This window comes from Lycium barbarum, chromosome 8, assembly GCF_019175385.1.
Source record: "Lycium barbarum isolate Lr01 chromosome 8, ASM1917538v2, whole genome shotgun sequence".
NCBI lineage: Eukaryota > Viridiplantae > Streptophyta > Magnoliopsida > Solanales > Solanaceae > Lycium > Lycium barbarum.
In genome coordinates, this window is record NC_083344.1 from 132226667 (window position 1) to 132296978 (window position 70312).

At 33.6% G+C, this 70312-nt stretch overlaps 4 protein-coding genes across 5 annotated transcripts in view; 1 reads left to right on the top strand and 3 right to left on the bottom strand.

The window, feature by feature from the left end:
* LOC132607549 (putative H/ACA ribonucleoprotein complex subunit 1-like protein 1) overlaps window positions 1-2792 on the bottom strand; it is a 2936-nt gene extending 144 nt beyond the window's left edge. Inside the window, exons 1-4 of the mRNA XM_060321566.1 lie at window positions 2541-2792; window positions 1589-1737; window positions 488-603; window positions 1-228 (exon numbers count right to left, since the gene is read on the bottom strand). The exon at window positions 1-228 is cut by the window's left edge and continues 144 nt beyond it. Coding sequence (XP_060177549.1) covers window positions 45-228; window positions 488-603; window positions 1589-1737; window positions 2541-2682 — 591 coding nt within the window. The 5' untranslated portion in view covers window positions 2683-2792 and the 3' untranslated portion in view covers window positions 1-44. The remainder of the gene's footprint in view (window positions 229-487; window positions 604-1588; window positions 1738-2540) is intronic.
* A 41495-nt stretch (window positions 2793-44287) lies between these two features.
* On the top strand, window positions 44288-46859 carry LOC132607550 (patatin-like protein 3). The gene is made up of 2 exons (XM_060321567.1): window positions 44288-45349; window positions 46109-46859. The coding sequence occupies exons 1-2, from the start codon at window positions 44417-44419 to the stop codon at window positions 46481-46483; spliced, it is 1308 nt and encodes a 435-aa protein (XP_060177550.1). The 5' UTR covers window positions 44288-44416; the 3' UTR covers window positions 46484-46859.
* Window positions 46860-52525: 5666 nt separating this feature from the next.
* Window positions 52526-58367, bottom strand: LOC132607551 (PHD finger protein ING2). Its single transcript, XM_060321568.1, has 7 exons — window positions 57968-58367; window positions 57757-57828; window positions 55557-55750; window positions 54240-54303; window positions 53496-53752; window positions 53324-53362; window positions 52526-53098 (listed from the first exon to the last, which is right to left on the bottom strand). Exons 1-7 carry the CDS (start codon window positions 58011-58013, stop codon window positions 52994-52996), a joined length of 777 nt encoding a protein of 258 aa, XP_060177551.1. The 5' UTR covers window positions 58014-58367; the 3' UTR covers window positions 52526-52993.
* Window positions 58368-62325: 3958 nt separating this feature from the next.
* Window positions 62326-66488, bottom strand: LOC132607552 (glucan endo-1,3-beta-glucosidase 8-like). 2 transcript variants are annotated; one of them, XM_060321569.1, is made up of 4 exons: window positions 65812-66488; window positions 65567-65696; window positions 63508-64064; window positions 62326-63026 (listed from the first exon to the last, which is right to left on the bottom strand). In XM_060321569.1, exons 1-4 carry the CDS (start codon window positions 66404-66406, stop codon window positions 62476-62478), a joined length of 1833 nt encoding a protein of 610 aa, XP_060177552.1. In that variant the 5' UTR covers window positions 66407-66488; the 3' UTR covers window positions 62326-62475. The 2 variants fall into 2 exon arrangements, with proteins under 2 accessions (XP_060177552.1, XP_060177553.1); XM_060321570.1 differs by having other exon boundaries at window positions 65833-66481.
* Between the last annotated feature and the right edge of the window lie 3824 nt (window positions 66489-70312).

The window sequence follows — 70312 nt, forward strand, 5'->3', positions numbered from 1 at the left end:
ACAAAAACTAAAATAGAGAGATCAAAAGTACATTATATTTCTTTTTAAAATCTCCCTCTACCACCCCTAAAACCGCCTCCGCGACCGCCTCGAGGCGGACCTCTACCCCCACGAAAACCACCACCGCCTCCACGTCCACCCCGAAAACCCCCACCACCTCCACGTCCGCCACGAAAACCGCCTCTTCCTCCACCTCGTCCACCGCCTCTAGAAGCTTGTTGAGATCCCCTGCAACAGAACACAAAATTGTTTAGCATTTGCTCAAACTTCAAAAAGCAGAGAAAACATCGAAGTGCAGACTTCATACACTTTAACAATACTGCAAAGTTGTTTATTAGGATTTCAATGAATGGTTTGTTATATTCTCATCTCACACACTTTTCGTTTATAAGTTATTCTTGAACATAAACCATTGCCATTGTTACTCAATATAAGTACAAGAATATCTAGATGAACGAAAGCGTGAAGTAGAGCAAATTAAACATACTTGGGCTGTGGAAGAAATCTGGCTAGAGGCAAAAGCTTAGCTGGGTCAATGTAGAACTTATCTCCAGCTGAATATGCAGTTGCTATTATTCCCTCCATCATCTTAATCGAAAAAAGCTGCACAAATCATACCCAAATATCATCATTATCAGCATTTAGAAACAACAAATTTTGAAACCAGCGGAAGTAAGAAGGTAACACCGGAAAAGGGATTACGTAAGGACACACCAATGGGACCAAAATTCTCCAACTTTTCTTATCTAGGTGCTGCCGCAAAATGGAGCATTAAACATGATTCTATTGCACATGTTAGACACACATTAAGGCCACCACTAAGCCGGCAAACTAGTTAAGGCTCGCTATTGAGCTAAAGAGTAAAAAATTCCCTTCTTTTTCGACAAGAGTGACATTTCCATGTTTCCTCTTGAAGAATTATTTTTTTATAAAGAAAAAAGAAATGGAAGCAAATGTGAGACCTTTCTATGGAAGCAATCAATGGAAAACAATTGTAGAGATGAAGAAAGGACTCAAAATCAGTCTATGCCCGCAACGGAACTAGAGCGCCGTTGTTTATAAGCTCGCTCTGTTCTCTCAAAGGCAATTATTTGTTCCATATCAATTATATGACACTATTTTCAAATGTTTGGAAACATTTACCATTTCCATGTTTCCTCTTGAAGCATTATTTTTTTACAAGGAAAAAAGAAATAGAAGCAAATGTGAGACCTCTCTAAGGAAGCAATCAATGGAAAACAATTGCACAGATGAAGAAAGGACTCAAAATCAGTACATGCCCGCAACGGAACTAGAGCGCCATTGTTTAATAAGCTCGCTCTGTTCTTCTCAAAGGCAATTATTTGCTCCATCTCAATTATATGACACGTTATATTTTCGAATGTTTGGAAACGTTTACCGTTCCATTTCTATACAATTGCACAACTTTCAAAGATTTCAAATTCATTAAAGATTCAATTTTTTATTCGAAATATTACTACAACAGAATAGTAAAGCTAACATCTTTACCGAAAAAAGAAGATATAAAAGCTAAACATAGCATCAGTAAATAGTAAGCAAAATAGCAATGGGAAACAAGATTACTTACAGATTCATTAATAGGACCAAATATTTCATCAACCTTTCCAATCTGGGTCTTGTTCTGAAGGTAAATAGGCGCGTTAAAGTAAGGGATTTTTTCATTTGTGAGCTTTGTCACTGCATCTCCTTCACATGCGTGCACAAAAGAAGACACCTCTGCAAAATATTACCAATCAAAAATCACATCTTCACGCTACATTACACATAGCTTATAAACACACACACACACACAAAAACATACACAGCCAAACTTCTCTATAACAACATTTCAATACTGCCAATCAAAATTACATCTTTACCCATACATTACACACATAAAGCTTATAAACACACACACACACACACATATATACATATACAAAGTCAGACCTCTCTATAACAACATTTCAATATTACCAATCAAAATCACATCTTTACACATATATAGCTTATAAACACACACACACATACATATACACATACACCATTGTTATAACAACATACCAATCAAAATCACATCTTTACCCAAACCGTATACATATATAGTTTACACACACAGAGACATATATACACAGAGAGTCAGACCTCTCTATAATAGTCATTCTCTATAACATCCAACTTCTATTTAGAACCAATTTTCATATTATGTTATACAGTCAGACATCTCTATAACAGCCATCCTCTATAAAAGTATTTCACTACAGCAATCAAAAACTATCAAAACAATGCCCTTATATAGAGAGGTGTGACTCTATTATATATATTCTATTTAACAATTTTTTCTTATAGCAGCTAAAAAATATATCCAAACAAACATATTTAACAGTATATATATACATATAGAAAGTGCTAAATGCCTCCACACACACACACACACACACATATATAATATACATACAGCCAAAACTGTCTATAACAACATTTCAACATAACAAGATTTATATATATATATGAAGGGTTATATGTGTGTATTTGCTGACCTACGACTTCAGGAGGGGGACCTTCATCACGAGGAGCAAAGCGACCACCACCACGTCCACCACCGCCGCCTCTAAAACCACGGCCGCCGCCATCTCTGCCGCCTCTAAATCCACCACCACCACGTCCTCTTGGAGGTCTCATTGCTTCTCAACAACACTCTCTCAACTCTGAATGAACACTGAGCGGCCTTCAAGAAATATGGGTTTAGGGTTTTAAGGGTTTTACCACTGAGCTATAAGTAGACAAAACTATTTGCTCTTCCGGTTTTGACCCTACTCATCGTACACTATTTTCTTTCTCTAATTACTTTTTAAATGACTATCAAGTTAGGGCTGTTCTGTTGGAAACAAGTTATCCCCGATAACTTATCCTGTGATTAATTATTTCATTCTTTCATAGAGATAAAATAATATTATAATTCTGGACTTAGTTATATCGCGATTTTATTCCAACCAAACATGAGATAAAATCATCTCATATATAATCCTGGGACTATTTATCTTTATCCCTCGTACCAAATGAGCCCTTAGAGTTATATGCCACACAAGTGAAATATGTTTTGTTTTATTTATATACTCTCTGTATTAATTTATGTGTCCCTTTTAAACTGCATGGACTTTAATCAACACTTTAAGATGTATTTTTTTTCCACCAAATTGATGAGAAAAGTTGCAACTTATAGTACTTTTCATGTAGTTTTCAAATATATATAAATTTTAATCTTAAAGTATTGAGTTAATTTAATTCAATTTAGCTTCAAAGTTTAGTCAAATTGACTCTCGAAACATGGGATAAATCCAATTTAAAGGCTTCACTTTCTCTATTCTTTTTGTTGTTTTTTGGTTTTAAATTATACACTTGATCGCGCTAAAAAATTTTACGTTATTGAGGTGATTTCACATAAGTCACTCGTCCTATTTTTAAGGTATTGTTTCCTATTTGCTATAAAAGAAATGTACATATCATTAGCTTGATAACGTAAAAATTCTTTATGCTATTTTAATTGTACTTAACTCTTTCTTTTCTTTTCTTTCCATTTGTTTATCTAGAAAGAGAAGAGTCCATGTTTTTTACCTTCATATTTGGTACTAAGCTTTGGTTCTTAGTAATAGATATGGACTCAGATGGATAATAGTCATATCCAAAAATGTGATTGAGAATGAAAACCAAAAGGGATGGAGGGTTTTGTTATCAATTTGGGCCTGATTTTGGGTTTCTATCAAGTTGGGCTTCTTACTCGCTTGATGGGCTTTACAGGTGAAGGTACTACTGGACCTGAAATGTGGACATTGCTTAATCTGAAAATCCTCATGGGAACCATTATACATCAGCCTCGTCAATAGACTGGTCCAATTACACATTCAGCCAACTATGGCCCAAAACAAAAATGATAATAGCCCAACTCTAGTACAGCCCAAATATTTTAACACGTTAAGCGATATGTAGTTTCATTTTAATTTTTATTTGATAAGGTTAAATTGTTTGGGTTTTGATATAAAAACTTGCTCAAAGGGATGCAATTGGAACCACTTCCTTAGATAATTACACTGTATAGATAAGTAAAAAAAATATTTACTACTATGTTGAATCACCTTGATTTTTCGTGTCTTTACTTTTTGCTATTTTGATTCCCTTAATGAAATCCCCGCTCTGCCAATGAATATAGGAATAAATTGCTAAATTGATCATGATATGTTGATTTGAACTCACTCTCTATTCAAGTCATTTGACGAATTATTTGGTTTTCATCAACTCAAGGAATAGTTAGCAATCAAATCAATGTAGAAATAAAATGCTAATTTATCATGATATGTTGATTTAAATCAACTCCCTATTCAAGTCATTTGTCAAACTTTGGTTTTCCTTGTCGTCTATTGAAAAAAGATATTAGAGGGCCTAACCTTTCTTAGAAAAAACACCTCATTAATCAAATCTTAACAATTGCATTACATATGCTAATTAATTCTCTAAAATGTTCCTCTGCCTAATTAAGTTTGCTCCTTAGCATGTACTAATTGCAATAATTGATGCAAGACTAGATAAATAAACAAAACATCAAACTTTCACAAGATTAGGAAGAGTGTATTTGAGAAAATGCTATGAATTGAATCTTTGGCAAAATTATTTAAAATGCTATTAATATCTAAATTAGATCTCAGACTAATATAAAAAAAGAAACAAAATTGTATGGTTTGACTATTTAACTTTTTGAAGAAAAACAATAATATGGGGTCCATGTTTTTTGCTGTACAATAATTTCATTTGCTCTCACTAATGAATTGGTACGCATGTGGCAATGAATCCATCATTATTAACTTAATGGGATACTTTAGAAATAACATGAATATTGTTTGATTTTTTTAATATGGGTGCACTTTTTTTTTTTGACATTATTAGTTTGCACTGTTTTTATACATATATATATATATATATATACATATACTATGTTCAAAATACGATTAATATAACATTATAGTTTGTGCTCCGTATCTAAAACTTTATTATATTAGTGTTTTCTACGAATACAAAGTCTGCACTTTTTTTTACATTATTTTTTTTTAATATGGGGTTCACTTTTTTTTTTAATATTGCTTGATTTTGTTAATATGGGGTCCACTTTTTTTTTTTTTATTTTGGAGATTGTGGGTTTCACTTTTTTTTTCCCTTGAGGTTGGAGATGGTAGGTTCCACTTTTTTTTTTTTTTTTTTTTTTTTTTACATATTGGTTGGTGTTTAATATGGGGCCCACACTTTTTTTTTAATGGACGGACGACGAAGCATGCGTTTAATATAGTTAAAATATAATGCGATTAATGGCGAACCGAAACTTTTATTAAGGGAAACAATAATTAAATTTTATAAAGTTATTGTTCCTATTACTAAAAAATCATACGGTAGCTCACTACTTTCTTTAAGTCTCGCCTAACCTCTCTCGTCATTCTTGAGAAAACTAACGTCCCACTGCTATTCAGTCGCTTCACTAGGAGATAGAGTATATGCTAGATACAACCATCATCTCAATTATCTATTACTCGTTGGAAATCTTACGGAAAATAGTTGATCACTAACACTTGTACGGAATTCCTAAAAAGCTTGAGGCATACCAATGGCACTGTTCTTAAGGGTGAATCATTGAGGATTCAACAAGCTCTTCTAGTATAAAACTAAGACCCAGAATCTAAAAAAAATTAATATAAAGAAAATTCAGCATAAGAAGGGAGAGAGAGAGTATTTTATCTATAATATTGATACCTAAGCCTGTCAACCGGTTCAAACCGGACCAGACCGGTAACCGGCCAGTTTCCGATCTAAAAATCAGAACTGGCCACCGGTTTTAAACTGGAAACCGGACATTGTCCAAAACCTCTTTTTTTTTTTATTAAGTTATATGCTTAAATTATACTATATATACCTAAAATATACTAAAAATATACTTATATATATCAATATACTTAGGTTATATAACTTATATTTATATCTGTTTAAGTTATATGTATTATAACTTAAGTTCTTTATAGCTTAAGTTTTTTCTAAGTTTATAAATTCCTATTTTATAAATTAAGTATATTTATATTATAAGTATATTCTTCGTATATTTTAGTTATTTTTCAAATATATAACTTTCTAGTTTTTAATTTAAGTAGATGTATATTATAAGTATATTCTTAGTATATTTTAGGTATATTCCTAACTTAATATAAGTAAAAATATGAACACGAGTAAATAGAAGAAAGCTCAATGAGCCATATATTTTATTCATTCATGAATAACATTTATTTGCAAGTTGTAGTTTTTTTTTTTTTTTAACTTGGAAATAATACATGAGTTGCAAAGAAATATTAGAATAATAAAATCACCGATTGTCAATCATTTGGTTAATTTTCGTCATATCATATTCGGTCATGCAGATATCTTCAGAGTCTTCCATTTGGTCTGCTCCACTTGCTATCAAATCTTCAATCTCTTCCTCTTCGCCTTCCACCACTTCTAAGTTTTGGTTGCATCGCTCCGATCTAATCCAATCGCGAATGCACACTAGTACTTGCAAGCTAAATTCGAATGGTGTTTATGGTCTCCAATTTGTTGTCTTCCTTGGCTAAATGCATTCTCCGAAGCCACGGTTGATATTTGAACCGTAAGGATATCTCGAGTCATTCTTGAAAGTATCGGATGACTCGCCTTATATTTCTTCCACCATGCTAAGACGTCCAAATCATCTAGTTGGTCGATATCCACATTTTGATACATCAAATAAAGGTGATATTCATCAAAGTTTGCATTAGAAAAAGGAGTTGGATGTGAATGTAAAACTTTTAAATGCGACAAACCCGACAAGCCCTTTTTGCTACTTTGAGAAGTAGTAGGCCGTGGAGCAACGGGTGTAGCATTTTCTTTCAAATTAGAATAATGACTAAAAAATTTTCCAAACTAGGCATCAATAGCGAGCTCGGCTTCAGCTAAAGATGGTTCAACTCCCTCTTCAATTTTTAAAAATGTATAAATTTGATTAACCAATGCTCTAGTATAAGACATTTTTAAACAAGGATTTAAAAGAGAACCCAATATAAATAAAGTTGGGATGGGAAAAAAATACGTCTAAAATTTTGTTGTCATATTAAAAATAGCCGCTTGATAACCGAATTTATATTAATACTCTTGTAAAACTCTAGCTATTTCTGCTAAGTAGGCTAAAATTTCGATTACCGTGGGATAGAATTGTTTAGAAAAAGCAAGAGTTGCATTATAAAATTGTGTAAGAGTTCAACACATTCCTTAACATCTTCCCAATCCGTAATATTTAACTAATCATCATTATTAATATTAAAATGGTTGTGAACTTGTTGTATGAGAACCCTATACTCATATGTTTGTTGTAGCATAATGTACGTATAGTTCCACCCAGTCTCAACTTCTACTTGAATTTTCCTAGGTCTAAGAACATTTTCCACACAAGAATTCTTAAAATCTTTCAGTTTTGCCCTATTAGCATTACAAAAAAAAAAAAAAAAAAAAAACGCAACCGCATTTTTAACCTTTTGAATAGAATCTTCAAAACACTCAAGACCATCTTTAACAATTAAGTTTAAAATGTGACAACTATATTTCACATGAAAAATATTTTTTAGCGGAGGGTTTAATTCCCTTTTTAAAAGACCAACCGCCTTTGTATTATTAGAAGCATTATCTAAAGCAATACAAAGTGTTTTTCTATAAATGTTAAAAAATCTCATAATAGTAGACATTGAATCCGCTAAAAATTTTCCATCGCGACGACCTTTCCTTTCATCATATAAAAAAGCTATAATTCTTTTTTTCATAACCCAATTATCATCAACCCAATGACATGTAATAGCAAAAAATCTAACTTGTTAAGACTAAGACCCAAATCGACAGTAAGAGAAACATTACAATTTATAGAATTAAAGACATAGCGCAAATAAAATCTATATTTTTTATACAAATCTATAACATCCGCTCTACCAGTACTTCTAGGAATACCCTCAAATAACGGATTATAACAACGTTGAATATAAGTAACAAACCCCAAATCCGAAGGAAAGGAAAATGGTAAACAATCATAAGCTACCTTTTTAGCTATTTCTACATGCTCTTTTTTCTTGTCATACTTAAAAATTTTACCGGTTCGTGGGTCTATCGTCATTTGAATACCCCCCACATTTGAACCTGATTGCTCTCACCAAACAACCTTATGTTTAGCTTTCATATGACCTGTTAGTGTACCCGTTACACCATCCTTATTAGTTTGTTGCCTAAAAGCAAATACTTGTCCACATATGGTACATCTAGCTGTTTGGCTTTCCTTATTTTTAGTCATAAATTTCCAAATTTTAGCGGTTGGCTTACGAGTACTAGGCGGTTTGTCTTGTGTATGTGATTGTGCAGGACCTGTATCTCCTATGGGATTTTCGGGGGCTTGTGTTTCATCATCATCAATTTCATTAAAAGTGTCGGTATAATGTTGTTGCATTGCCTCATGATCTAAAAGTGGATTATTTCCAGCAACATCAATACCTAAATTAGGTGTTCCATTCACAAATGTTTTCCTCATCAAACCCGCTCCGAACAATACCACTACTACCGGCACCACGTCTAAATCTCTTCGCCATTATTAAATAGAATTAATTTAAATTACACTCAAATAAATCACAAGAAAATAAATTGCAACAAATTAAATTGCTAGAATTAAATAGCGAAAAATAAAGATAGAGTTGGAACGAAGGTACCAAATTGCCGGACTAATGTCACGATCCGACAAGAGGGCCATGACGGGTACCCGGAGCTGACTACCGAGCACCACTCATTAGGCTAATCCTCATACTCAACCTGAACATATATGATCTCCAAAGCAACACATGTCTATATACACAAGCCCTTACGGCTACCAAACTGATACACAAAAGTATAACATAGTCATCATGGCACATCTACTACCCACACGTACGTATCTACGAGCCTCTACTGGAGTACTAAACATAAAGACGGGACAGGACCCCGTCGTGCCCAAATGTATGCACAAAATAATAAATAAACATGGCACCTCCCAAGTAATGGAGTGCTTCTGTAAGCCTGCTGAGTAGCTCCTAGGAATCCGGGGCCCCTCCCTGTCTACCTGTGGGCATGAACACAATGTCCAAAAGAAAAAGGACGTCAGTACGAAATATGTACTGAGTATGCAAGACATGAGTCGTAACATAAGTAAAACTTGAAGGACATCATAAAATAAAAGACCAAATACCTTTTGAGATGTTCATCCTGCTTACTTTACCTTTTCTCAAGAATCGTGGAATGCACATACATATACATATCATAGAACTGTATCTGCTCATACACATTAAACATTATCCGTATTCGGCCACATAGTGGCTCGACAGTATCCGTATGTGGTTGCAAGTTGAAGAATTTTCGTAAAATTTAAAGTTGAATTTGAGAGAAAAGTGGGAAAATTTTGAGAAGAAGTGAAGGAAATGAGGGGTTTTGCCCTCTTTTGTTCTGTTTTGATACCTGGAAAGCGCGTGTCTGCGCGTTCGCGCAGAGTTATTATTATTTTTTATTTTTTATTGTTTACCGCGTTCGCGTCTGTGTGGTGCGCGATCGCGCAGAGATAAATTAGGCACTGTTTTTCCAGACTCCGAAAATAAGCACAGAAACCAGCAGCTACTGATTTGTGACTGTTCTGAAAACCCAACCTGCTCAAAACAATTCCAAAAATTGTGAAATTTTGCAGATTAGTCACAAATCATAAACTAAACAATTCTAAAAAATCAAAGTTCAAAAATGATTTAAAATTTTTTAAAACGATAGGTTGCCTCCCACCAAGCGCTTAAGTTAACGTCGCGGCATGACGGTTACCAACTTTACCGCTTTTCTCGCCATTTGGAAGATATGAATTTGCGCCCCAATTTTGAATCAAGATTATGATGACGCTCATGGGGCGGTGGCAGAAAAACAAAGAGGCCAACTCTCGGATGTCTCATTTTGCACTTTTTGGCCTTTGAGTGAGGAATGTCATTTTGTCTTCTTGGCATAGCAAACTTCAAAATAAAAACGCTTTCTTCTTCGTATCCAAAATTCTCCATTGGCTTGTTTGGTTCAACTTTCATATCATCAACCAAGCAGAATGTTGAAAAATGGTTCGAATGTGGTCCAACGCGCTCAAATTTCAAATTTGCATGAATTTTGACATTCTTACCCATAAATGAACTAGAGTCTTCAAAAACGATTTCATGAACTTTTTTATGCAACTCTAGTATCATTTCTTCAATTTCGGCATCATTCACTATTTTTGGATTTGTTGGTTGGTAATTTATCATTAGCTCTTGAAAATCAATAGTGACCACTTCTTCATTGGAAACCAACTTAAAACTACTATCCATGGCCTTTTGATATTGAGTGTTACATTCCTCAATCTTTGCATTCAATTCGGCCTCCAATTTTTGGATAGCAATTTCAAGTGACTCCATTTCTTGACTTTGCTCAACATGCATTTTTAGATATTCTTGCATCATCCGTGAAAAGCCTTCACGGTGATTTCCATAGGCTTCAAGTTGTTGAGCTTGATTCATTAGCCAATCTTGGCTCAAAATTTCCTCTTTGTCAAGTTTTTCTTCATGGTGAGAATCGTCCAAAACTTGTAAAAATCCTAACATGGTGAAATCCATGTTTTGGATAGTTTCATCATCTCCCTGTTGAACTACTTCCCACCAATTGGCCACAATCTTCCCATATTCTTCATTTCTCGCCATAATGCCATTCAACATTTCCTCAATTTCCTCTTTTCGAGAATTGGAGATTTCTTCTTCATGACTTAGCTCATTTTCTTCAAGTTGAACCGTTTCTTCAATTTCACAACTCTCGTCATGGTCACAAGAATTTTCGGGTTCATCTTGTAAACTTGAAATCTCTTCTTCAACCATTTCATTTTGAGGAGTCGACACTTCCATGACAATTGAGGAATTTGCATCCTCAAATGAATCATTCAGTCTTTTTATGGCTTCTCCATTTTTTAAAATGGATTGTTGGACGAGCTTTCGCTCTTCCTCCATTTTAGCTTCTCGATCTAAGTATGTTTGGAGCATTGCCATAATGCCTTCATGTCCGGCACTTTGTCCTTCATTTGTCATGTTGTTGTCCCTGTCAAACTCAAAAGCATAGCTAGCATTTTCGTTAGAACAACTAGGGGGAGGGGAAGTGGAATAATTGGGACAATCACCCCAATGTCCACCTTGACCACCACATATATTACAAACACTCTCATCATAGGATTGAGACGGTGCACACATCTCTCTCCCGGGAGCATATTCACAATCTTGCCAAAAGTGGGGTCCTCCACAATATGGACATGGGTCATCAAAATATGGATTACAACCATCAAACCCATTTTCATTCCAAGATGCCATTTTTTTTTTTAAATAAAAATAAAACACAGAAAACAACTACACAAATATTTACGGGTTCGGTTCAAAGCAAGTTAGCTTATTTCCTCGATTAGCCAAAATACACCAATTGTTCCCCGGCAACGGCGCCATTTTTTGATAACGTCCAAATCCACCCTATTAATTAGAATGGGCACGGTCGTATGCAAATATAATTTACCCAACTATGAGTCGGGGTCGAATCCCACAGAGAACAATATGTAGGTGATTTAAGCAGATTAGGAATTATCACTAACAATAGCTATGCCCGAACGCATCAATGGTGGTTTTTGATAAGGTTTTTATAAAATTTGAAAATATAAATTCTAATCTAGAAAGCAAATAAATTGATCAATGGCAACAAAAATAGAAGGAGGGAAACTACTTCTCAAGTAACGATCCAATCTATTTCACGAATTGTAAATAATAGCAAGTTTATGTTATTTAGCCTCGGATAATGACTCTAAATTATCTTCTTCCGAAGATTAACTAGACTACCCAATTGAAGATCCCTCAAGCAATTAGGAGCATTAAGAACACCTGAATATGGCTACAAGTGGTATTGCCTATTCCTAGGTCAATTTCCATTAGATGAGGGTTAACGCCCCAAATTCATGTTAATTATTCTAACCCAACTCCGTTCTTCCTCTTCCGAGTTTCAAACAAAGTAAATGGGCGAGTTCAAAGGTTAGCTAATCCATTGAAAACATTCAAGAACAAGAATAATTAAAATAGCAAAAACTTACTTGATTAAGAACAATGCAAATGAATAAATAAGCACAACAAGAGTTTCAATCTTAATTGTCACCAAGAGATTTCCATCAACAAGGATTAAAAAGAAGAGAGAACATTTTTGTAGGAACCCTAGCCTCCAACTTGTGGGAGCTGCCAAAGATGTCTAATATTTTCCCCTAATTTTCTATTTATATGAACTGGAATGGAAGAAATCGTCAAAATCCGAGTTCTGGTCGAAATTTTCGAAAATCCTTCAACGCGATCGCGCCATGTGTCTGCGCGATCGCGTGGATGACGTCAGCTCCCCTGCTCCCTTAATCGCGATCGCGTGTCGAGCCTGCGCGATCGCGTGTCATTAACAACGCGTGTGGGCGCGGTCGCGTTACATTCCAGCGCGAACGCGTGGAGTGTAATTCCCGCGTGGGCGCGATCGCGTGGGTACTCTGCGCGATCGCGTAGAGTATTTTTTCACGGTATTTTCCAGAACTTCCAGTTATTTCCAGTTTTGCAACTTTTTTGCTTGTTTTCCACACTTAGGCTCTAGGGACCTCGTATTACCTGAAACATGACAAAAACTACGTAAAATGACATAGACTTGCTTAAAAACAAATAAAACTTATAGTTAAAAAGCATCGATTGTGGTGTAAAATCACGCCACATCGAACGCGTGGAGTGCAATTCCCGCGTGGGCGCGATCGCGTGGGTACTCTGCGCGATCGCGTAGAGTATTTTTTCCACGGTATTTTCCAAAACTTCCAGTTATTTCCAGTTTTGCAACTTTTTTGCTTGTTTTCCACACTTAGGCTCTAGGGACCTCGTATTACCTGAAACATGACAAAATGACGTAAAATGACATAGACTTGCTTAAAAACAAGTAAAACTTATAGTTAAAAAGCATCGATTGTGGTGTAAAATCACGCCACATCACATACTCAACAATCTTCATCAACCATACATTATTCAAGTCTCCCAATTCCATTTCAATTCATCCATAACCATGGTCATAATACAACCTTACATTAATCCTTATCTAATGTTTCTCCCATATTTTTCATATCATTTATAACATAATTATAATCACAACTTATCAAGAATCATGATTCATATCAACTACTATTCAAACATACCATTGTTTCCACATTTGAACTATGTATTCCACTTTCTTCCTCAATCCAAGCCTTTCAACCATCTAATATTCTTAATAACATGTAATGATCATAAAACTCACCTTAGATTACGTAGGAACAATCTTTGGATGAAGATACTTCACTTGGATAAAACCCAACTTCAATTCTAAAGAGATTCTTGGCTTCTAACAACCTTAATGTGCACCCATATACTTGATTTCCTTTGGTTATTGGTGTTTGATCTTTGATATACCTTGGATTTATGTTGATCTAGTGTGGAGAAGGTTCTAGAAGTGTGGAGAGGATTTTTGGGAGTGTTTGGGGTTTGTTGGTGAAGAAAAATGAAAAAAAAAACAAAGTGGGCCAAATATATGTAACTTGGAACTTTTTCCACCGACAACAACTTACGGTGGACATATGTCTGACTTACGGTCCGTATGTCTAACCGTATGTTGGCCAAAATTCTGCACAACTCTCTGATGTTGTTTTACGCCTCTCAGACATGACATATGGTCCGTATGTCACTTTTACGGTCCGTATGTTGGGTCGTATCTCTACCCAGTCAACAAACTTTCACGAAAAGTACTTTCTTCGATTATCTTAGCCTCAGAACCTTTAGGGTACATGCTTAATGATTGTCAAAAGTCTTTCTTTAACCTGAAAGGGGTATCATAGCCTCTCTGGACTTACATTAATTTGCTTACGACGTAATTGACGCGAAAATTTTCAAGGTGTAACAACTAATTTCCAACAAAGTGAAGGCGGCTAGAATTGCAAATCCACCAAAGCTACTTCGAATTGTTGCAAAATCACCAACTTCACCAACAATATTATAATTGCAAAATTAATAATTGAAACTAGAATAAGACTTTATAATATTTAATTGAGAGAAATTTAAAGTGGCTAATTATTGCAAAGTAACTATAATTGAGAGATTGAGAGAAAGAGAAGAGTGAATTGGTGTGGATTAAAATGGAAATGGAGAGGGGTTTATATTGGGGTGGGGGATGGGTTAAAGTGTTAAAAAAAAGTTTGGGGGGGGCGGGGGGGGGGGGGGGGGGGGGGGGTTGGGGGGGCCAAAAGGGGAGTTTGGAACCGTTTGGCAACGACCATTTTTTCAAATCGACCGTTGGCCAACGGTCCAGCCCAATGTCCCAAAGGCTACATTTTATTTTATTTTTAATTCTGACCTGTTTAACAGGTCCAGTTCCGGTTTACCGGTCCCAAAAAAATCGAAATCAGACTGGTATGTATTAAACGGTTGACCGGAACCGGTAAACCTGTTCCATCGATTCTGATTTTATCGGTCCGGTTATCGGTTTGAACCGGTTAACCAAAACCGGTTGACAGGCTTATTGATACCCCACACAAAAGAGAGGAAATGAAAATATATATAGTAGAAGGTCAAGGACTCATCTTTGATAGCCAAAGAACCGTTCAAAACCAAAATAAATGTTTCTTTAATGATTGTCATCAGTGTTTTAAAAGGCAGTTTCAGATCTCGCGCCGGGGCAGGGCACCGGTAAAACGCCTCGGGGCTCACGTGCGGGGCTTAGTTCTTGTGAGGATTATGCCTCAAGCGCCCAACTGTACGCCCTAAACACACCTAACGCCCAACGCTCGAGGGTTGCCTAACAGTTCTTACACTAATTATATGTTAAATTCTTTAATTAAAATAGTTGACCTTTATAATTCTTTAACAAATGAATGATACATAATTATTTTTCATCTATAAAAATAAGAAGATTGGGTGTAAACTTAAATAACAAGTCGTAGTATTGCATACATTTGAGAGCTTCGTGAGAGTGTATATCACTTTATATTTCTTTTAAAAATACATAACCGAATTGTACATTTTTACTTGTTATTGATCTTTTGTCCTATGTATCAAAATTATCATATTTTATTATTTCGCTATTTGAAAGTAATTTTATTTTTATTCATGAAGGAGTTGCGGTTTAATTATAATACTGAGATAAAATGAATACTATGATAGCAATATTGTGTTAAGAAATTGTGATTTTTTCATTTTTTAAAAGTTAAGATGTTATAATTGATTTGCATTTCGTAATAACTTTTATTTCATTGTATTATTTATACTTGTAAAATTATGTTATATATAATTACAAGTTGTAAGTGGCTTATAATGGATTACTTTGATTAGTTTTTTTTTTTTCTGAGGATCAAGCATTATATATATATATATTTCATTTATTTATATTTATATTTTATTTTTATGTAATTTTACCTATTTAAAAGTATTTATTGTAATTATATTATTTTATGAAATACTAAAAATTAAATACTCATGGGACTTACGTCCCGTGCCTCGGGGCTTATGCCTCGCTGAGGCATATGTAAAACGGTTCCAACTGCTAATGGTTCCAACGGTTATATGCTTTGAATGACAATAAAGAGGATTAAAAGGCTAACCAAGAAATAAGATTTCCTTTTGAGATATACATCACATTTATTTTATTTCGGGAATTCATAGGAATGCCCTTATTTTGGGTGGTCTTTAATTTTTGCCCATTAAATTAGTGGTCTTTAATTTTTGACCTTTGTTAGAACTCTTTGGTTTCGGGTTCGAGCTCTCGCTCAGTCAAAAATTTTAAAAAACTCTTAAGGTAGAGTTTGGATTCGCAAAACAGAAATTTTCCTGCAAAACTTTGGCTCAGGCAAAATTTTGCTACCTTCAGGCAGAATTTGAAACTTTACCTTAATATAGAGTTTGCCTTCAGGCATAAGGCAAAAATGTGAGGTAGAGTTTTGCAAACTCTGCCTGCAGGGCAAAACTCTGTCTGCAGGTAGGGTTTTGCATTCAAAACTCTGCCTGACGTAGAGTTTTGCATTCTGCCTTGCGAATTCAAACATCTGCCTTGCGAAATTCCTTCTATTTTTTTTTTACTGAGTTAGAATTCAAACCCAGAACCTTGGGGTGTTAGGCGAAGGGCAAAAATTAAAGACCATTAATTTAAGGGAACAAAAATTAACGACCAGTACTTTTGAAGGGCAATCCGCACAAAAAAAATGTTTTATTTTGTCAACATTACCAAGTTCATGGGTTGGAACCCCATAACAAACTGAAAATCCACTTATGAATGAACGACTGATTTGGAACAAATTAGTTAGAAGTAGTTGATATTGGCCGAATAAATTTCATTATTTTCTCTAATGTAAGTTTTTGTTACTGACTGGATTAAACAATAAAATAACCAAACAGTAATTTCGATGATTGATCGAATACGACAATTTCAATCAGTGTCCCTTCTTTTAAGAGTTCTCCGAGAGACATGAAATTTTGTTTTTGCATGGGTAGAGTAAAAACTTAAAAGAGAAAATTTCCCTTAGCTGTCCAGCTTAAAATATCAATATATAGTACTTCCTCGAATCCTCTAAATTTTAATTATTTTAATTTTTTCAATCTCAGGATTTTCATGGAGTTTGATGGACATTAAACTAAAAAAAAAAAATGGTAGCCTAGATTTGTTGAATACGTTTGATGAAAAACAACTCAGCAAAGTCAGAATAGTCCTATCCCCAACAGACATACAGAAATAAGATGGAAAGAGGACAACATATATAACTTCAGTACGTACTGGAATATAGATAAAATTCAGTATTGGACAGTTGTAATATGTTATAAACTTCTGTACCTACTGAAATATTGATTTTTTTTACTTCATATATGTCCAATATATACAACTAGCTTGGAATAGTGAGAAATTTATACCACTAAGAAGTTTTAGCGCTGGAGAAACTATTTTTACTTGTTATTTTTGTGCAACATTGGATATAGACGAACCTAAATGGATCAATATGGATAATAGTGATAAAGCCAGGAATTTCGCAAAGGTGTTACAATTTATAAGGGTTAATATGTGCAAATAGTATTTATACACTCTATATTATATATTGGATATTAATTTTCTAGTAAAAGATGTTCAACTACATTCCGGTGGTTGTAACTCTGTCCATGTGCTAATGGACAATAAGAATTCATATACACCGAGTTTTGACTTATTTGGGATTGAGGCGTGTCAAATTTCCCACGGTGAATTGTGTGTCTTTATATAATGTTAGGCAATCCTCAAGTAATAAATTAGCTATTATATTGATAGAGCCCAAAATTTACTTTATTTTTTATTTTTTATTTTTTATCATAGTACTGGAACCAGATTCATCTCAGTTCTTGGTTTATCCGATATTAGCCTCATATCATGTTATCCACACTTCAGTGAGTGTCAAATTTCCAACATTGGTGGTGGATGAAAAATTTGTTGATTTTTTTTCATATGATTTTGGGCAATTCTTATATCATGAGCTAGTTTTTTGGTTGAGTTAGGTTCAATATTCATTTTCTGATCAAGGCGTAAGTAGGTAAGCAAACCAATAAATACATTATATGTGTTTGCAACATAAACTCTTAACATGAATCATAATTAATTAACATGTGTTACGTTCTCATCTCATTAAATTACTTAACTATGTTAATTTTACATGTTGGTATAAACACCGGTGTGAATAAGTATTTATCGTGTAATTATTAGTGCAATGCACGACAGCAAAGCGAAGCTTACCAATTCTGTGTTCAAAATTCTGTTGATACAGTGTCTATTAACTGTCGGCTCATATTGTTGACATGAAAATAGTCTGCCCATACTTCTTTGCAGTAATGCTTTTGACAACTACCCCAATGTACAATTTTTGCTATGACACCACGTTTTTTTTAACAAGAACAATATCTTGATAATTCGTGCGTGAACAGTTGTATGTTTTCCAAGAAATGCATTAAAGTTTTTTTTTTTTTTATACAATCATAAGATATGGTAGCATCAAAAGAATATGCCTTCGTGCGTGCATGATATATAACAATATAACATGAGATATTGAGATTTAATTTGTCAGGAACTCAAGATTATGTAATCTCAAAGATTTAGGATGTCTCTTGTTGCGACTCTCTTTTCTATTTAATTAAAAGTAAACATAACAGTTTTAAGTAATTCCATTCCCTACTTAATTAGTTTCTCTAAAGGTATACACAAGATTTTTCATAAGTCGTATCAGCATCTAAAAAGATAGCGGAGAGCACCTCAATATACTAGCCCGCTCTTGCAGTAATTTTAATTCCTATTACATCTAAGACCAACTTCAATTCACCAAATTAAGATTTTCTTACACCAACTTCTCTTCCATCCTGAGGCGAATCCACAAATCAAATTTTATCAATTTCTTTTGTGTCTGTTGACGATGCTAGAGCGGATTTCACTTCAACAAGTACTGGTCTGGCAGAAAATTATTGTAATAACAAGCGCTGGAATTTTTATATTTGTATTTGATATTTTATACATTTTGCGTATTATCTATATATATTTATTAAAAAAAAATTAGAAGAGTGTCTCGTAACACTGCATGGAGCATGGTATATTGTCAAACCTCTCTATAACAGCATCCGTGTGTAGCAGCACCTTTCTATAACAACTAAGATTTTTCGGAACCGATTTTTTATGTTGTATTTTACTTCTCTATAACAACATTTTACCTCTAACAACAACAACCAACTTTATAACAGTACGCTTTTTGTAAAATCACCCCTCATATAGCAACTATCTGCTAATATAATTATTAACCATCTTTATAAAAATAAAATATCTATAATAACCAATAATAAGTAGTATAGCTAGGTTCTAACCAAAATTTGATACCATATATATTTATGACATAATATTACATATGTGGAGTTTGATGCAACACTTCCTATCATTGAAGCTTTCACTGATGAAGATATTATTGCCCATGTCATTGGAGTGGAAGAACAAGAGAATATGGAACCTCAACCTATTGTTACTTGGACTAGGTTAGAAGATTCAACGGTTCAATTTATAGATTCCCTTCAAGGGAAAACAATTGGATACATGTTTGCTGAAATAAGTTTAGACGCAAATCTTCGTAATTCATGTGTTATATCACCACTAACAGATTGGATTCTATGAAACAAGCTACAATAAAATTTCTCCCAAATTATTGAAAGAATTTGATTTTTAAGTATTGTAGATTTAAAATGTGTACTTTAGAGCTTAAAAATTTATACATTCAATCATGAAATTATTGAAATTGTATTAACTTTCTTTAATGTTTAATTAGTGAAACATTCATATCTTTGAGATTTAAATTTTAAATAATTTGTTATTTGTTTACAACATTAAAAAATAAAAATAAAATAGATTTTATGCATCTTTTTGCCTATAACAGCCAATTATTATTTAAATAACAAATGTTGTTATAGATGTATAACAATAATTCTCTATAACAATCAAAAAAATTCAGACCTAACGATGCTGTTATAGAAAGGTTTGATTGTATATGCCCCTGCATTTGTCAATTTAATCAATTTGTTCATTGTCTGAACGAAATAATGAGAGTCTTTTGCATTAATGATGTATCTTAATGGCCAATCAAATTTCAACAAAGTTATCTAATGCTTATATTGACGGAAGATAGCAATATTCAGTAAAATAATCAAGAACTGTCGTTATAAAAATAAAGAAATCTTGATAGTCTTTTCACGGAGATTTTTTTTAGTGACAGAAATTTACTTAGCGGTTAAGCTGTTACTATATCTTGATATGTTACTAACTATTTATTCCTGCTTGTTTATAGTGTTTGACTAGTTAAAATAATAAGAAAACGAAAGACTTCTAACTGGTAATGATGTCAATGTGACTGCCCGTGATTTTAAGGATAAAAATCATATGAAAAATACTACTGATTGTTAATTAACTGTCAATTTTTGGATTTAAAAATGATCAGCATAAGCAAAAAATAATAGTCAAACGAGGCGAGAGAATTGTCAAGTCATTTTCATTTGATTGAGCCAAATATGATACAACTCATTTTTGGCGTATCTACATTTGCAAATAGTTGACAGTCCTTCCATTTCGCTATATGTTACCCGATCGATTCGAAGTACCAGAGTTAAACACCTTAATTTTTATGTGTAATCGGACATAAAATTTTCAATTTTTTTTGAAATAAAATTTACATAAAAATACAATAACTCACAACAATTAGTGGACCAGAAGGAGTAAAATATTATATGCACTAGAAACTAGCTAATTTTCGTCAATCATCCGATTGAAATTGGCTCATTGGTAAGGGAATTTGGAAGAAAAATCTTATTTGTCTCAAAACGTTACTGACGAGGCCGATGGATCCGTCGTGAATTAACATTTTTTGATAGTACTATAAAGTGGTTGAATAAAATAATATGTTTATTTATAAATGAATTAATGCTTGTTTATAGACAAGACTTTTTTTAGGAAGCTAGCAAGAAGATGAGATTAGTTGCACGTTAAGAAAGTACTTTTTATTAGTCACTTTAATTGTGGACACAATTAGAACACCAATTTTGAAATGCTTCATTGTCATGATTGCATTCTTGAAGAATATTAATTTGCTTTTTCTTTCTTGCTACTCTTTCATTTTAAATTCTTTTGCACCACTAAAAGATCATGTCTTTTAAAGTCCTTGGTATCCCCTAGGAGTGATAAGATGAGGAGGAATGTTATACATATTTTATTTTATATCCCAATGTGTTAAGCCTTGTTGTTTTAGGCCTAATTATCGTTTTAAACAAGATTATGTCCTTCATTATGAGTTTGTACCCATACTTCTAAAGTTACTCAATTAGCTACGACACCTGACACATTATTCTAAGGATGTCCTAAAGTTCATCCACCTAATTGTAGTACTGAATCATCCCCATTTCAAATAATTTAGGATTAAGATGTAATTATTATTGTCATTTTCATTTTTCTTTTACTTTGCAAGGTCAAGGAGAAGAAAAATATTCTTTTCTTTATCTGTTGCTTAAATGTGATGGGATGGACGGTATCCATTCGTCCTTAGTAGTTGGTCTTGATTTCGCGCCATGAATTTTTGATAGAAAGCGCCACGTTGCAAATATGAATTAATCCGTTGTGTCATTAGAGTTTGGATATCATATATGACTAAATAAAAAAAGTTGTCACCAATATTTTGTGTTAAAATTTTCAGACCCAATATCCTGGATTAAGAATTAGAATGAAGCTAAAAATTAACATATTGATTAAAAATAGTCAACAAATTTGCAAGAGAAGTTGAGGTCACTATTCAATTCCCATCTAATCAACAATTTATGGTGGGACTACTAAAATATGACTTTAGAAGAAAGTGCATGCAAAATGCATAGTAATTAATGATGATTTAATAGCTTCTAAGCTTTGTCAAACTTGAATTGCGGCTTTTGCTTCATCTTTCAAGTTTCATCTCCTTTTTAAAATTAATCTCCTAAATATTTCTTTAAAAAAAAAAAAATCAACCTCCACCTTCTTATAATTTATAACTAAGCATTCGTATTCTAGTGATTCTTTTGTCAATCTTAATCCTTAGGTGTCAATTTATCCAAATACAAAAAAGGAAGACGGCAAAAGGACCTTCAACCACAAAGGTTTTTTATTCTTTAAAAATAAATATTGTGTTTGTGGGTTGCCTTTACCGTACTATATTTAAGAAAAATAATTAAAGAAATGAAGATACATTAGTTTTTTAAAGTGCGATGTACCAAACAGGATAATATGATGGTCAGTGCGGATGTATATTTTGACACAGGTGATGACACACATTTATTATTGTGATTTACGACTCAATTTTTTTTATTAATTAAAATAAGTATTTTCGGTCCTACATATAAGAAATATATTATGCTAGTAAATTTATTCACGCTTCGTGCGGTGATGAATGAACTCCTTGAATTTAAAATGATATCACATTCAAAGATGAAATGACAATGCAACTTGAACATATCATGTGATAATTAAATTGTGAAACGACTAATAACTAATATATTCGACTTTACCAATTGTTAAGGGACCAAAAGCATTACCCTTCTTAATTTTGTATCTCACATCATGATTGAGAACGATTTCTTCCATCATGGCATAAGTACGCAACTACTATTATAATTTATATCGTCCCAAAACTTTGCTAATTATCTTTTTCAGATTGGCTAGATTCTAGGAGTGAAGTGATTGAAAGGTTAATTTACATTGAATCTTACTCGAGTTTCCCCATAAAAATATATTTAATTTCTTTCTTATACTTCAGATATTTCGAGTTAACCTGGTGATTATATATATATATATGGTTTGTGTACATAACAGATTTGTAATTTTGTATTTGTGTCGGCTATGAAAATGAAGAAATGGTATACCATACTCATGTCCGGCTGGTGGTGGACCTCATCCACCACTAATCAGTAATCACAAATCACGCCAACAATCAACACCCCACCCCCACCCCCATTTCTTTATGTATGTATATGTTGTATATATACTGTATACATCCTTAGACTCTGTATTTGACTTGTATATATATTCACCACACGTGTAACCAGGAGCGGATTTAGCATATATTATGGGGGTTCTCGGGAAGCCCCATGTATTTGTGCAGATCCTATATTTGTATTGAAAGTTTTAATAAATATATAAGAAATATAATTTGGGAATTCATTAATAAAGTGTTCTTTTGGTCAAGGGTTCGAAACCTTGGTCACCTGTAGGTTTTGTTTTGTCTCTTTATATTTTTTAATTTGAAATGAGTTAGAACCGACAAGCATCAAATCCTGAATCCGTCTCTGCGCGTAACAACATTTATGTTCTATTGCAGGAAAGTCTCATGTTGTCATCCAGGGGCGGAGCCAGAGCAGGGCTTATTTATGTACAAATTTTAGGACACGTGAACCTATGGTTTATCCGCAAAACTAGATATTTTATGTAAATATTTTTTAGAGTTGACTGATGGCACTCATGCTATAAAAAGGCTTAGCGGTACACTTGGTTAAAAACTTAGTTATTTACCAAGAGGAATAATGATTGATTCCCACTAAATACATTTTTTTTGTCCTTTATTTAGTAGTTCACTTATGTTCTAGAAATCTTAGATTTGCTTCTGAGCTAGAGGTGCAATGGGAGTCAATAAAACAACCTTCGTTAAAATTATACTATGTACGTAGATAGGGAAAACATGTTTTTTTTTTTTTTTTTTTTGCATATATATAAGTTATTGAATCCCCTTAACATAAGAACTTTTTTTTTAATTTCTTCACTTAAATTCCTAACTCCGCCACTGTTGCCACCCACTCTCATAAAACAAATTACTGGATTTTTTTTTTTTGACTCGGTATTCAATATATGTTGGAGCTCCAATTAATCTAAATTGACGTTGTAAAACTCATTTAAGGGGGGAAACACTCTATGCCGAAATTTTTTCATATCATGGCTCGAACTCAAAATCTCTAATTAAGTTAGAGCGAAGGATTTTATCCATCCGAACCCAGGATAACTCTTGGTAGTTAAATCATTAGATTATTATTTAGGTAGTTTCATGTTCACTAAATACGTAACAATTGTGTCCATACAGCAAGAATTAAAAATTGGAGGAGAAAAAAAAAGGGTTAACAGCACTAATAAAGCAAGACTGCAAGAAGAAGATTATTCCCTTCTATCCATTAGTAATACACATCATCAGACAAAGGTGACTATTTTAGTATGATTAAAATCAAAACCGTTTTGGCCAAAAAAAAGAAGATGATTAATCATCAATTTAACTAACAAACACTCATCATTAAAGTGGCAAACACATGATTAACGAACCAATTTGTTGAGTAAAAGGGGGGTGTTAGATGTGGGCTAATTTTTTAATTTTTTTTTTTGCTTTAGTCCAGTTTTATTGTCGGAAATTTGGCATGCTGACCTTTGAATAATGGAGAGTTTGGAATTTTTTAATTTGAAAAAAAAAATAAAAAGCACCAATAAAATATTACTCTCTTTGTTCCATTTTAATATGTGATATTATTTTATATTTAGTATGTTCACATAAAAAAATACATATGAACTAACTACGAAATTCATCGCTAATATGTCGAGTAACCCGTAACCAACATGACATTGTAGTAATCTGTAGGTAATTCGTCGTTAATTATGATAAGTAATGAACTTTATTGCTTAGCAACAGAAGTTGTCCATCACTAATTCTAGTCTTTTTCTTGTAGCTTGTTATGCAAAGACGGATACCCTCATATCTTTAAAAATAATTTAAATTTGCACTTTTTATTATTTCTTAATGACATACTATTTTCTTATCACATAAATGTCATGACAAGTTTAACGAAAAGTGATTGTCGTTCAAATTGCAGTATTCTAATTCGAATTATGTAGCTTCACCATTACTTATCAGATTAATTTTCCCTATCTGTTGTAAAATATATATGAATGTCCATATAGCCTAAGTTTTTCACATGTCCTAAATAAGAATAGGTACATGTACATTTGGTGGCAAGGTACATGTACATTTGGTGGCATGTATGAAATGAAGAAAATGAAGCAACACAAGTTTGATTTTAATTCTTGGTGTTGTCATTGATGACTTCATCAAGAGATTTACCATCTCTATAAATAGATGGTTAAGTTCTCAATTTGAGATATCAACAAGAAGTGAAATATAATCTCTCCCTTCTTTCTACAAAGTTATTAGTTTGCTTCTCTTGTTTATTTCCAATTATATAGTTTTATAACACGTTATCAGCACGAGACTCTACCGTCTCAAGGAATTTTTGAAGGTTAAGGTACTATTTTTATTCTCTCTATTTTATGGCTAACCTTACAAAACTCGAGTTCGTTGCCCTTGATATTTCAGGCAAGAACTACCTATCATGGGTGCTAGATGCTGAAATCCATCTTGATGCTATGGGTCTTGGAGACACCATTAAAGAAAATAATAAAGCATCCAACCAAGAAAATGCCAAGGCTATGATATTCTTGCGTCATCATCTTGATGAGGACCTGAAAATTGAATATTTTACTATTAAGGATCCACTCGTTTTATGGAAAAACTTGAAAGAAAGGTATGACCACCTGAAGATGGTCTTCCTCCCAAAAGCACGATACGAATGGATCAATTTAAGGCTACAAGATTTCAAATCAGTTATGAAGTATAACTCTGAGATGTTCAGAATTACTTCTATATTGACACTATGTGGAGAAAAGATTAGTGATTCTGATAAACTGGAAAAGACGTTCTCCACTTTTCATGCCTCGAATGTGCTCCTGCAGCAGCAATATCGAGAGAAAGGTTTCACAAAGTATTGTGATTTGATTGCCCATCTTCTTGTGGCTGAACAAAATAATGATTTGCTGATGAAAAATCACGAGAATCGACCTACTGGTGCTGCACCACTCCCGGAAGTGAATGAGGTGTATGCCCACTACTCCAGGCGTGGAAAAGGTCGTGGCCCCGGTCGTGGTCATGACAATAGTCGTGGTCGTGATAATAGTCGTGGTCGTGGTCGTGATAATGGTCAAAGAAGAAATTATTTTCCTGGTGTTAATCACTCTTCAAAGAAAAAATCACCACCAAAAGGGGAAAAAGAAGGATGATAGGCATGAAGTGCTAGAAGCACGTGGCTCAGAAAATAAATGCTATCGATGTGGTGGAATTGGACACTGGGCACGTACCTGTCGTACGCCAAAGCACTTGGTTGAGCTTTATCAAGCATCAATTAAAAGAAAAGAGAAAAATTCCGAAGCTAATTTTATCTCTGAAAATCAAATTGACATCACACACTTGGATGTAGCAGATTTCTTTGAGCACCCTGAACGAAAGATAGATCACTTGATTGGTGATGGTTCTGTGGTTAGAGATGATTAAGTTGTTTATTTTAATTTTTACTAGTCGTAATAGTTGATGAATAAAAGACCATGTGACAGTAGTTGTTTACATGAGTACTATTTTTAATTAGTCTAGATTTAGTCAGTTTGTTATAGTTAGTTATTAATATTTAAAAAAAAAAAAAAAAACTGGTTTGTCTTGTAACAGTATCCTCTGCTTACTAATTATAAAGGCTCAGTGAGTATTTTGGGAGATTTATAAACTTATGACACCAATTCAATGGAGTTTGAATTATCTATATCTTGTTACTTCTTCTATTCCTCTGGCCGACAAGATTTTTCATTTTATATACACTTTACATTCTTTTAATCACTACACTTTATACTTGAAGTATAATAGAATTAATATACTACTAAAGAGCGAACTGGAAAGATGGAAATTGGTTTATCAAATCTAGTGGTAAAAATTGCAGTGTTATGCTATTTCATTTTTACAATTACATATTTAATTCATGTCTCTTGGTATACTTCATTTTACCGGATAAAATACGTGAAACTATTTAGCATTATCTAACCTCCTTGACTTTATATGTGTATAAGTGTTAATATTTAATGGGTATTCATTTAATTTTGTGTAATTTCACTTGAAGATATGGATTATTGTCAAAGCAAGTTTGGATTAAAATCCAATTATGAAGACATTTGTTTGATTGATTCTGCTACTACACACACTATATTCAAAGACAAGAAATATTTTACTCATTTACTTATGGGTAAGGCAAATGTTAATACCATATCTGGTAGTACTAGTTTGATTGAAGGCTCCGGAAGAGCCGCCATAATTTTGCCTAAGGGAACAAAACTCATTATAAGCAATGCCATGTTCTCTCCTAAGTCCAGAAGGAACTTATTAAGTTTTAAAGATATCCGTCAAAATGGATACCATATTAAAACAATGGATGAGATGAATCTTGAATATATTGGTATCACCAAGGATGTCTCTAGCCAGAAAGTTGTTATAGAAAAGTTTCCTGCTTTGTCTTATGGCTTATATTGGACAAAAATTGGTGTAATTGAGGCACACTCTGTCGTAAACCAGAAGTTTACTGACTCCAATACGTTTGTACTTTGGAATGATCGATTGGGACACCCTGGATCTATAATGATGAGACGAATTATAGAAAATTCAAATGGGCACCCATTAAAAAACCTGAAGATTCTTTTAAACAATGAATTTTCTTGCCCTTCTTGTTATCAAGGCAAGTTAATTATTAGGCCATCACCTACAAAGGTTGAGTTTGAATCCCCTGAATTTTTGGAACGTATACATGGGGATATTTGTGGACCAATTCACCCCCCTAGTGGGTCATTTAGATATTTTATGGTCCTAATTGATGCTTCTTCTAGATGGTCTCATGTGTGCCTACTGTCATCTCGCAACCTGGCGTTTGCGAAATTATTGGCACAAATAATTCGAATACGGGCACAATTTCCTGATAATCCGATAAAGTCTATTCGCCTTGATAATGCTGCAGAGTTTTCATCCCAAGCATTTAATGATTATTGTTTATCAATTGGGATAAGAGTTGAACATCCTGTAGCTCATGTTCACACTCAAAATGGCCTTGCAGAGTCATTAATTAAACGTTTGCAGTTGATTGCAAGACCATTACTCATGAAAACGAGGCTGCCCACGGCTGTTTGGGGTCACGCTATTTTGCATGCAGCAACACTTGTTCGTCTCAGACCGACAAACTATCATAAATTTTCTCCGTTGCAATTGGTTTTGGGTCAAGAACCTAATATATCCCATCTAAGAATTTTTGGATGTGCCGTATATGTGCCCGTAGCACCACCACATCGCACCAAGATGGGTCCCCAAAGAAGATTAGGAATATATGTTGGGTTTGAATCGCCCTCCATTATTCGCTACCTTGAACCATTAACCGAAGATTTGTTCACTGCTCGATTTGCAGATTGTCAATTTCATGAGACAATTTCCCCAAAATTAGGGGGAGAGAATAATGAAATAAAAAGGAAAATTTTGTGGAATAATTCATCATTGTCTCATCTTGATCCACATACTTCTATTTGTGAGCAAGAGGTTCAAAACATTATTCACTTGCAGAAAATAGCAAATCAAATGCCAGACGCATTTACAGATTTGAAAAGGATTACCAAATCACATATCCCTGCAGAGAATGTCCCGATTCGGATTGATGTCCCTGTAGGACCATCTACTAGTGTCATAGCAAATGAGTCCAAAGCACTCCAGAAGCGTGGTAGACCATTGGGTTCTAAGGATCGAAATCCTAGAAAAAGAAAAACAAATGGTCAAGATGACACTACGAAAGAACCTCACAAAGAAATTCGAGATTTGAGCAATAGTGATATTCTTGAAGAAATCAATAAGCCCGAGACTCAAGAAAATGAGGAAATATCAATTAATCCAATTAATGTTTGGACTAATTTGAATAGATTGGAAATAAATGTGGATTATGTCTTTGCCTATAATGTTGCAACAAGAATTATGCAAGATAGTGAGGATCTTGAACCCCAATCTGTTAAAGAATGCCAAGAAAGACGTGATTGGCCAAAGTGGCAAGAGGCAATTCAATCAGAGTTAAACTCACTTACCAAACGGGAAGTTTTTGGACCTATAGTCGAAACACCTAATGGCATTAAACCCGTTGGCTATAAATGGGTTTTTGTGCGAAAAAGAAATGAGAAAAATGAGATACAAAGATATAAGGCACGCCTTGTTGCACAAGGATTTTCACAAAGGCCTGGTGTTGATTATGAAGAGACATACTCCCCAGTTATGGATGCAATAACATTACGTTATCTCATTAGTTTCGTTGTCCATGAGAGACTTGAGATGCATTTGATGGATGTGGTCACAGCCTATCTATATGGATCACTTGAAAATGAAATATACATGAAAATCCCTGAAGGATTTAAGATGCCTGAAGCATGTAGTTCAAAGTCTCGGGAAATGTATTCAATCAGATTACAAAGATCATTGTATGGTTTGAAGCAATCCGGGCGCATATGGTATAACCGCCTTAGTGAATATTTGTTAAAGGAATGCTATACAAATGATGCAATTTGCCCATGTGTTTTTATAAAGAAAGTAATATCGGAGTTTGTTGTACTTGCTGTATATGTTGACGACATAAACCTTATTGGAACTCCTGCAGAGCTCAAAAAGGCAATTGATTATTTAAAGAAGGAATTTGAGATGAAAGATATTGGAAAGATAAATTTATGCCTTGGTTTGCAAATTGAACATTTGACAAATGGCATTTTTGTCCATCAATCTGCCTATACAGAGAAAGTGTTGAAACGATTTTATACGGATGAAGCACATCCATTAAGTACTCCGATGGTTGTTCGATCATTTGATGCGAATAAAGATCCATTCCGACCTCAAGAAAAGAATGAGGAAATTCTTGGTCCAGAAGTACCATATCTTAGTGCAATTGGTGCACTAATGTATCTTGCCAATACCACAAGGCCTGATATAACATTTTCAGTTAATGTGTTAGCGAGACATAGTTGTGCTCCTACAAGGAGACACTGGAACGAAATTAAACACATATTGAGGTATCTAAAGGGGACTATCGATTTGGGCTTATTTTATTCTAGCAATTGCAGTCCCGATCTTGTTGGTTATGCCGATGCAGGATATTTATCTGACCCACACAAAGCTAGATCTCAAACAGGCTATGTATTTATTTGTGGGGGTGCTGCCATATCTTGGCGATCTACAAAGCAGTCTATTGTGGCTACCTCATCAAATCATGCTGAGATAATAGCTATTCATGAAGCGAGCCGTGAAGTTGTGTGGCTGAGGTCAATGATACATCTCATTCGAGAAAAGTGTGGTTTGAAATGTGATAAAATACCCACAATCTTATATGAAGATAATGCAGCATGCATTGCCCAATTGAAAGGAGGATTCATAAAAGGAGATAGGACAAAGCACATTTCACCAAAGTTGTTCTTCACACACGAGCTCCAAAAGAATGGTGATATCAACGTGCAACAGATTCCGTTCAAGTGATAATATGGCTGATTTGTTCACCAAGTCTCTACCAACCGCAACTTTCGAGAAGATGGTGCACAAGATTGAATGCGAAGATTCGAATATTTGGACTGAAGTTCTCATCAGGGGGAGTTAATACATGTTGTACTCTTTTTTCCATACAAGGTTTTGTCCCACTGGATTTTTCTTGTAAGGTTTTTAATGAGGCAACCAAAATGTATATTATTAGAAATATGTACTCTTTTTCCTTCACTAGAATTTTCCCACTGGGTTTTTTCTAGTAAGGTTTTAATGAGGCATATTATCTATCAATGGACATCCAAGGGGGAGTGTTGTAAAATATATATGAATGTCCATATAGCCTAGGTTTTTCAAATGTCCTAAATAAGAATAGGTACATGTACATTTGGTGGCAAGGTACATGTACATTTGGTGACATGTATGAAATGAAGAAAATGAAGCAACACAAGTTTGATTTTAATTCTTGGTGTTGTCATTGATGACTTCATCAAGAGATTTACCATCTCTATAAATAGATGGTTAAGTTCTCAATTTGAGATATCAACAAGAAGTGAAATATAATTTCTCCCTTCTTTCTACAAAGTTATTAGTTTGCTTCTCTTGTTTATTTCCAATTATATAGTTTTATAACACTATCTCTATTAATTTTTTTTTTTAAAATTAAAAAGTAGAGAAGAAATTCAAATGGTCGTGGTCCGACAGCAGCGTGTGGGTGACATATTTTTTTATATACGATTTTGGCCATTTTTGTTCTCTCCTTTAGTCAGTCCAATCAATTGATTCGTGTATCGACTTTTTGTTTTAATTAATTTTTAAAAGGTGAATAAATAGTGTAGTGATATTAAAATGTCTTACTATAGTAGGTCTCTTAGCTCATCTGTGCCTAATTTCGCGGTGTCCCCATTTGGGACAACATAAAATATCATCTTTGATTTGCTCTCTATTTTTTATTATTATTTGTAAATGTCGATTTTGGATTTTTATGCTTTTGGTTGATTTCAATTATGTGTAATGTATATATCGTCGGTGATCTGTAAACGAAGTCATGAGGAAATTAGCATTGAAGCTACTATATTGCTATTTCAGTAGATATATAAAGTAAAAATGTCACGCTCTTAAACAAATTCGGGTAAAATTTTCGGGACTATTTTTTAAGACTAACAAAATTGTTCTACGATGAGTCGTCATAAATTTATTAGTTTTTGGTTAGTTTTATATATTTTGGTTGTAAACCGATCACAACACTTTTCTCTTATTAAAATTTGGGCATGAGACCGGCAAGGTGAGAAATCTTAAAAAAAAAAAGTGAAGTCTATGGAGATGCACACATCAAGGATATTAAAATGATAGGTTGCTTGTATGATTTTGTTATATTGTACGTCAACCTCCAGATGTGTTGACTTATAAGTTTAAAATTACTAGATGAAAGCGTTAAAAAGGGACGACTTAAACCTAAAATCACATGGAATTAAATTAACTTTCTCGAAATGCCTCCAATCTCTTTACATATATGCAAATTTAGCATAAAATAATATGATACTATAGAAGAAAAGGGTATATACATATAGCCTATAGGCGACATAACAAATGTTAGTAGAAAATATCGAGAGCTTCTAATACTTTTTATTTTTGTTTTGTATAATATTAGTCTGAAATGAATTTTGATGGAGTGACAAACAGTAAGTCAAGATTACTTCATACATAGGGGACTAAATTACTAATAAACCATCCCATCAATATATATAGAAACGATCCCATCATCATCGATCTTTATACTATAGTAGTAATAGAAGTACTACCTTAATTTGCAATTGGAAACGAAACTCAGAACAAAATTCTATATATCATCCTCCTTGATCTTTCTCTAAGGCAATAGGAAAGGAAGAAAAATATCTACTGCTAGAAGTACAAATGTAGTATATCTATAGATCAAAGATGACAAACAAATATTTATTGGGGGCTCACAAATCATAGTCAATGCAATCAAGAAGATAAAAGGTCACATTTTCCAGCTTGCTAATTAGTTATATTTGGTCGGTCGCCTGAGCAGTACTTTAGTTATGACTAGAGGTCCCCATGCACGTACAATTTACTCATTTCATTTCATTGGTGACTTTTTAAGCTTTTTATTTTGTTTTAAAATAGGTGGTGCTTTAAGATTTCAAGAAGAAATTAATTATTCTTTCAAAATAACCCTTATTTACATAATTAAAAATCATTAAATTTTTTTTTTCTAGGCATATAATTAGGATAAGTTAGTAAAAACACTCTTAATTTTCTAAGAGTGAGCACTTTCTTAAGGGGTGTGCATCAGCCTAAAAAGTCACGTATTATGCAATGGAGATGGAAGAAGTAGTTTACTATCTACTTGACCATCAAAGTTTAATGCATGTTTTTTTTTTGTACGAAACATCATATAAATAAAATATGAGAAAAGGAAATACTCCTTCCTTTCATCCGTCTCAAAATAACTAACATTATTTTTCGAGACGATATCAAGTTAATATAGAAATTAATTTCCGTGGAGGTACAAATATCAGTGATTTCTTTCCACCTACCATCTGTTAAAATCTTGGTGGAAAAAGTTATTCGATACTTGAGTTAGTGGGTGGTAGCAAATATCTCATGGAACTAGTTAAAGTGCGTGTAAATTGTAGGATGAAAGAAACTCGCTACTATACGAACGATAGAGCTCTACCCTAAAAGAGCGTGATGAAATGGTAAATGGTGGATGTACGTATTCCTCCATCCGTAACCAAGTTCTATCTAGTTTTCGAGTCTTAAATGTAAATCGTTTTTATAGGGAGCGTGTAAACCTCTCACAACAAGCATTCTACATCACGAAATCAAATTAGTCGGATTTGGGTGTCCCGGACATCGAATGATTAAAACAATTATTTATAAAAACTCCACATCAATACGATCCATCTCTTTCCAAACCAATCGAAATCAACAAAACGAGAAACCTTTAAATATAAAAACAAATTCTACAAATTCCATACGTAATGTCAAAATCAATTTTCTTTTCCTTTGAAATAGAAGTAGCTAGTGAAATAATCCCGAAGTACAATATCTGGTGGTTATAATTAATTGCAGGGGTCCTAGGTCATTTATATTCGTGGAGATGTACATTATTGTTGGGAAAATATCAAATACATTTAATGAAATAAGCTCGAATCTTGACTGATTTAACTTTACCTTAGCTAGCTGTACAACTACAGAATAAAAATAAAAAAATAAAAATAAAGGTACGTATAGTACTACCAATCGACAGAATATATGTGTATAGCAGTAATAGGGTTATAGGGATATATATAGATTCACCTGTCGGTACATGAACCGTACAACTAAGATCCAGACAATTTTTTATTTTAAAAAAAGGACATAGTAAGTCCTAGTAAAAGATTCACTAGATAAAACTAAAAAAAGGAAAAGAAAAAAAAAAGAGAGTAACGAAGACCAAGTACTAAAAACGTTAAGTCGCCTTCAAAAGTTACAGAGGATTGATAAGTATTCCACCAGGAATATCTAAGATATGAAGTAAGATATGAAGTGTGTGAATTTTTAGAGTCCGGAATTTTTTTAACCCAAAAAATAATGTTTGAAATCAAACTAACCTTTTAAAAAAAAAAAATTAAATTAGGCTTTACGCACATAGTCTGTGCGTGAAAGGCGTAACAAAAACCCATCAGAAGCCTCCCGTTTCCAGCATACTCTTCTCTTTTCATTTCCTTTATTTTCACCCTTTCAACATACTTTTTCACTCCCAAAAACATGTCTCAAAGTTTGCTATACAACCCGATATTTGTGGATGTGGTTATTACTGTAAACTAAAAACATCAAAGACCCAAGATAATCCGGATCGCTGTTTTTGGCGTTGTAAAGTGCCCGAAGTAAGTGTTTTTACATTTTTTAGTGTTTTTTTTTCACGTTATCCACATATTTTACTTTAAAAAATTGATTTTCTTGTAATGTTTATAGGATATGGGTGGTTGCAAACACTTTTGGTGGGAAGATAGCATTCATGTGGATAAACGGTGGCGGCAAAGTTTAAAAATTCACTTTTTGATAGAGATACCGCGACTTCACATATCTCTAGAGATACCGCTAAGTTGGACTCGCAATTTAAGCTTGTGGAAGCTGAAGAAAAAATTGAACTTTTGGAGGTCTTGCTCACTGGTTCCAAAAAAAAAAAATGAATTTTGCTCAAGGCAAACCTTAGAGACGCTCAACACGAGAAAATAGGTTTGAAAGAAAAACTTGAATTGTGAAAGATTATTTGTGTTATCTTGTTGTTGTTTATTATTTAAATGTATTTTGTTTATTAAGTTTAATATTTATATGAATTATGTTTTTTACTAGTTGTACATTTTCCCCTATAATGTAATCCGCACCCTTTATGTATTAATTTATTTGTGTTTCTTTGTTAAATTGTCAATTGTTGAACTTTTTATGTACTATAACTCTAAGGTGCTTATATAAATTAATAATAGACTTTAACAATAAAAGCAAATTAAAAACATGTCAAACTAATTCAAATTGATGACTTCATCAAAAAATAAAAATTTAAATTAACAACCTTAGTTCGAAACTTAAATGACCCATAATCTAGGACAGTGAGCCTAAATAGACCCTAATCGTCATCAGAATAAAAGTCTTCAATATTGTCCCCAGAATGATATTGGCGGTCTCTTAACACACATTTTTTCCAGGAGATGTTAATTCTCTACCGATTGATGATGCTTGTTCTTCCGCCAACTTTAGCATGTAAAATCTACAAAGTCTTGCCAACATTTTGTTGTTTTCTTTTCTAATCCTTTGTACGACAAACTCGTAAGTTTCTGGAACTACTCGAGGCATGGTTATTGAGTACCTTGTTGGGATTGGAGCGTTGAGATTTTTCAAGTCACGAACAAGACGTTCTGATTCGGCAAGCCGATGTGACCATTCTCGACGAAACCCGCAATAATATTCTCGCGAATCTGAATATTTCACACTGCAGAAATCATCATTATGCTCTATAAGAAGGCGAGGATTCAATTCGTCTAGTGTGAAATCACTCGAAAAACTGCTCTGATTTGAACTCTCATCATCACTGCTATTTGGTTCTTTTGGAATGAGTAAAGACCAAGCTGTGTTTCTGCTACTCGACATTAAATACGTTGTAGTCTAATAACAAAAGAAAGAACTATTTATATAGTTGCAAACCCCAAGGAAGGGGGGTCTTTATGACCTTACCTGCTTACCTTATTATAAGAAAAATATTAATCTTCATCAGACATTTCACAATCCGAATCCCACTTGGATCTAAATCTTGTGTTATATTGTACACCATATTCTACCCTATGGTAATGTATTTGTATTCGATTTTTCTCTTCGCGAAAGCGATTAAGAGCAAAATTAAACTCTTGTGGAGTTCCACGAGGCATTGACATAACACGTTTTTTTGGGCGTTTAAGCCCTACTGAAGCTAACTTTTGCTCCAGTGCTTTAGCCTCCCTAACACGCCAATTCCACTGCTCTCTCATTGTTTTATTGTATTCTCGACTGAATCTTTTGTTAGGGTTATTTAAGTAATGAAAATCATCATCATCTAGTTTCCATGTCCTACCCATTGCTTCAAATATGTTTGTTGGGGTAAAACATGTAACAGAATCAAGATTGCCAAATTGGGTGTAGAATGTCATGATAACTCGTTTTAAAGTGAATACTAATTGTTTGTCAATCATGTTATGTATAGTACTACATTTTTTTTTACCATTTTATTTGAATTTAATTCATAATGCGCAACATTTCAATGCGCAATATAACATGATTTGATAACACATCATGGTTAAAAATTACAGCTTTTTTATCACACATAAAGGACCGATTTGACAACACATCATGCATGCCAATTTCAGCTTTTTTATGACACCTATGCTTGATTTGACAATACATCATGCATGCCAATTTCGGTTTTTTTATGACACATAAAGGACAGATTTCACAATACAATGCTGCATTATTTGACCGTTTTATTAGACATTAATTCATATTGCGCAAAATTTCAAAGCGCAATACAAGTTTATTTACACCCCATGCATCCCAAACTTACTTTGGAGCACTTACAACCCCTAAAACGACGATCCAAATGTATATGTATACTTGATGTAATGAGCCGCTATTATTGTACGCTAAAAAAAAATATTAAGTTCAATATAAAGTATTTATATTCTGACGTTTTGAAACGTGACTAATCTTCGGTCAAAGTACGAAAAAAACTTAAAATAACAAGTTTCCATACTTACTTCGTAGCACTTTACAACCCCTAAAACGACAATCTAAACATATATGTATACTTGATGTAATGAGACAACATTATTTTACGCTAAAAAAAATATTAAGTTCTACATAAAATATTTATATTCCAGTGTTTTGAAACGTGACTAATCTTCGATCAAAGTACAGAAAAATACTTAATTTTGAGTTTGATTTCCAAAGAACAAAAATTGGGGTCGGGGAAAAGAGGATTTCACGCACAGATTCTGTGCGTGAAAGGACCAAAGTGTAAATGTACACTTTAGCCCTTTCACGCACAAATTATGTGCGTGAAGCCTAGTTTTTTTTTTTTTTTTTAAAAGGGTTAGTTTGGTACCAAACGTTATTTTTTTGATTAAAAAAGTTTCGGGCTCGAATTTCTATGATAGTCTCAAATTAATAGTAACTGAATTTATAGTTAAAAACTTAAAAATATATATTTAATAGATAATGTACAGGATTAACTAAAAGTTACTGACTTTCTGTGAATTCGTACGTTATATTCTACCTCAGTCGGTGTACTCCTATGATTAACTAAATATTTCGGGTTCAAAGTTTGAACATAAACAATTTAACAGAATCATTTTACACTTAAAATCAGAATTTCTAAAATAAATTTGAGTTATCAGACTCCAAAATGCGTACGGAATATCGGGTGGAAAGCGAAAGATGGAAAATGTTTACAACTTGCCGTGACCCACAACATCTTTACAAGTCCTACCACTAGATTTTGCATTGACTAGTATATTTTTTCACCCTTCTTTTTATTTACTTTTACTTTCTAGAAATTAGTAAAATTATCCAAGGTAAATTACCAGTCTTGCTAATTAACATCTCGAATCATTTCATTTTTATTGGTCTTTTAACCTTTGACCAATTGGCATGTGAAAATTACTACTACTATATCTCTTTTCTCATTTACTTGTAAACATTAGATTTACTTTTGGTGACTCGAACAGTTTCTTTTATTACGAATTTGAAATTTTCCACATAGCTTAAGGCATGAAAATTATGATATAAACAAGCATAATACATTTTTATGCAATTTTGAAAGTGTAAATTTCATTTCATAAAATTTTAAAGAATCGATGTTTGCCTAAAATTACACCAAATATTAGTAGTGTTGACCAACGTAATGAATTCCATTATTCTTTTTAGAAAAAGTGTAATGCTTTATTTCAATATGACTTGCAGGCAACCATTTCTTTATATCTGTGTTGTTTGAAACAAGTACGTGTAAAGTTCAAAGAAGGTTAAAATAACAAACTTGTCATTTTTTTAGATCAAAATTTAGTCAAAAAATTCCCTGCCTCCAAAACTTCACCAGACAGCAGAAGATAGAACTTTTAGAAATTTATGATTAAAGATCTTAAAACGACGACATTTTTTTCCAATAATTATGAGTGTAATTGAAGTACATTACATTCAAACTTTCAAATTTAGGCAGAAGGTATTAACTATGAGTGTGAGTTTTGTAGAAAGCATAAAACACTCCAATTTTAGTTTAAAGTTTAAGCCTTATATCCCAGCAGAATTTGTGGGTTTGGGGTGGGGTGGGGTTGGGGACCGGGGGCAATCGAATAAGAAGATAACTTTGATCATCGTTATACTTTAAGTCTAATCTTATCACCGTATTTAGGAAGAAAAAAAAAAGTCTCAGTTTTTGTCCTCGATTTATTGAGTTTAAAGCTTATATGATCACTCAACTTTAGGTAATTAACCATCATAGTAACTCAACTTTATTTTATCTTTCAAAAATTACTCAACTTTGGGTAAACGGCCTCTATAATCACTCAACTTTGTTTTGTCTTTCAAATATCACTCAACTTTGGGTAATTGGTCTCCATAGCCATTTTAGCCGGAGATATAATTTCCGCTATATATTTAATGACGTTGCAGTTATAATTTTTTAAGCAGAATATCTTATAAAAATTTAAATTAATAATTAAATTTATTTATTTATGATCCAATTCATCATAGTTAGTGCATATAATACTAAAGTTTAGGATATTATTCATCATAGTTCGTGCATATAATACTAAAGTTTAGGATATTATTCATCACTAATACATAAAAATGATGAACTAGACGATATATCTCAAATAATACTGCAAAGCATAAATAATAATAATAAATTATTCTAAGAATATAAAATTCTATCAAATCAAACAAGTGAACCAATAAACACAAAATAAATCATAACCTCTAAAATATTGAAAAGAAAAGGTTCTTAATAAGAACTTGAGCGGGAGTGGCTCTCAACTAAAAGAACTCAGTGTCTTGAATTTCTAATTTTAAGAGTTAGGGATTTCTCCTTATAATATTATTTTATTATTATTTATTCCTTGCACTATTACTTGAGATATATAGTTTAAGTTCATTATTTTTATGTATTAATGATGAATAATATTCTAAAATTTGATATTATATGCACTAGTTATGATGAATTGGATCCTAAATAAATAAATTTAATTATCGATTTTAATTTCTTAAGATATTGTTGTAAAAAATTTATAATTGTCATGTCATTAAATATGTACCGAAAATTATATTTCGGGCTAAAATGACTATGGAGGCCAATTATCCAAAGTTGAGTGACTTTTGGAAGACAAATCAAAATTGAGTGATTATAGAGGTCACTTACCCAAAATTGAGTGAGTATGGTGGCCAATTACTCAAAATTGAGTAATCATATAAGCTTTTAACTCTTTAAATGCAAAAAGGTATTTTTTTTTAAAAAAAATCTCGAAGTGGAATCCATTAGTTTTATGTTGGAGTTCTATTAATGGTCAAGGAAAAACATGAAATGATATGCTAACAACAGAAGTTAGATCAGCTCGTATAATAAAAGGTAAATTTGCCTCTCTACCGCACAAATATAGCGATAAGGTCTGCGTACTCTCTTCAGACTCCAGTTATGAGATTATACGAAGTATGTTGGAAGATTTAACTAAAGGTGACCTTTTAGTTGTGAAATTAGTATAAGTGATTTGTGGGGATCACATCAAATCAAAACCCAATTAAATTTGGGATTAAGAAGTTTGGGTCCAAAAAGTATTTTTTTCAAACTTCTTAGTCTTTTATAAAATACAAAAAGAATGATAAAATTTTCTTTTTATTTTTTTGCACCCCTCCCCACTGCCCACCCCCACCCCCTCCCCCCACAAAAAAAATGATAAAATTTTCTTTTTATTTTTTTGCACCCCTCACCCTTCCAAAAATTGATTTTTGTTTTGTTTTTTTGCACCACCAACCCCCCCCCCCCCCCCCCTCCCAATTTTTTTTTTTCTTGAAAAGAAGTTTTGAATTTTTTTTTGTTTCTTAATTCCCCCACCCACCCCCCAAAAAAAATTGTTTTAAAAAAAAGTATTGGAATTTTATTTTTTTAGTTTCTTGCCCCCCTCCCCCTTCCACCCCACCCCATCCCCCTCAAAAAAAAATCTTGAAAGGAAGTTTTGATTTTTTTTTTGGGGGTTTAGGAAAAGTTTGTAGTGAATAGATGGTTTTTCTGTTGCTGTCTGGTATGCTTCAGGGTTTAGGAAAATATATCCAACAGATAATTTTTTTGTTCTTGTCCTAGTATTTATCTGATTCTATTTGTAGAAGATAACCAACAGATTTATAGTTATTGCAACAAGTTCTAGACTTTTTTCAACAACTAGACAATCTGTTGCAACGACTCACTAATCCGTTGGACATAGCTTCAGTTATTTGCTTCTGTTTGTAGAAGATATCTAACAGATTTGTAGTTGTTGCAACAAGTTCTATACTTGTTGTAACAAGTAGACAATCTGTTGCAACAACTACAAATCTGTTGGACATAGCTTATGTTATTTAGTTTTTTTTTTTTTTTTGTGTAAAAAATATCCTACAGATTTATAGTTGTTGCAACAAGTTCTACACTTGTTGCAACAAGTAGACAATCTGTTGCAACAACTACAAATCTGTTGGACATAGCTTCTGTTATTTGGTTCTGTAGGTAGAAGATATCCAACATATTTGTAGTTGTTGCAACAAGTTCTACACTTGTTGCAATAAGTAGACAATCTGTTGTAACAACTACAAATCTGTTGGGCATAGCTTCAGTTATTTGGTTATGTTTGTAGAAGATATCCAATAGATTTGTAGTTGTTGCAACAATTTCTACAAGTGTTGCAACAAGTAGACAATTTATTTATGAATCAACAAATATTGAGGAAAGATATAGTCAAATTGAATAGCCAAACTGACAATCAATCCTTAGAAAGAGATGAAGAACATAGCAAAGAAGCAGTAAATACAAATAAAGAAAGTGAAGAAGAACTAGAAGATGGAGATGAAGGAGATGGAGTAGATAAAGAAAATCTGCTACACCCTATAAGGCAGTTGCTGAACAAATTATTACTTAAGTTGTGGTATTTGGAGCCAAGGTTGCTGTTGAACAATTTATGTTTTTTTTTTTGTCCTTTATGTTATTTGTGAATGATGTTTATGAACTTATTTATTTTGATTAGTTGTGGTATTTGCAACCAAGGTGGCTGTTGAACAATTTCTGTTTATGAACTTATTTATTTTGCTTACTAATTATTGTAATAGATGCATGCAGTTGTTGAAGAAGTTACAACAAGTTACTAATTTGTTTCAACAAGTTACTAATCTGTTTCAACAAGTTACTAATCTTTTTAAACAAGTTACTTAGTTGTTGTAACAAATTATTCACCTTCTTGGAAAAAATCAAACAATGGCTTAAATTATTGCAAAAACTAAAAAAATATGTCGCAACATATGAGTTAATTGTTGCAACAGATCATACACTTGTTGAAGAAGTTGCAACAAGTTATTAATTTGTTTCAACAGATGGATCAGATGTTTAAGCAAGTTGCTTAGTTGTTGCAACATATTTGAATTATTGGAACAACTTACTTATATGTTGCAGCAGATATCTCATATATTGCAACAATTTACTCATATGTTGCGGCAGGTATCTCATTTATTGCAACAACTCCTCCATTGTTGCAACATATTCACGATATTGATCACATTGAACTCCTTTGTTTATACTGAATAACATTAAATTCATCTGTTTATCACTAAATATGGTTGAATTAAGTACTTCACATCAAAACACTCTAATGATCACTCGATTTAGGAAGAATACACTTAGAATTGTCCATCTAATCCATGAAATTACATGAAATTATTATCTAATCCATTAAGGATATTAGTATATATATATATATATCACTAAATACCATTTATTTCCTTTGTTTAACACTAAATATGGGTGAATCAAGTAGTTCGCATCAAATTACTCTAATGATCACTCGATTTAGTGCATACTTACTTAGTAGATCATCTTTCCTGACTCAAAATACATCAAATTGATTAAGTATTATACATTGATCGCTAAATATCGTTGATTTCCTTTGTTTATCATTAACTATGGGTGAATCAAGTAGTTCACAGTGCATACTGACTTAGTAGATCATCTTTCCTGACTCAAAATACCATCAAATTGATTAAGTATTATATATTAATCACTAAATATCATTGATTTCATTTGTTTATCACTAAATATGGGTGAATCAAGTAGTTGATATTAATTCACTCTAATGATCATTGGATTTAGTGCATACTGACTTAGTAGATCATCTTTCCTGACTCAAAATACCATCAAATTGATTAAGTATTATAAATTGATCACTACATATCGTTGATTTCCTTTGTTTATCACTAAATATCATTGATTTCCCTTTGTTGATCACTAAATATGGGTGAATCAAGTAGTATCTGTTGCAACTACTGTAATATATGTTGCAGCAAGTGTAGTATCTGTTGCAACAACTGTCGTATCTGTTGCAACAAGTGACATAATTGTTGAACAAGTGCTTACTCTTTTTGGATAAACACAACAAGTTACCCAGTTTCTGCAACATGTCACCCCACTTGTTGGAAAAACCCCTAAATGTAACTTAGTTGCTGCAACAAAGCCTGTCAGTTGTTGCAACAAATTGTTTACTTGTTGAAAATCTTTTAGCAGTTGGATAAAACCCAACAAGATATTAGTTGCTGCAACAAGTCTTGTTACTTGTTGGATAAAACACAACAAGTTACAGAGCTGTTGCAACAGATTCATTAGTTGTTGGAAATTGTTCAACAATTTATTAATAAGAATACACACATTTGTGATTGAACACGATCAACATATCATATAAACCAAGTTCACAAACACTAAGAATAGAAATTATCATTCTAAAAAAGAACAACATTAAAATGTCATAAAGTTCCAACAAATAACTATTATTACAACACAATGCAATTAACAACTATGGAGCATTTCGGTTTGGACATGTTGTTTTTTGTGCCAACTGTTTTGCATAAGGAGCATTTGTTTTTTCTCGTTCGCAATGATTCCCCAATTCCACGCCTCCTCTTTGTCCGCATTCTTCCGGGTTTGCTAGGATCAACATATGGAGGAGGTATCTCTCTCTCTAATTCAAAACTTCTTTTCAAGATTTTTTTTAAGGTGGGGTGGTGCAAAAAATTTTTTTTAAAAAATTTCAAAACTTTTTTTAAAACAACTTTTTTTTTGGGGTGGGTGGGTGGAGTAAGAAACCAAAGAAAAAAAAATTCTTTTCAATTTTTTTTGCTGGGGGGGGGGGAGGGCTGGGGTGGGGGTGGTGCAAAAAACCAAAAACCAAAACTTTTCAAAACTTTTTTTAAAAAATAATTTTTTTTTTGGGAGGGTGGGGGGTGGGTGGTGCAAAAAAACAAACAAAAAATACTTTTAAAAATCTTTTTTTAAAAAATATTTTTTTTGGTGGGGGTGGGGGGTGGGGGCTAGGGAGGGGGGCGTGGTGGGGGCTGGGGGTGGTGCAAAAAAAAAAACAAAAAAAAATCTTTTTTTTGGTGGGGGCCATGGGAGGGGGGAGTGGTGGGGCCTGAGGGCAGGGGTGGGGGGCAAGGAAGGGGGCGTGATCGGGGGCTGGGGGTGGGGGTGGTGCAAAAAAACAAAAAAAAAAAATTTAATAATCTTTTTTAAATAAAACATTTTTTTTGGTGGGTGGCATGGTCGGGGCTGGGGGTAGGGGTGGGGGACGTGCAAAAAAACAAAATAAATAAAAAAAAATTCAAAATCTTTTTCAAAAAAACTTTTTCTTTTGTGGGGTGGGGGACAGGGGCGGGGTGGGGGGATGGGGACAGGGAGGAGGGTGGGAGCGAGGGACAAAGTGTTAAAAATAAAACTTGAGAGCAAAGTGTTAAAAATAAAGTTGAGGATTAAAGTGTCAAAAACAAAACTGTTGGGCAAGCTCAAAATCTCGTTAATCACTAATAAAAAATCATCATGTCTACTCAATAATTAAAACTTGAATCACCTTACTTCAATTTTAAAATTTAAAGGTTACCTATATTTAAATGCCCCAAGGTGTTGTTGTAGAGTCAAACTTGAACATTTTTCCATATTATTATTCGTGTTGTGATTTGTTGATCACTATATTATTCTATCTTTATTTCACAAAAGTTCAGCAAAGATGTTGGGAAAATTTGAATTGAAGTATGGAAAAAGTTACCGTATACCAAACCAAACGTTACACATGGTCCATACCACTACTATTATTCAAACAACACTAATATTAGTTTTAAAAGTAATGGAATCAAAAAAGCCTTTCTTTAATCTCAAAACATTTCGCCGCCAAATTCCTTTTTTCACTCTCCAAATTTAACCCCAAATTCCAACTTTTAATCTCCTAGCCACTATTCTCTAGGAATGTTCTTCAATACTCATAAGTACCCCTCTACACCCCTCCCCCCTCCCCCCCCCAAAAAAAAAAAACTCTACCCCACACCCCCACGCTTACATTTCTCTATACCTCTATATATACACTTGTATATCTACTCTATTTCTCATTCTTCTCTTCCCAAATTTTCTCTATTCACAACAATCTTTCTAAATTTGCAAAAAAAAAAAACAACTTCCTCAATTTAGCTCAAAGACACAATTTTTATAACACCCATAAAAATCAAGAAATGGCAACTCCTTCAGTTAATACAATTTCAATGCTTGATTCCAACATGGAAGTTGATAAACTCACATACGAAATCTTCTCAATTCTTGAAAACAAATTCCTCTTTGGTTATGATGACACAAAAAACACCGTCACCAAAAAAGAGACCAATTTATCAACTCCGTTCACTGAAAACAAAAAAGTCAACACTGGAAAAGTCAGAATTCTCTCAATTGATGCTAGTGGGTCAACTGATGGTGTCTTAGCAGCAAAATCTTTGACTCATTTGGAAACTACCCTTCGTCAAAAAACAGGAAAACCAGATGCCCATATTGCTGATTTTTTCGATGTTGTTGCCGGTTCCGGTACCGGTGGTATACTTGCCGGACTTTTATTTACACGTGGCAATGATGGGGTTCCTTTGTTTACTACAAAACAAGCTTTAGAATTTATAGTTGAGAATGGTCGGAAAATTTCCCGGAGTTCCAAGACTGGTATTTTCCGACATGTTTACCGACCAACAAAAGTGTTTAAGAAAGTGTTTGGTGATTTAACGTTAAAAGATACGTTAAAAGCTGTTTTAATCCCATGTTATGATCTTAAAACGGGTGCACCTTTTGTTTTTTCACGTGCTGATGCATGGGAAATGGACGGTTGTGATTTTACGTTGGCGGATGTATGTGGTGCTACGATGGCTGATCGTGCGGTTGATTTGCAGTCTGTTGATGGTCGTACTAAGATCACAGCCGTTGGTGGTGGAATTGCTATGACTAATCCAACGGCTGCTGCGGTTACACATGTTCTTAATAATAAACAAGAGTTTCCATTTGCTAATGGAGTTGAAGATTTATTGGTTGTTTCTTTGGGAAATGGTGACTCGGATTCCGGTACCGGAAACATGACGTCATCACCGGCGACATTTGTTAAGATTGCCGGAGATGGAACTGCCGACATGGTATGTACTCTTAGTTCATGGAAAATAATTTTTAATATGGTCCACATATTCTCTAGGATTTTTATAGTCCACTAAAAAAAATATTACACTCAAACCTCTCTATAATGACAGCGTTTATCCAAAAATTTCATATTGTTAAAATATAACATGAAAAATCATTTTGAAGAAAATTAGACCTTTACAGTGAAATGTTGTTATAACGAACGGTAATTAGAGGTTAGACTGTACTAGTATAAGCAAACAAATTAACATAATTAGAAAAAATTATATAGTTGACTTCAATTTGCTTAAGGTTAAGGTATAATTTAAATGGTAAAAATTTGCTCCCATTAGGTGGTTTTACCAAATTAATGGATGCATGATCGATGCGGGTAAATATTTAATAAAATCACCTTGTTGTAGTATTATATTTTAATTTGAGATTGATTGAAGGAATAGTAATAATTGATTCCTAATTAGAGTAGTTGGTACTTGGAATTAATGAGATTTATTTAATAACAACCCTTTCTTTTTGGCATGGGACCCAATTTATTTAGTGCCATTCAAGAAAAAGTAGTACGCATTAAATGTTCCAACAAGGTCTCTTATTTAGTAGTGGTAATGAAGGTTGTGTCACCTAACTACGCCTATATATTATTATATTATTGAACTAGGAACTTTAATTTGGAATCTCTGGATAATATTTTAATTGTTTTTTGTCTTGACATGACATTCCATATATGGACAAAGATTAATGTTTTCTATATCCAATAAATGCAGGTTGATCAAGCTGTATCAATGGCATTTGGACAAACAAGGAACAATAACTATGTAAGAATTCAAGGAAATGGTATTGTTGGGAAAAAATACCAAATGATTAAAGAGGAAAACAAGAACAAAAGTGAAAGAATGAAGAAAATGGTGGTAATTGCTGAGGAGATGTTAGGTCAAAAGAATGTTGAATGTGTGCTATTTCAAGGGAAGAAACTGGTTGAGAATTCAAATTTAGACAAGTTGAAGATAGTTGCAAGTGAATTGATCAAAGAACAAGAAAGGAGAAAAACTAGCATTTTGCCCCCTGTGGTTTTGAAACATGCATCCCCATCCCCTAGGACATCATCGGCGACAACTTTGTCCTCCGTTTCGTCGTGCTAACTTAGAAGAATCAGCAAGTATCAGGTGAAATAGTTGAGGTGTGTGCAAACTGGTCTAAAAAAGAAAAAGACTGGTAATTATTAGGATAGGCAATCGCGAGTAGAGTTTAGTTGAGTCGAGTTTGAGTTGAGCTAAAGTAGACTTGAAATATGGAGGTGAAGCCACTCGTGATTAACTAAGGCGTTTGAGTTTGATCGAGCTGAGCTGCTAAAATAGCCCAACAATTTATTTTTGGTTTCTCCTCTTTGATTTTTTTTTTTTAATTTTGTTGTTTCAATTCTTGGATTGATTTGTAGTTGCAATCTATATTTAGGAATGAATCAATGTTTATATGTATATGGTTTCAGTAATATGAATGGATTGCTCATTAGAGACATGAGATGGACTTGCTAGATCAAATTATTTCATTTATGATAATTTATACCAGATAATTGTCTATGACTTTTCGATATAAATTTAAGAGGCAAACTTATATATTTCCCCTAACTTTTACTCCCTTAAAAGTTTCACATAAAAACACAGGACATTGTTGATGAGTTTAAAGAGGGCAAGGAGCAACATTATAATCTTCATGTCGTATCTTTGAACAAAAAGTTATGACCCACTAGAGAATTATCATTAGAAAGTATACAATCAAATTAGACATCTTTGGAGCATAAGATTTTGAAGGAGGCTTGCCCAGTAATAAATTGGAGTGTGGTACTTTACTATTATTGACATTAATTATGTCTTACTACATACCCACAAGTTTAAAATGATAATGGCACTGATCATGATTAATTTAATGTCATGACACTTGGACTAATTGTCTCATACTTCTAGGTGAAAAGGAAAGTAGAAGTAAAGAAGTAAGTCTGTATTTTTTTCTCCCGGACAAAATACAATTACCAAAGTATTATAATTATCATCTACGAGTCTACGACCAACGTCTTGTAAACAAACTCCTTCTCTCTAATAATATGTGGTTTTATTTTACATTTTAATCAAATGAAAAAGAAAAACTCAGTTAAACTCTGTCATAGAAAATGATACTAAAAAAATAATATATTAATATAGTTGATCTTTACTTGTATTTTCTCGTAATTTGATGTTACGGAACGCTTTAGCAAAGATTATCTAATCACAAATTGCTTCTCAGTCGGCCAAAAAAATTGCTTCTATAATACTATAAAAGTATTTTGCAGATATTTTTGTCAAATACAATAAACCGCTGATATGTGAAACTACCTTTTGTGAACTTCGGTTGACAATTTTTTTTTTTAAATAAACAAATTACTCATTTAAATAATTAGAAGTAACTTTATATTTAAAAATAAATAGACCTATTTAAATTTATATTTCATTCTCTACCAAAAGCAGAGAAAATTTAAAGGAAATTAGTTATATTCCCTATCCTTCTCCAACTATAATTCTTTTACGTTTTGCATTTTTGGTCAAATTAAACAAGGATATAGAATTAATGTATTTCCTTTTATTTTCGTTCCGTGCAAGTTTCCAAGTACACAAGGTTTATAAGATTGAAACTCATTCAAAAAATAATATCATAAATGAAACTAACAACCATATGAACAAAATCCAATTCCAAAACAAATTTGGAATACAAACTATTACTTTTCCAACTGAACTAAGAATACAACTTAACAATTTTTCAAAACAAACTAGGAATACAATTTATTAAGTTCCCAAAACAAACTAGGAATACAATTTATTAATTTCTCAAATCCACTACAAAATATGACAGACTATCTCTATATATAAGTTCATTGTATCTAGAACTTATTATAATGTGTTTTCTGGTAGATGGCATCACACATCAGTTGATCATCTGTCCTCTCCGGCTCGTCTACTTAATGTAACAGACAATATACAAGGCCGGTCCTCTCAATTTGGCACAATTCTCCACATTATTCTCAGTCCAAGTGAACTAAATGATGATAGTAAAATGATTGAGTTGATTTTATTAATGACTAATAAACGGTCCTCTCCGGCTCGTCAACTAGATGGTGATATTAAGTTTGATGGAATGATTGACAATCATTATCAGATTACCTCTCTGATTTTGACTCTCTTGATGAGAATCCAGAGGAGGATAGTATAATGGGGTATTTTAAAACAAGAACTCATCATGTTGTTGCACCTAAAGATGGAGTAAACAATAACACAGAAACTGAAAAATTTATTGATAGAGAATCAACAGAGATTTGTGCCATATGTCTAGCGGAATTTGAGCATGAATTGAAGAGACCATTGGGACACTTCAATGCGAACACGAATATCATGCAGACTGCATCAAACAGTGGTTGCTAAGGGAAAAAAATTGTCCCATGTGTCGAGCTTCAGTTTTGCCATTCACATCAACTTGATAATCATGTCATTTTGATATGTTTTTGGCTTCTACATGATTATCAAGTTGATGTGACTGGCAAAATTGAAGCTCGACACATGGGACAATTTTTTTTCCTTAGCAACCACTGTTTGGTGCAGTCTGCATGATATTCTTGTCCGCACTGAAGTGTCCCAATGGTCTCTTCATGCTCAAATTCCGCTTGACATATGGCACAAATCTCTGCAGATTCTCTATCTATAACTTTTTCAGTTTCTGTGTTATTGTTTACTCCATCTTTAGGTGCAACAGCATGATGAGTTTTTGTTGTTTCAAATACCCCATTATAGTAACCTCCTCTTGCTCCTCTCGATTATCATCCAGAGAGTCAAATAGAGGCAGTCTTATAATGATGCTCAATATCATCATCTAGTAGACGAGCCAAAGAGTACCGATTCTCAATCATTAATCTAATCAACTCAATCATTATAATATCATCATTTAATTCACTTAGGCTGGGAATATTGTGGCAGATTTGCGAGGACCTGCCTTGCAGATTGTCTGTTACATTTGGCCTTAAGAGCCTTTCACTAAATCACTAAGTTAATTATATATATAACACCAGTGGACGCCACAGATTGACAATTGTGTGGAGTTATTGTGCCTTGACGCCGTGAAAGGTAGGGCTCATCATTAAGTAGACGAGTCGGAGAGGACAGATGATCAATTGATGTGCGGCGTCGTCTACCATAAGAATGATCATAGTGTCCCCTTGGAATTCAAGGGATAAGCCGATATGCTTGTTACAAACGTGGATAGTTGTCATGATAATTATCTGGAGAAGAATGAGTATGCGAGCTACTAATTGTTCGTTTGATCGATAATTAACGCTGAAGAACAAATTAAACAAAAACAATGTGGAGATTTCTTTGAGTTCCTTAGAGGAACACGAGCACCAGAAATATATATATATATATATATATATATATATATATATATTAACCTTGTATATACAGTGGCGGATCAAAAATTTTCATTTAGGGTGTTCGGAAAAAGAAAAAAAGCTAAATATACACTGTAATTTTTTGCCGAGGGTGTTCAAAAGTTAATATATGCACATAAACACAGAAAAATTACCCTATATATACACTGTAATTTTTTACCGAGGGTGTTCGGATGAACACCCTGGCCCCCAAGTAGATCCGCTCCTGTGTATATACAATGTGAATATCAGCCTAAAAGTGTTCGGATGAACCCACTTGCCCTAACTAGGCTCCACTACTAACGTCAATTCATAATTTCTAGGCTAGGTTTGCCCTTGTATAGAGAGTGCAAACAAGGGCCGCCGGATTTAGAATTTGAAATTTATATGTTTCTATAATAACCTCAAGTTAATATACAATAATAACTAAATTATCAATCAACTATTTATAAATATTTAACCTTTTATAAATATATAAAGAAGGACAAAAGTTATCAAATTCATTCATGGAAATTAATATACAAGACACGAGAGAAATGCATGTGTGGACATAAGATTACAAATGCGCTGATTTTTGAAAAAGAAGATGAAGTTTGACACAGCAAAGAGAAAAAGACACATGGTGATATGGATCTGCTTTTATTAATATTTAAAATTGACATGTATCTCCACTTGTCCGGTTTAAGTTTCTCTGTCGGTGTAAAGTAAACTTACTACTATCACTTGCTCACTTTAGGAGGGGGCACTAGTAGATGTGATATTTTGGACAGTTTATGCATATGATCCAACAGTTCTTTTTACTCGCATTATTATTGATCTCGAGTTTAGGCTAAAAAGAGAATTGTGATAAGTTGGCAGTCAGCCATAAAACTGATCAATTTTTAATAGAAACTGTAGAGAACTAGTAATGAAAAATGGTGTTTTTATACTATTGCTGTGAAACTTGTTCAAACGGAGAGACATGAATGGTGAGAAGTCATATAGTCGATTTTAACTTGTTTGAGATTGAAACGTAATTATCGTTACTGGACACTTAAAATGTTAAAGTTAAATTATATTCACTGACAATATGTACGATCCTTTGCGCCATCAGGCATCAGGCTATGTAGCTATATTTTTTGGACAAAGACTAGTAGAGAGAGCACACTCAAAATTAGCCCCCACACGACGCGTTGATCAAATAGCAAACAGAATACATTTTTCACAATAAATTATACCAAATGCTTTGGGACCTATGAGAAGAAGATGGCAAATTGTGAGTACAACTTTAAAAAACTCGTGTTTTATTTTCTGATCTATTGCTTCTTCATGAATCAATGAAGCATTGAATTTGAAAAATTGGCCACCATTTTTCACAGGGGACCAGTATTTGGCACTCCAAGGTTGAAGCCAACCCCCCATTTCTGGAATACGCGTGGGGAATTTGAGAGCACCATATACATACACACTTATATATAGTGGGGTTATACAATACACATTCGAGGCGGATTCAAAATTTGAAATTTATGAGTTTTTATGACGATCTTAATTTATGGCTTATGGGTTCACATTCAAATATTTACATATATTTAGCGAATTTCTGAGCAAAAGTTATTAGATTCACGAGAACCTGTAACTTATAAGCTAGCTCCAACCCTGTGTTTACAACTCATGACAAGATCGCATTTTAGAGATGAATTAACTTATATGCATTGATAATATAAGAATGTTTATATTAGCAGTATGGTTTTACCTGCTATGATATGACATTCGTCTCTATTCTACCTGCTATGATATGACATTCGTCTCTATTCGCCTATTGATGACAATTTGGCTTTGCTATGGCTCATAATTTGATATAGAGCTGTGTAGCCTGTCGGTTTTACCACCAGAATGCTTATGAGATAGTTGGTCTGCCTTTTGAATGCATTCTTCCTTACTATTTTGAGCAGTCCTTTACTATTAAACTACAAGGAGTTGTTTGCCTTTGGAAGCTTAACCACTTCAAGTCCTTTTCAGAAAGTCAAAACAAAAGCGAACGACAACATGCAACACTTGCGTTACTTCATTTTCATATCACTTTGAATCTCTTAGCCTTATCTGACCTCTTTTTATGTTTTTATTGAGCCGAGGGTCTCTCGGAAACAGCCGTCCTACTTTGGTAGGAGTAAGGTCTGCGTACACTCTACCCTCCCCAAACCCCACGTTGTGGGATTTCACTGAGTTGTTGTAGAACTACCTTCATACTATTAAACAAGAAACCGAACTTGCAGGTCTTCATTTCTTTTAAAGATATACGTAATTGGCTTTTAAGTGATCTGACAGTCTAATTTTTTTTATACTGACAATAAATATTACTAGTAGTTAAAACTCTTTGCCGATAAATCAATTACGTGTTTGTGTAATATATGTCTTCCATAAGGCACTGTAAGTCCATTGAATTGAGAACGGGGTGGCCCCTTCTTCCATTGAAACTCCCACTTCTAATTTTTAATGACTTCCAGGCACAGAAGTAAAACTTTTACCGCGATTGCATTTGCATCCACTAATTTTGACTTGAAAAGTATATATGTAACAAATATATAGTTATACTTTTACTAAATTGATAATTTTTTTTAGACTGGATGCAAGATCCAACAATTACGAAAAATGAGTTTAAATGAAGAAGTGATGATTCATACAACCGACCCCAATATCGGGTTGAGGCGTTGTTGTATCAAATGAATTCAAAGAGAAACTTATTCGAACCAGATACATGCAATAAACCATGTTTTCCCATATTTAAGTGATACATTAAGGTGAAAATACATATTACTAACCATTGCTAAGTGATACCACTCACAAAAATGCTAATTGCTCTCGTTTACCACTCCAAAAAGAAATGAAAAGGCATCCCCAAACAAAATAGCAACCTTTGGAGTTCATTATGCAGTGTCAACAAAACTTGGTCCCTCTGATAGATACTTATACATGTACAGAGCAGTCTCATCCTGTAACTTTAAAACAGGGATCACGATATATTAGCAAACAGGCAATGCACTTCTCCAACCACCCCTTTTTCGCGCTCTCCCTTTTTCATATATCTAAGGGACCGAATATGACCATTACCCAAGAGGTACATTTCTATATCGAAACAGAACTAGGGGAACCTAACCTACGAAAGATCCCTTCAAAAAATTTAAGGTGGAAGGAATTCCAGCACAAATAAAAGGCAGCGTACTTGTAATCAATTTGGTGATTGTTTGCATGTTGGACAGTACCACTTCCCTTTAAATCTTGTTTCTGGTGTGAGCCCAACACATGTATAGTGAAACCATTCACCTCCTTGGCACTGTCGTGAAAAAACCCAAGCTCAGATGCAGTAACGCAAAGGTAAGCATTATGGCAAGAAGCAACTAACTCATAAGTCAAAAGAAGAACTACAATACAAGGCATTAACTAGCTTTGGCTTCGAGCAACCATAATCCAAAATGACAGAGGTGTATAGGGAAGAAAAGCGACATGTTGACATTAAGCAAAGGTCAAAAACAATAAACACTGCACAAAGGGGACCTACATTTTCATTGTCGCAAGCAATCATATCTCCAAAGGATACCTGAACGATCAACAAGCTAGAAGTGAGCAAAACATTTGTCTGCAATAATATAGTGAATGATAATTGTGGATCTATAATCATACATCAGCTAATTTAGAACATAAAAGCAAATTGAGCTATCAGAAATTAAGACCTGATGGCACACACAGTAGGTGGGTTCATTCGGATCAATGGGTTGATCAACATCAAGAGGAGAAGCAAAATCTTTCTTATGACTGCCAGGAGGCGGCATAAGATCATAATCTCTGTCACGTTCTCGGTCCCAATCCCAGTCCCTGTATTCAAACTTCTTTGATTGAGGTGTTATATACGGTGCTTTGCGCTTCTCAGTCTTAAGGACCAAAGGTAATGGAGGAAGGATAGGAGGTTCATCTGCAGGTAGCTTTCCCTCTGCAGAAGTCCAAAAGTCAAATGAAGAACTAAAGGAAAAAAAAAGAAAAAAAGAAAAAAAAAGAGACATTGAGCCTTACATTCAACTGTTTAGAGAAGAGGGAATAATCTTGTATTGCTAGAAAAATATCAGTTATCACCAACTAAAAAATCCCAGTGCCCAATAAAGAAGATACCAAAATTACATTTACTATGTTTAAGAGAAGTTTAAGAGCATGGAAGGTAAATCCATGGTGCTGACGTGCTGTCTGACGAATCAAGAAACAAAAAAGAAGCTTTTTGCTCTAATGAAGAGTGCTTTATCACACCATCTAATTTTGATGAAACCCATAGAGAAAAATTTGATGTGTCTAAATTTTTCTTTATGAAGAGTGTGCTTTATTATAATAAAAAAGCTTTGGAGACGCATCAAATTTTGATGAAACCCATCGATTACTTCCCAAGTATATTGGAGCACACGCTAAGAGTCTAGAAGCATTTAGTGCACCTTGCTTAAGATCTTCAGCAAAGTTGGTAAGATCTTCATCTAAGCGCTTTATGTGGCTATCTATCTGAAAGAAAAAACCAGAAGAAGTTAGGAGCAGCCTTACCATCAGAAAGAAAGAACTTTGGTTAAAAGATTGATCAAATTATTCAACTATTAAGTTTAGCAATGAAAACTAAAACAAATGTCAATACAATCATTATAAATTTCACATAGACACTGTGACAGGAAGGGGTTATCATTAGTTTCAAGAGAGTTTGATTCTTAATTATGCTAGAGAAAGAAGAAGAAATATGGCAATTAGTCCACTTCTGACAAAAAGAATTGGTGGATGAATGTTCTAGGAAGAAAGTAATGCCATACAAATCCTGTACCTGAGAGAAACTAATAAGCATAATCTGCAAAAGATTTAGTAACTGGGCAAGCAAGAGAGGAATCTGTTGTATTATGAGTCATCATGGCCAGTTGAAATGTTCTTATAACTTTTTGTTTTTCCTCACTATTCGATTCATTTATAAATTTCCTATTTCTTTCTGCATCATTTCACATTGAAGATGCAGCTTATTTCATTTCCTAGTCTAACACATCAAATTCTTCATCCTTGAGTCTTGGTCCCTTTGACAAACTTCACTATTGGCTTCTGTATTAACACATAATAGATATATCAAAGATAACCCACAAAGAATTTTCCCAAAAAGCCTTATCAGTTATAGGGAGGCTGGCAGCAATGGCATGTTACACTCAAATGAAAAAAAAAAAAAAATCTAAAATGTTACGGAAGTCCTAACCTTCAACTAAACCACTTACAATTTTTTTATACGTCTATAAAGTGAAGATACACTTTTTTTTATAACCGTGGTGTCCCGGCCAGCTTGCACACACCTCGACTAATTCCACGGGATACCTGCTAACTCCCATCAGGACAAGTACCAGATAACTCTATCCACCAAGGATAGAATATATGGGAAGAAATCAACTAGTGTTTTGTCTCTGATGGGATTTGAACCTAGGACCTCATGGTGCTCAACCCACTTCATTGACCATTAGGCCATACCCTTGGGTGTTGAAAATTCCTTGGGTGTTGAAAATAGACTTGAACATGCCAAATAGCAAGAATAAAAGAAAAGTTCCAAATTATGCTTGCCGGTGCTTTTAGCAAAGAATTCAAAAAGATCCATCATAAAAAAGCAAAAAGATGAACAAAATAGTTACATATTCACTATGAAGTGCAGTAAAAGGGAACGATCCAAGAAACAAGGACAATAAAACTTTGAGGAATTAAACAGATCAGTGAGAAGCCGAATAAGATAAGAAGCTTACAATATCATGAGCTTGTCGAGCAAGTAAAACCTTCTCAGTGCAAAGGCTTAAGGCATTGTCCTGGTTTGCTTCAATCTCCTTCCTCAGCTTCTCAAAAGCCTCATCATCATCATAATAATTTTTCCTTGATCCCTGACTCTGAGAAGCTATCCCTAGGCAGTAATTGGTCTGCTGCCTAGTCTGATTTATTATTCCTTCATTTTCCATTCCATATTACAGATTGTACACCCATTACATTACAAAACATAGAAACATAAAAAACAAAAAAAATGCAACTAAGAAAGCATAAAGTAAAGCCATAATGTAATCCATTAATTCCATTTTTTTCTGGGATTCTTTCTTTTGTAGTCTGTCCCAAAAAGATCGACACATTCTATATTTAGAAAAGATATACTCCCTCCGGTCCACTTTACTTGTCGTCCTTACTAAATATAGATGGTCCAAAACAGTTGTCATTTTAGAAAACCAAGATATAATTAACTATTAGTTTCCACCTTTTACCCTCCCTCAATATATGATGAGAGAGATTAATGTGGTGAATAAGAGAGAAGTATTAAATTGAGGTCAAAGAATAAATAAGGATAATTTAGTCAATTACACTTTTAGTTAATGTTTTCTTGAGGGTGTGAAAACCTCCCCCCCCCCCCCCCCCCCCAACAAAAAAAGTTTCCTTACAAAGGATAATTTCTTTAGCATTTTATGCATATTTAGCAGTCAAAATTTTCCTTTCGTCTTAAACTCCATGTCCATTCAAACTTCACTAAACAAATTAAGACAATGGGTCTGTTTTGGTTTATCTTATATATTGACACCTTTATATTATCAGGTACTTGAAAAAAGCAATTACAAGTAACTGTCTCTAATTGCAAGATAGTAACCAGAAAAAAAAATCAAGTAACCTGCTACTATAACGGATAAAATATAATGATTCCATAAAGAAAACAATACTCTGTGAGTGTATATATGTTCACGTTTTTTACACTCTGTTTGGATGGTTGTTACATCTTGCTTCTGTATCACGCTATATTGTATTTTGTTGTATTGTACAATATTGTTTTGACGGGTACAAAGCTTGTATAGGTTGTATTGTATCGTACTGTATTGTTTTGACGGATACAGCATTTGTATAGGTTGTATTTTTTTCTGTCGTTACATAATGTTACACATTAGTAATTTGAAGGATAAACCTACAAGAAAAGTAAGGTATGGGGTAGAGCTACTGTAAAAGGTAGGGTAAGGAACAAAATAGGATTATTAGACTCCTTCCATCTATTTTACTTGTCGTGTATTGACTTTGCACACCCCTTAAGAAGCTATAAATAAAATGACAATTTTACTATATCACCTCTAATTATTACTAAGTCATCTAATAATTGAAATCAATCAAACATACATTAAAAGTTGTGTCCTGAATTTTCCAACTCAATAATTAATAGGTATGAAATGATAAATTATCTCTTGATTTTCCAAACAGGACAAGTAAAAGTGCACATCTATTTACAGTATACACATGACAAGTAAAAACAGATGGAGAGAGTAATAAGCAAAGACAAAATGAGGAGAGAAAAAAATAAGGTGACGACACAATCACTGCAACTCAGTCATTACACAAAATAAGACTTTTCATCATTACATAACCACAGATTAACTATACGATACATTAAAATTTAACAACAATCAAAACGAACATTGTATTTAAACTAACAACACAACACAATACAATAAGTAACTACCATCCAAACAGCGTGTAAAGACAAAATGAGGAGAGAGAAAAAAAAAAAAAAAAAAAAAAGGTAACGACACAATCACCGCAACTCAGTCGTTACACAAAATAAGACTTTTCGTCGTTACATAACAACAGATTAACAATACGATACAATAAAACTTAAACAACAATCATTGTATTTAAACTAAACACAATCCAATACAATAGGTAACTACCATCCAAACAGAGTGTAAAGACAAAATGAGAAAAAAAAAATAAGGTAACTACACAATCACTGCAACTCAGTCGTTACACAAAATAAGACTTTTTGTCGTTACATAACATGAATTTAACGATAACAACAATAAAATTGAAAGTAACAATCAACACAAACATTGTATTTAAACTAACAACACAACACAATACCATAAAATAGGTAACTACCATCCAAACAGAGTATTACAACACAATTATCCAGGAAAAGGAAATACATACCTTGAGAACGTTCATCAAGTTCTCTAATGGTGTTAAGAAGCCTTTGAAGCTCAGCAGGCAATGTGCTTGAATCTGTTTAACACATATTTGTTAACTAATCATGTCAAAATCAACCCTTTTTTAACTTTTAAAATTCAAATTACAAACCTTACAAGCTAAAAAAACAAAAATAAATAAGAAAAGAGAGAATTAATTTGATAATGAAACTTACATTCCAAGTAATCATCAACGAAAACACCAGTTCTTGCAATCGCCATTATTGAATTTACGATCTAGGGTTTTGCAGAGCGCTACTTGACGACGTCGTTTAAAGCGAAAATGTTCTTTTCAATTTATATATCTTATTTTTTGTTTTTCGAGGGAAAATGTGAAAAGAAACAATATATTTGAACATATACTTAAGTGTGACTAGCCTAGACAACAAAGTACCTACTCCATCTTTATTAAAAATGAAAATAATAAAAGCGGGGGATTGGAGTATAATATTAAGCTTTCAGAAATATCTAGCTCACATCATATTTGAACATATACTTATGCATCATTAGATAAGGCGACTAGCCTAGACAACAAAGTACCTATTCCATCTTTATTAAAAATGAAAATAATAAAAGCGGGGGATTGGAGTATAATATTAAGCTTTCAGAAATATCTAGCTCACATCATATTTGAACATATACTTATGCATCATTAGATAAGGCGACTAGCCTAGACAACAAAGTACCTATTCCATCTTTATTAAAAATGAAAATAATAAAAGCGGGGGATTGGAGTATAATATTAAGCTTTCAGAAATATCTAGCTCACATCCTTTTTTGACTGATCGATCTGCAACTCCATTAACTTTTCGGTAGATATGCTTGATTGTCGTCTAGTTAAGTTTTGATCGGAGCACAAGACTTGTTAGATAATATATCAAATGAGTTCTTTACGGATCAGTCTTGATTATTGATGGAGGAATTAATGGCAGTAAATCTTACATGTATTTGTTTTATGGCAAGTTATATTATTTTTGATACAAACGAGGTAGCTCTTAATGTCAATTTTGTGTGGGATAAGATAATCATGAAATCTTGATTGATGTATCTGACCCTCGACTCGTGTTGTTTGTTGATCATAGTTTATGAAGTCCTGTGTTTTGCGTGTCAATATCAGTAACAATGAAATTTATAGTAAGAGAAAAATCTGTCAATTTTAAAAATTTGTTAACGCTATGAATTTATGATATATTATGATTTGAATAAAAAGTTATGTTTTAAACTAAAAAAAAAAAAAAAAAATCAATCTTATACATCATTTGTTATCCGTTTTCGATGTACATAATTAGGAAAATGTTTCTATGGACCATAAAATCTATCTCCTAATAACGTTACCTTTCCTTTTTTTTTGTTGGAACAAAACAATAGTGTGATCTTCATATATATGGTTAACGTCGTCGTTTATGCGAAAAATGTGTTCTTTTTGTTTTTTCGAGAGAAATATATGAAAAGAACAATATATTTGGACTGTGGGCCTGTGGTACAGTCAGCAACTACGCGCTTTATAACATGTTAACGCCATGGATTTATGATAAGTTATTATTCGAATAAAAACTTATTTTATAAGAAAATTCATAGTTTTATTTTCGATCTTATTATCATTTGTTATCAATTTCCGATAAAAAGTATTATATAATTAGAAAAATATATCAAATAATAGTATTATGGTTCGAGAGAAAGTAATATTATCTACTCGGACACTATAATAAAAGCGTGTTGAATCAAGAACATGTAGTAAACGTCTTTATTACGGACGCTTTATTCTGTCTCCACTTATGAAGGGTCAAGCCGACACAATAAGCATTGCGATGCGAAGAGCTTTTCTTGAAGAAATTGAAGGAACATGTATCACACGTGTAAAATCTGAAAAAGTCTCACATGAATATTCTATCATAACGGGCATTCAAGAATTGTACATGAAATTTTAATGAATTTGAAAATATTGAGAAGTAATGTATTTGGAACTTCTGACACGTCTATTTGTGTCAAGGGTCCTGAATATATAACTGCTCAAGATATTAGCTTACCGCCTTACGTAGAAATCGTTGATAATACACAACATATAACTAGTTTAACGGAGCTAATTTATTTGTACTTAACTATAAAATCTATCTCCTAACAACCTCATCTCTCCTTTCTTTTGCCTTTTTGTTGGAATAAAACGTGCTATGGTGTGATCTTCATATAGACAAGTATGATTGCTTTACTTATCTATATTTTATGAAAGAACATTCTATTAATTCTTTTATTCGATGAGCTTACGTGATTTGTATATCTACCTAAACGATGATCTAGACCAAAAGAAAATGAATAAAACTAAATACTACAAACTTTATTTTCTTACTCAATTGTAACTTTTCTTTCCTTTTTCCTCACTACAAGAAAGTATAGAAATTGCAATAGTTTTTTTGGCAACAAAAGTAATATAGTTGACAAAAGTCAATATTTGGCAGCAACTTAATTTTATTGTTGGCATATATGATGAATCTTTTAAAAATAAACTTTTATTTTGTTGCCATATAGTGTTGACTATTGTTGCAAAAAATACTTTTGGCAACTAAAAAAAAGTTGTTGCACGTGTTGTTGCAATAACAGCCGTTGGGAAAAATTTATGCAACAAAAAATAAAAAAATATTGTTACCAAAAGTACTTTTTGCAACAATAACATATTTATGACAAAAAAAAAAAATGTTGTCAAATGTCTTCTTTCTTATAGTGCCTTTTGTAAATTTGAAATAATTTTCACTTTTATTTTATGTATCGTTTTGCATATGTCTATAAGTATTAGAAGACCTGAATGGATTATATAGTAGAAGTAGATTAATGATTCATATGAGTCCACCTTGCTATGTAATATATAATCATCATATTATATTAGAGGTGAGAAGGTTTTAAGTCCAAAGTTGGATTACGAAAATGCCCATTAAAATTAATGGACCATTTTACTCTTCACAAAATTTTCTTCTACTACTGAGTAATTAAAGCTCTAGTGAAATACCGGGTAAGTGGAAACAATTGTTTCATCTTCCATTCATTATGGCGGTTGTAAGGCTTGCTTTAGGCGAATTCCACATCGGTTTAGGCGAATCCCACATTGATTGGGGAGGAGAACGAAGAGTGCTTGGATACCTCTCCCTTATAGACACGTTTTAAAACCGTGAGAGGCGAAGGCCCCAAAGTGGACAATTTCTACAAGCGGTGACCTGGGCTGTTACAGTTGGTATCAGAGCCGGTGGTAGGGCAAACCTCAGCGAGGACGCTGAGTCCCAAAGGGGGGTTGAGTGTAAGGCTTGCCTTAGGCGAATCCCACATCGAATGGGGAGGAGAACGAAGAGTGCTTTATAAGTACTTGGATACCTCTCCTTGTAGATGCGTTTTAAAACCGTGAGGGACGAAGGCCCCAAAACGGACAATTTCTACAAGCAGTGGTTGTTACAGCGGTTGTGCAAAACGTTTTTAAATTTTAAAATATCTCCTTTTCATATTTCTTTCATGTATTTGATCTTTTGAGCTTCCACCGTTAAAATTTTATATGCGTGTAGTCTTTTAATATTCTTTGTTATACTTTATAAACATAGAGTCAAATCATTGTTATCCTTTTATTCTTTCTGGAAAAAAATCTTTTCCATGAAAACCTTGTATTGATCTTCTCTCTTAGCATGTACTCATGTACAGGTAATTCAATTAAATTTTTTCGTTTCGTGTTATACAAATTCAATTTTTGCTTAATGCCAACTATTATAGTTGCTTGTATATTCCGGAATAACATGTAAATGTAATACTTACAATAAAATTTAGCAATAATTAATTCATCATATGCTAGCTTGTTTGTTATTTTTACTATACACAATAAATATGGTGTTTCTTGCAAGTCTCAAGTTTTAGTTGTGTACGTACAAGTTTAAAAAGTACGTACTGACTAATATGGGGCACACGTGCAACGCACATGTTCAGAAACTAGTAAGAATAAAGCATGAGGAATCACTTCTAGAAATTTTTACCTGCAACTAACGTCTATATCAAACGAATGAATGTATGATATTGGAATTGATATAGATGTTGATCACCTAATTATGATTACATGACATATATAATTACTTTAATTTATACCTCTTAAGCTTAAATTGTTTGATTTCATGTAAACACCAGATATGATATTTCAATACTATCTTGTTTGATCTTTCGCGTCTAAAGTGAAAAAGATTAGTTGTACAACAAGGTTCTTGTAACACATAATTATAAATCCATCATTCTCTTGCGTCGATAAAAAAAATTTCAATTTTGCCACATATTACACTACCAAGACAAAAGTGGCATGCCATGTGAAAAACTTGTGAGTTTCTTTCAAATCGGATGTTCGTCAATGGAGAGGGGTAATTTTTGAACCCTTAAGTAACTTTAGAGGCTTTTTTTCCCGATGGTACAATGGAGGGCGAAATTGCGCCTTTTTAAATGGTAGAGTCGCAAGTTTGACCTTTTCCTATTAAATTAAAATATAAACTGCATGGAGTTCAATCACAAAAGAATCTGAGAATTGGAACAAAAAACACAAATCCTATGAACTTTTATTGAAGGGTAAGATACCCCATAGTCTTGAATACAAACCCCATAGTCTTGAATACAATCTCTATTTATCAAAAACAACACATTTGTAAATTTATCTACACACATATATATCTACATTCTACAGTAAAAGAAATGCGAAGCCACTTAACAATACAACAATCCCTGGCAAAACCTTGTGAGAAAAAGAGTAAATACCTGTCTGAATAATAAAATTACAAGTCCCTTGAGATAAATCCTTGTCAGTCACCATTGCAAGTCCTTGAAAATCACAGCTCACATTCAATTGATTCTGAACTTGATAATACATATTAAATGCATATGATGCATTTCCATTAGCATCCAAATTATTGCAAGAAGAACCATATCCTAATGCTGTACAATCTGAGTGTGAACAAGCATAATCAATGTTATCAGCAAGTTTGCTCATATTATAATATTTTGCATTTGGATTGAACATGCACCATCTTTTGGGTAGATATTGCACATTTTTTGCAGCAATAAGATGTCTTTCTTGCCCTTGTCCTGAAATGTCCATAGGAAACTTTGGTTGTCCATCGTATCGAAATATTCCCCAGTGTCGCTCGAAATTACCAGGAGCACTACTTTTAGCATCCTCATCAATTAGTCCAAATAAGTAAACTTCAATGTATCCAGGCTTAAGGGGTGTTCCTGTTAAGATCAAAATAATCAGGTGTCATGCGGAAGCTAACAAAACAAACCTCGAAAGACGATAAATCAGACAAGATGTGTTGCATAAGTGTCACTAGTTACTCAAATTCCCGACACTTCTAAATGTCGTAAACAAAATAAGCTAGAAACTCATTATTCTGTCATTTTATAAAAGTCATAAATAAATGTCACTATTTATTTACCGACAATATACTAAATCACAAAATTAAACGTGACATTTCAAAAAAGTCGTGAATCATTTACCGACACTAATATAAATGTCGGAAAATTCCCGACACTGAAATTTACAACATTTGCACCAAGTGTAAGATAAATGTCACTAAGTGATTTTGCGACACTTACGAAACTTAATACGACATTTAAAAACTGTCGCCATAGCCTCACTTTCTTCTAGTGATCCACAAAAGGAGATGAGCAATCCACTATATAAAAGAGAGTACAAAATATTGAGAGAAATAACCTTTGTTGGATGCAAGTTTCGTGAATAGTCCTCTGTAGAACCGATACGCATTGTTTAAGTTAGCGTTCTTGTCACCATCCGTAGGCCAACCAACTTCTCCAACTAGAATGGGCATGTTCCCATAACCAACTGCTTTTAAGGCTGAATACAGGGTGTCAAAATTGGCATCAAATACGTTCGTGTACTCGACCCCGTTATCGTTAACAGGAGTGTTACCACCATCAAAGAAAGCAAAGTCAATTGGGAAATGTTCATTGGCATAAAGACTTAGAAAGGGGTAAATGTTTACTGTAAAAGGTGCTTGATTCTTGCTCATAAATTGAACAATCTGTGTCATTAGTTCAGCAATGTCGGGCCGGAATCTACCAGCAGAAGGCACAGGATTAGACTCTGGTGAAAAATAGACATCGGCGTTTAGTGGTACGGTTGCTTTTATGGAGTCTCCGACTCCAGCTTGGTTTAGTGCATTTTGAATGTTTTGCAGTGCTGGGAAAGTTGAGTTCAGAAAGGAGTTGTTGTAGGCTGATAAGAAAGGCTCATTACCTACAGCCACATATCTGCAAACATAGTAAAATAGACGAGACTAAGTAGGCATTAGGACAATATTTGGTTGGAGTTGGAAAAATGAGCATTTGGATATGAATTTCACGTTTAAAAAAATTGAATGGAAACTATTGTTTTACTCGAAATACCTCATCAAATAACATTTTTTGACATTTGATGAGTACAATTTTGAATCCGGTAGTTCAGCGTATACTAATAGTGATGGGCAAACTTCAACTTGCAAATAATGATTGAGCTTCTTTAATAGATTTTGCTAACTGAAAGCATGGCATATAATTAAGGCAAATTGGACCATTGGTATCATAAAGCGCTGGACCAACTAAAAAAGACTCCAACTCAATGCACAGATCCAAATATCTTGCATTTACTACTTTGAACACTACGCAAGCAGGAACAGCACATGGAAATAGTACCATAGAATGAAAATAGAAGTTAGAATTGAAATTTATAATAAGATCACATTCATTATGAACGTAAAATGTCAGCGTAGAGCACATGAAAGTAGCGTAGATCAAGAACAGAGTTTCATTATCAAAATAAACTGAACGCAAACAGAAGTTGCTAGCTTACTGATCAGGGGCGGATGTACTCCTAGCCTAGGGTGTTCACCCGAACACCCTGGACAAAAAATTACAGTGTATATTTAAAATAAATTTTTTGTGTTCATGTACATATATTAATTTTTGAACATCCTGAACAAATGTAAAAAGCTAGCTTAAGTGGTTCAGTTATTTTCCGAATAACCTGAGTGGAAATCCTGAATCCGCCACTGTTACTGATAAATCACTCAGTAACCAAATAGCTCATAAACATAGCACTAAAAGAATTACAAGCTCAAAAAATTAAGTAATTTGACTTGATGGATATATAACTAGGGATATATAGTTGCAATCATGCAAGCAAAAATGAATATTAAAATGTAATTTAGGGTCTACCCTTCTCCCTCCATCCCATTCTATGTGGGATATTTGACTGGACATTGGAATTTAAGAAAGAAAAGAAGAGTTTTAAAATTTGTGGTCTAAAATAAGCCTTATGCATTTGTGTAACTATAAATCATTTTAATCGAAAGTATTATATTCTATTTGAAACAGACTAAAAAGAGAATTACGATACAGAAATAGGACAGAGGGGGTAATCCGTAATAGTAAACAAAGCTAAGAAATATCATGTGAGAGCAAAGTTCAAATCTCAGCAAAAATAAAAGACACTATGTGGTATGGTCTTATTTGGTCAAGTATTGGGGGACATAGGAGATAAAAATTGTTTAATGAAATAGTCGACATGTGGCGCAAGCTAATTCGGAGACCATCTATATTGAAAAGAGAAAAAAAAAAAGGAAAAAAAAAGAAGTAGAAGATGGCAGATATTCCATTGAAAAATCATATGAAAAAAAAAAAACATAAATGCAGATAAATAAATTAAAAAAAAAAAAAAAAGACATCCACACACAAGAATGGGAAATGAAAGGATGACAAAAAGATGTAATCTTTACTTGATGTTGACACCATCTTTGAAATTGTAACGGCTGATATTGTGTCTGACCCAATCTTTTGCTCGATCATAATCAGTCATAGTAAGAAGCAGATCATTGGGAATTGCAACCATAACTTCAATATCAGTACCTGCAGAGGCGAAACCAAAATTTTTAGTTTATGGGTTATGGATTAAATGAATTTTTAAGCACAAATATAAAATCTGAGTTAAAGCTACTAAGTTTTGCTAAGCTCGTAGACAGACTTATAGCTCCGCTCCGAGTACCTCGAAGTGCATTCATGATGGATTTATCTGCATCAAATAGCTTCACTTTCTTAATACCATTGTTCTTTAACATTTGCACCACTATTTTAGGCTCCAATGGATGTGTTGCTATAGTTCCCCAGTTTACTCCTAAGCCTTCAACACATATAATATGATCACCCAAATACCCCACGAAAAGTAGTAATACCAAAACTCCAAGTTTCAACATGTTTCTCCACAAGAAAAACAGGGGAATACAAAAGCTGAAATACCCAATATTCTCACAGGAAAAAGTTTCAATCTTTTCACTAAAAGTAAGATTTTTATTGAAAAAGATGATGAATTTGGCTGATGGGTAAGCAGAATCTTGGAACTTATTGTAGCAAAAATGGTATCTTGAACCGAAAAAGAAAAAAAGAGGGATTTTGACAAGGGAATTGAGATGCTGATAAATTGAAAAGGGTATAAGAATCAAGAAAAAGGAGAATATATGTAGAAAAAGAAATTGAGAGAGGAATGTTAGTGAAAGTGAAACAGGGTGGAAACAGAATATCTTAACAGAAGGGCTGTTAGACTTTGTCTGACACTGTACCATTTAAGTACTAAAAGGTGGTGGTAAATAATTTAGACAAACCTATGAGCATGTAAATATTTATATGTTTATAAGTATAATTTGACTAGTTATAACAAGTATTCACTATATTATCTATTATCAGATCATGCTTGATTTGAAAAGGTACCTAATATTAGAAGACGACATTTGATACGTGAAGCATTTTGCTTTTATTATGCAAGGTCGGCCAAGGGTCACACTAGGAAAATGTCATGCAGACCATGCGCCGTGTAGGTTAAACGGAGGCATATCTTTTTTTACTTGAAGACTCCCCTTCACGATTTACCTATTATATTAACTCAATTTTTGCTGATAATGTCAAACGTCAGTTTAGTGCACAAAATATTCTGCGTTCACGCCTGATTCGACAAAAGGTGTGATGTAAAGAACCTACTCTGAGACAATCATTGATGATTAAGGGTGTGTTCGGTGTGTCGGAAAATGTGTTATTAAAAAATAAGTGAATTTCTTACATATTTTTTTCATGTTCGGTTGGTTAGTAAAAAATATTTTTTCGGAAAATACCCGCTCAATCCCTACCAACCCACACTCACCCCACGCCCAGCACCCACTCTCCACCACTCACCCTCAACCAAATCCCACCCAACCAGCACCCTTGAACACACTTCATCTTCACCCACCGCTACCTCCACCCCGCCCCACTCCACCCCACACCACCGCTCCATCCAACCCCCTCCCAAATTTTTTATTTCATTTATTTTATTTTACTTTTATAAATTTTTCTAGAAAATAGGAAATTTTGTCTTACCCTCACCCCGCCCCAACCACCAAACACCCCACACTAAATTTTCCATTTTTATAAAAATAAAATAAAATATATAAAATAGAAAATTCAAGAGGGGGTAGGGGGTCGGAGGGAGGGGAGGAGTGAGTGGGTGGTGTAGAAAACTAAAAAAACTATTAGAACTTTTTTTAAAAAAATATTTTTTTGGAGGGTAGTGGGGGTGGGGGTTTAGAAAGACAACAAAAAAGAATTAAAACTTTTAGAAAATTTCTTTTTGTGGAGGGGTGAGAGAGGGTGGGTTTGGGGTGGTGAGAGTGGTTGGGGTTTAATGGGGTGGTTGGGTGGGGGTGGGTTGGGTGATTGGAGGATGGGTTGAGTAGTGGGTGGGTGGTTGGTTGAATGCCACTCGTGGGACCTACGAAAGTCATTTTACAAGTTTTTAGGAAATTTGATTTTCTAAAGAAAATATTTTTCAAAATCTTTTATCAAACGAATATGAAAAACTTGAAAAACATTTTTCAAAAACATCAAATACACCCTAATAGGCTTAGACCCATAATATATGGGTTACACATACATATATATATATATATATATATGTCAAACATTATTTGAGCAAGCAAATTAATCTCTTTGATAATGATTCTTTTGAGACAGATGAAAGAACACGTTTTGTGCAATCCATGACTTAAAATATCTTAAAGTAGAGTCAAAAGGCAGTAGGGATGGTGAAGAGTAAACGAGTTTAAAGGCGCCCATAATGGATCACATCACCTGAACAGATAGTGCAATGTTATGGGGACTTGCACGTCGGTAGCCGACTCACGATATATATATATATATAACATTATATTAAGCTTAAAGGGATTTAATTTCATTTAAATATTTCGTTCATCTCGTTTTGCTTGACATGTTAATGAAAAGTGAATGTGTGATTTGACTCGATTTTTACTTTAGAGAAAATTAAATCGAGTCAATTTTTGATTTTATAACCAAGTCAAATTAATATAATATATACTTTGGGGGTAACTATATAAGTATAGTGATAGGAATGGAGATAGACTCGGAGGAAAGGAATGAGAGGAACAAACCTTCTTGATGAAATTACATGGTTTGCCCTTCAAATGGGCTGGTCTTTAATCGTTGTCCTTCAAAGTTCAAATGGACTGGTCTTTAATTTTTATCCTTCAATATAGAACTCATTTTTTTGCATGGATTGCCCTTCTTTTGGGGTGGTTTTTAAATTTTGCCCTTCATATTTGTGTTCTTTAAGTTTTGCCCTTCGCTTGGATACCTGAGGTTCTGGGTTCGAACCCCCGCTCAGGCATAAAATAAAAAAATAATTTCACAAGGCAGGGCTGGGGGGAGTGTATGTCGGATCCGACATACAATCCTTAAAGAAAAACTAAAGTTATGCCGGAGGGGGCAGACTTTGCCTTGAGACATATATATTTTTTATTTTTACTTTTCAAGGCAAACTTTTAATTATGCATTAAGGAAAAGTTCCGCCTTATGGGACATACTTTTAGTTATGCCTTAACTAAAAGTGTGCCCCCATAAAATATAACTAAAAGTTATGCCTTATGAGTCATACTGTTCTGCCTTATGAGGCATACTTTTAGTTATGTCTCAATTAAAAATCTGCCCTATAAGGCATAGTTCCCTAAGGAAAAGTTTTGCCCCATAAGGCATAACTAAACTATGCCTTGAGGAAAAGTTATGCCCCCTCCAGCATAACTTTAGTTTTTCCTTAAGGACTTTATGCCGGATCCGGCATATAATCCTTAAGGAAAAACTAAAGTTATGCCGAAGGGGGCAGACTTTGCCTTGAGACATATATTTTTTTTTTTACTTTTTTTTACTTTTCAAGGCAAACTTTTAATTATGCCTTATGGAAAAGTTCCGCCTTATGGGGCATACTTTTAGTTATACCTTAACTAAAAGTGTGCCCTATAAAATATAACTAAAAGTATGCCCCATAAGGTGAAACTTTTCCTTAAGGCATAACTAGAAGTTTGCCTTAAGGAAAAGTTCTGCCTTATGAGGCATACTTTTAGTTATGCCTTAATTAAAAGTCTGCCCCATAAGGTATAGTTCCTTAAGAAAAAGTTTTGCCCCATAAGGCATAACTAAACTATGCCTTGAGGAAAAGTTATGCTCCTTCCGGCATAACTTTAGTTTTTCCTTAAGGACTTTATGCCGGATTTGGCATACACTCCTTCCAGCCCTGCCTTGCGAAATTATTTTTTTATTTTATGCCTGAGTGGAGATTCGAACCCAGAACCTCAGGTATCCAAGCTAAGGGAAAAACTTAAAGACCACAAATATGAGGGGTAAAATTTAAAGACCGCAAATATAAGGGGCAAAATTTAAAGACCACCCCAAAAGAAGGGCAATTCGCAAGCCCTATAGAACTTATGTCTAGCGGGTCATAATGTTTTTAAGGATATAGGGCATAACTTGTGAAATATTATGATATAAAAATTTAAACTTATGCTTCAAAAAAAGTTGTTTGTTTTGAGGACCAAAGACCAACACAGAATAGGGATAAAAGTGCAAATGACCCGACATTCTTCAACAATTCGCATAACTCAAGTTGCTCCAGCACTATTTATCACCCTGAATTCCAAACATAGCCACCTAAAATGGTGTTGGCCTGCTTTTGCGTGAGGCTCGTATGCAATTTTTTTTTTTGCCTGGATTGTCCTTCAAAGGCACTGGTCTTTAATTTTTGGCCCTCAAATTGTTGGTCTTCAATTTTTATCCTTCGGCTTAGAAATCCATGGGTTCTGAGTTCGAACCCCCGCTTAATCAAAATTTTAAAAATAAAAAATTGCAAGACAGAGTTTTGGATTCAAACTCTTAAGGTAGAGTTTGTCTTATGCCTGAAGATAAACTTTGCCTTATAAAGGAGAGTTTGCTACCTTAAGGCAAACTCTACGTTATAATGTAGCAAACTCTGCCTTAAGGTAGAGTTTTGTCTGTCTTAAGGTAGAGTTTTGCAGGCAAATTCTGCCTTACGAATTCAAATTCTATTTCGAGATTGTTATTTTCATTTTTGACTATACGAGGTTTGAATCCAAAACCCATGAATTTTTAGTTGAAGGACAAAAATTAGAGACCAGCGACTTGAGGAGTAAAGA

Excerpts from the sequence above, each read along its gene's own strand:
- LOC132607551 (XM_060321568.1), bottom strand. The coding sequence starts at position 58,013 with ATGGCGATTGCAAGAACTGGTGTTTTCGTTGATGATTACTTGGAAT. Across the intron at positions 53,363-53,495 it reads CCTACTGTGTGTGCCATCAG|GTATCCTTTGGAGATATGAT; the intron begins GTCTTAATTTCT and ends TTGATCGTTCAG. Across the intron at positions 53,099-53,323 it reads TTGCTTGCGACAATGAAAAT|TGCCAAGGAGGTGAATGGTT; the intron begins GTAGGTCCCCTT and ends TTTTCACGACAG.
- LOC132607552 (XM_060321569.1), bottom strand. The coding sequence starts at position 66,406 with ATGGTACAGTGTCAGACAAAGTCTAACAGCCCTTCTGTTAAGATATTC. Across the intron at positions 65,697-65,811 it reads TACTCGGAGCGGAGCTATAA|GTACTGATATTGAAGTTATG; the intron begins GTCTGTCTACGA and ends TCGCCTCTGCAG. Across the intron at positions 63,027-63,507 it reads GAAACTTGCATCCAACAAAG|GAACACCCCTTAAGCCTGGA; the intron begins GTTATTTCTCTC and ends TGATCTTAACAG.
- LOC132607550 (XM_060321567.1), top strand. The coding sequence starts at position 44,417 with ATGGCAACTCCTTCAGTTAATACAATTTCAATGCTTGATTCCAACATG. Across the intron at positions 45,350-46,108 it reads GAGATGGAACTGCCGACATG|GTTGATCAAGCTGTATCAAT; the intron begins GTATGTACTCTT and ends CAATAAATGCAG.